At 35.9% G+C, this 72,089-nt stretch overlaps 3 protein-coding genes across 4 annotated transcripts; all 3 read left to right on the top strand.

Annotated features, from left to right (window-relative positions):
* Positions 1 to 19,679: 19,679 nt before the first annotated feature.
* LOC139843726 (uncharacterized) lies at positions 19,680 to 21,325 on the top strand. The gene is made up of 2 exons (XM_071833872.1): positions 19,680 to 19,735; positions 20,608 to 21,325. The coding sequence occupies exon 2, from the start codon at positions 20,611 to 20,613 to the stop codon at positions 20,842 to 20,844; it is 234 nt and encodes a 77-aa protein (XP_071689973.1). The 5' UTR covers positions 19,680 to 19,735; positions 20,608 to 20,610; the 3' UTR covers positions 20,845 to 21,325.
* A 1,130-nt stretch (positions 21,326 to 22,455) lies between these two features.
* On the top strand, positions 22,456 to 25,672 carry LOC139844275 (tRNA N(3)-methylcytidine methyltransferase trm141-like). 2 transcript variants are annotated; one of them, XM_071834493.1, is made up of 9 exons: positions 22,456 to 22,720; positions 23,402 to 23,497; positions 23,635 to 23,739; positions 23,819 to 23,926; positions 24,007 to 24,078; positions 24,163 to 24,213; positions 24,604 to 24,666; positions 24,751 to 24,875; positions 25,391 to 25,672. In XM_071834493.1, exons 1-9 carry the CDS (start codon positions 22,496 to 22,498, stop codon positions 25,395 to 25,397), a joined length of 852 nt encoding a protein of 283 aa, XP_071690594.1. In that variant the 5' UTR covers positions 22,456 to 22,495; the 3' UTR covers positions 25,398 to 25,672. The 2 variants fall into 2 exon arrangements, with proteins under 2 accessions (XP_071690594.1, XP_071690593.1); XM_071834492.1 differs by lacking the exon at positions 25,391 to 25,672 and having other exon boundaries at positions 24,751 to 25,176.
* Positions 25,673 to 39,064: 13,392 nt separating this feature from the next.
* On the top strand, positions 39,065 to 60,890 carry LOC139839831 (protein Brevis radix-like 3). The gene is made up of 5 exons (XM_071829997.1): positions 39,065 to 39,607; positions 39,699 to 40,045; positions 59,275 to 59,410; positions 59,929 to 60,272; positions 60,635 to 60,890. Exons 1-5 carry the CDS (start codon positions 39,488 to 39,490, stop codon positions 60,711 to 60,713), a joined length of 1,026 nt encoding a protein of 341 aa, XP_071686098.1. The 5' UTR covers positions 39,065 to 39,487; the 3' UTR covers positions 60,714 to 60,890.
* The last annotated feature ends 11,199 nt before the right edge of the window (positions 60,891 to 72,089 follow it).

The raw sequence follows: 72,089 nt of genomic DNA, 5'->3' as shown, positions 1-72,089 counted from the left end.
TTAATAAGTATTTTTTTATGAATCTAACTCTTGTCTATTTTACAGTTTAAAAACACAAAATGGATAGACAACCCAATATTTTAAGAGACCTACCCGGAGACATGATTGATGAAATCTTGTCTAGAGTCGGCCAGAATTCCTCGGCACAACTATTTAAGGCGAGATCAGTTTGTAAGACATTCGAAGAACGTTCCAAGAATGTCTTGGTTTATAAGAGACTTTCGTTTGAAAGATGGGGGATATCACATTGGGAAACCCATAAGTTACGATGTGTTTACTTTGACGCATATATTGCGGGGAACCCAAATGCTATTTTACGCAACGGGTTAAGAAATTATTTTGACTCAATATATCCGAATATTGGACTTCGTGATTTAGAAAAAGCGGCTAACATGCAACATAAAGAAGCATGTTATGCTTACGAATTAGTAATGTTCGCTTCTCACCAAAGTGAGAACAAGAACATCGGGCTACAACTATTAAACAAAACGTTTCCACAAGTGACGGAGTCGGTAATTGGGGTAAGAAATGAGGTTTTTAGATTATTACGGGACTGTTGGACTTTACGTAACCCTCGTCCCTTTGACGACGTTACAACACGATGTCTTATCAACGGCCATAACGGTTATGTTGCACAAGACCAAGGATGGGAAGTAGTCCTAGTAAAACCAGAATGCATGACTTGTTTCTGGACGTATGAATTACGTGTCTTTATTGCCTTTGCTGAACGACTTGTGTACTAGCTAGAATTATCTTCACAACTATCTTGTATCAAAGTTATTGTGTGCTATATTTCATGCTTTATGTAAAATAAGCGGTATTGTAAGTTTGTAAAATATTGTATAAAAGTTTGAACGCGAAATATTATTATAATCAGTTTTTCATATAGAATTGTAGTAGTTGAATTGTATATTAGCTACTAAGTATGAACTTAACGGGTAGGTACTACCCGAATTTAAACTTATAAAACGCTAATATGAAGAAAAAGCTTTTATAAATGAGTTCATATTATGCTACGAAATACTATTAACTACTCTTAATATTCTGTATGATTAACTTGTTCCATTTGACTATTTTGAAGGAAATGGCACCGACTACTCGACACACCGTGAATATGAATGAAGAGGAATTCCGTACTTTTCTAGCTTCAAACATAGCCGCAGTACAGGCTGCGCTACATACCAACAATAACCTTGGATCTAGCAGTACAGGAAATCGTGTAGGATGCACCTACAAAGAATTCACTGCCTGCAAACCTTTGGAATTTGATGGAACCGAAGGACCGATCGGATTGAAACGGTGGACCGAGAAGGTTGAATCGGTGTTTACCATAAGTAAGTGTACTGAAGAGGACAAAGTGAAGTACGCTACGCATACCTTCACAGGTTCTGCGTTAACATGGTGGAATACCTATCTAGAGCAAGTGGGACAAGATGATGCGTACGCACTACCGTGGTCAGCATTCAAGCACTTGATGAACGAGAAGTACCGTCCCAGAACCGAGGTCAATAAGCTCAAGACAGAACTTAGAGGGTTACGAACCCAAGGATTTGATATTACCACGTACGAAAGACGATTCACAGAATTGTGCCTATTGTGTCCGGGAGCATTCGAAGATGAGGAAGAGAAGATCGACGCGTTTGTGAAAGGATTACCGAAAAGAATCCAAGAAGATATAAGTTCACACGAGTCCGCCTCCATACAACAGGAATGTAGAATGGCTCACAAACTAGTGAACCAGATTGAAGAAAGAATTAAAGAACAGACTGCTGAAGAGGCCAATGTGAAGCAAGTCAAAAGAAAGTGGGAGGAAAACGGTGATAAGAATCACCAATACAACAACAACAGCAATTACAACAATAATCGCAACAATTATCCCAACAATCGCAACATCAATCGCAACTACAACAAACGGCCCAACAATAACAACAACAATAACAGCAACAGCAACTACAACAATCATCCCAACAACAATAATAACCGCAACAACAACAACAATCAGAAGCAGCTATGCCAAAGGTGTGAAAAGAATCACTCGGGGTTCTGCACCAAATTTTGCAACAAGTGTAAAAGAAATGGTCATAACGCGGCGAAGTGTGAGGTCTACGGACCAGGGGTTAATAGAACGAAAGGAACAAATGGTGTCGGAACGAGTAATGGCGGAGCAAGTAGTGTCGGAGCAAGTTATGCCAATGTAGTTTGTTATAAATGTGGAAAACCAGGCCACATTATTAGAAATTGCCCGAACCAGGAGAACACGAATGGACAAGGCCGTGGAAGAGTTTTCAATATTAATGCGGTAGAGGCACAGGAAGACCCGGAGCTTGTTACGGGTACGTTTCTTATTGACAATAAATCTGCTTACGTTTTATTTGATTCGGGTGCGGATAGAAGCTATATGAGTAGAGATTTTTGTGCTAAATTAAGTTGTCCATTGACGCCTTTGGATAGTAAATTTTTACTCGAATTAGCAAATGGTAAATTAATTTCAGCAGATAATATATGTCGGAATCGAGAAATTAAACTGGTTAGCGAAACATTTAAGATTGATTTGATACCAGTAGAGTTAGGGAGTTTTGATGTGATAATCGGTATGGACTGGTTGAAAGAAGTGAAAGCGGAGATCGTTTGTTACAAAAATGCAATTCGCATTATACGAGAAAAAGGAAAACCCTTAATGGTGTACGGAGAAAAGGGCAACACGAAGCTACATCTTATTAGTAATTTGAAGGCACAAAAACTAATAAGAAAAGGTTGCTATGCTGTTCTAGCACACGTCGAGAAAGTACAAACTGAAGAAAAGAGCATCAATGATGTTCCCATTGCAAAAGAATTTCCCGATGTATTTCCGAAAGAATTACCGGGATTACCCCCACATCGATCCGTTGAATTTCAAATAGTTCTTGTACCAGGAGCTGCACCAATAGCTCGTGCTCCTTACAGACTCGCACCCAGCGAGATGAAAGAACTGCAAAGCCAATTACAAGAACTTTTAGAGCGTGGTTTCATTCGACCAAGCACATCACCATGGGGAGCTCCTGTTTTGTTTGTCAAGAAGAAAGATGGTACATACAGGTTGTGTATCGACTACCGAGAGTTGAACAAACTTACCATCAAGAACCGCTACCCACTACCGAGAATCGATGACTTATTTAATCAACTACAAGGCTCGTCTGTTTATTCAAAGATTGACTTACGTTCCGGGTATCATCAAATGCGGGTGAAAGAAGATGATATTCCAAAGACTGCTTTCAGAACACGTTACGGTCATTACGAGTTTATGGTCATGCCGTTTGGTTTAACTAATGCACCAGCTGTGTTCATGGACCTTATGAACCGAGTGTGTGGACCATACCTTGACAAGTTTGTCATTGTTTTCATTGATGACATACTTATTTACTCAAAGAATGACCAAGAACACGGTGAACATTTGAGAAAGGTGTTAGAAGTATTGAGGAAGGAAGAATTGTACGCTAAGTTTTCAAAGTGTGCATTTTGGTTGGAAGAAGTTCAATTCCTCAGTCACATAGTGAACAAAGAAGGTATTAAGGTGGATCCGGCAAAGATAGAAACTGTTGAAAAGTGGGAAACCCCGAAAACTCCGAAACACATACGCCAGTTTTTAGGACTAGCTGGTTACTACAGAAGGTTCATCCAAGACTTTTCCAGAATAGCAAAACCCTTGACTGCATTAACGCATAAAGGGAAGAAATTTGAATGGAATGATGAACAAGAGAAAGCGTTTCAGTTATTGAAGAAAAAGCTAACTACGGCACCTATATTGTCATTGCCTGAAGGGAATGATGATTTTGTGATTTATTGTGATGCATCAAAGCAAGGTCTCGGTTGTGTATTAATGCAACGAACGAAGGTGATTGCTTATGCGTCTAGACAATTGAAGATTCACGAACAAAATTATACGACGCATGATTTGGAATTAGGCGCGGTTGTTTTTGCATTAAAGACTTGGAGGCACTACTTATATGGGGTCAAAAGTATTATATATACCGACCACAAAAGTCTTCAACACATATTTAACCAGAAACAACTGAATATGAGGCAGCGTAGGTGGATTGAATTATTGAATGATTACGACTTTGAGATTCGTTACCACCCGGGGAAGGCAAATGTGGTAGCCGATGCCTTGAGCAGGAAGGACAGAGAACCCATTCTAGTAAAATCTATGAATATAATGATTCATAATAACCTTACTACTCAAATAAAGGAGGCGCAACAAGGAGTTTTAAAAGAGGGAAATTTAAAGGATGAAATACCCAAAGGATCGGAGAAGCATCTTAATATTCGGGAAGACGGAACCCGGTATAGGGCTGAAAGGATTTGGGTACCAAAATTTGGAGATATGAGAGAAATGGTACTTAGAGAAGCTCATAAAACCAGATACTCAATACATCCTGGAACGGGGAAGATGTACAAGGATCTCAGGAAATATTTCTGGTGGCCGGGTATGAAAGCCGATGTTGCTAAATACGTAGGAGAATGTTTGACGTGTTCTAAGGTCAAAGCTGAGCATCAGAAACCATCAGGTCTACTTCAACAACCCGAAATCCCAGAATGGAAATGGGAAAACATTACCATGGATTTCATCACTAAATTGCCAAGGACTGCAAGTGGTTTTGATACTATTTGGGTAATAGTTGATCGTCTCACCAAATCAGCACACTTCCTGCCAATAAGAGAAGATGACAAGATGGAGAAGTTAGCACGACTGTATTTGAAGGAAGTCATATCCAGACATGGAATACCAATCTCTATTATCTCTGATAGGGATGGCAGATTTATTTCAAGATTCTGGCAGACATTACAGCAAGCATTAGGAACTCGTCTAGACATGAGTACTGCCTATCATCCACAAACTGATGGGCAGAGCGAAAGGACGATACAAATGCTTGAAGACATACTACGAGCATGTGTTATTGATTTCGGAAACAGTTGGGATCGACATCTACCGTTAGCAGAATTTTCCTACAACAACAGCTACCATTCAAGCATTGAGATGGCGCCATTTGAAGCACTTTATGGTAGAAAGTGCAGGTCTCCGATTTGTTGGAGTGAAGTGGGGGATAGACAGATTACGGGTCCGGAGATTATACAAGAAACTACCGAGAAGATCATCCAAATTCAACAACGGTTGAAAACCGCCCAAAGTCGACAAAAGAGCTACGCTGACATTAAAAGAAAAGATATAGAATTTGAAATTGGAGAGATGGTCATGCTTAAAGTTGCACCTTGGAAAGGCGTTGTTCGATTTGGTAAACGAGGGAAATTAAATCCAAGGTATATTGGACCATTCAAGATTATTGATCGTGTCGGACCAGTAGCTTACCGACTTGAGTTACCTCAACAACTCGCGGCTGTACATAACACTTTCCACGTATCGAATTTGAAGAAATGTTTTGCTAAATAAGATCTCACTATTCCGTTAGATGAAATCCAAATCAACGAAAAACTTCAATTCATCGAAGAACCCGTCGAAATAATGGATCGTGAGGTTAAAAGACTTAAGCAAAACAAGATACCAATTATTAAGGTTCGATGGAATGCTCATAGAGGACCCGAGTTCACCTGGGAGCGTGAAGATCAGATGAAGAAGAAATACCCGCATCTATTTCCAGAATATTCGCCAACACCTTCAACAGCTTAAAATTTCGGGACGAAATTTATTTAACGGGTAGGTACTGTAGTGACCCGAACTTTTCCATGTTTATATATATTAATTGAGATTGATATTTACATGATTAAATGTTTCTAACATGTTAAGCAATCAAACTTGTTAAGACTTGATTAATTGAAATATGTTTCATATAGACAATTGACCACCCAAGTTGACCGGTGATTCACGAACGTTAAAACTTGTAAAAACTATATGATGACATATATATGGATATATATATAGTTAAAATGATACTATGATAAGTAAACATATCATTAAGTATATTAACAATGAACTACATATGTAAAAACAAGACTACTAACTTAATGATTTTTAAACGAGACATATATGTAACGATTATCGTTGTAAAGACATTTAATGTATATATATCATATTAAGAGATATTCATACATGATAATATCATGATAATATAATAATTTAAAATCTCATTTGATATTATAAACATTGGGTTAACAACATTTAACAAGATCGTTAACCTAAAGGTTTCAAAACAACACTTACATGTAACGACTAACGATGACTTAACGACTCAGTTAAAATGTATATACATGTAGTGTTTTAATATGTATTTATACACTTTTGAAAGACTTCAATACACTTATCAAAATACTTCTACTTAACAAAAATGCTTACAATTACATCCTCGTTCAGTTTCATCAACAATTCTACTCGTATGCACCCGTATTCGTACTCGTACAATACACAGCTTTTAGATGTATGTACTATTGGTATATACACTCCAATTATCAGCTCTTAGCAGCCCATGTGAGTCACCTAACACATGTGGGGACCATAATTTGGCAACTAGCATGAAATATCTCATAAAATTACAAAAATATGAGTAATCATTGATGACTTATTTACATGAAAACAAAATTACATATCCTTTATATCTAATCCATACACCAACGACCAAAAACACCTACAAACACTTTCATTCTTCAATTTTCTTCATCTAATTGATCTTTCTCAAGTTCTATCTTCAAGTTCTAAGTGTTCTTCATAAATTCCAAAAGTTCTAGTTTCATAAAATCAAGAATACTTTCAAGTTTGCTAGCTCACTTCCAATCTTGTAAGGTGATCATCCAACCTCGAGAAATCTTTGTTTCTTACAGTATGTTATCATTCTAATACAAGGTAATAATCATATTCAAACTTTGGTTCAATTTCTATAACTATAACAATCTTATTTCAAGTGATGATCTTACTTGAACTTGTTTTCGTGTCATGATTCTGCTTCAAGAACTTCGAGCCATCCAAGGATCCATTGAAGCTAGATCCATTTTTATCTTTTCCAGTAGGTTTATCCAAGGAACTTAAGGTAGTAATGATGTTCATAACATCATTCGATTCATACATATAAAGCTATCTTATTCGAAGGTTTAAACTTGTAATCACTAGAACATAGTTTAGTTAATTCTAAACTTGTTCGCAAACAAAAGTTAATCCTTCTAACTTGACTTTTAAAATCAACTAAACACATGTTCTATATCTATATGATATGCTAACTTAATAATTTAAAACCTGGAAACACGAAAAACACCGTAAAACCGGATTTACGCCGTCGTAGTAACACCGCGGGCTGTTTTGGGTTAGTTAATTAAAAACTATGATAAACTTTGATTTAAAAGTTGTTATTCAGAGAAAATGATTTTTATTATGAACATGAAACTATATCCAAAAATTATGGTTAAACTCAAAGTGGAAGTATGTTTTCTAAAATGGTCATCTAGACGTCGTTCTTTCGACTGAAATGACTACCTTTACAAAAATGACTTGTAACTTATTTTTCCGACTATAAACCTATACTTTTCTGTTTAGATTCATAAAATAGAGTTCAATATGAAACCATATCAATTTGATTCACTCAAAACGGATTTAAAATGAAGAAGTTATGGGTAAAACAAGATTGGATAATTTTTCTCATTTTAGCTACGTGAAAATTGGTAACAAATCTATTCCAACCATAACTTAATCAACTTGTATTGTATATTATGTAATCTTGAGATACCATAGACACGTATACAATGTTTCGACCTATCATGTCGACACATCTATATATATTTCGGAACAACCATAGACACTCTATATGTGAATGTTGGAGTTAGCTATACAGGGTTGAGGTTGATTCCAAAATATATATAGTTTGAGTTGTGATCAATACTGAGATACGTATACACTGGGTCGTGGATTGATTCAAGATAATATTTATCGATTTATTTCTGTACATCTAACTGTGGACAACTAGTTGTAGGTTACTAACGAGGACAGCTGACTTAATAAACTTAAAACATCAAAATATATTAAAAGTGTTGTAAATATATTTTGAACATACTTTGATATATATGTATATATTGTTATAGGTTCGTGAATCAACCAGTGGCCAAGTCTTACTTCCCGACGAAGTAAAAATCTGTGAAAGTGAGTTATAGTCCCACTTTTAAAATCTAATATTTTTGGGATGAGAATACATGCAGGTTTTATAAATGATTTACAAAATAGACACAAGTACGTGAAACTACATTCTATGGTTGAATTATCGAAATTGAATATGCCCCTTTTTTATTAAGTCTGGTAATCTAAGAATTAGGGAACAGACACCCTAATTGACGCGAATCCTAAAGATAGATCTATCGGGCCCAACAAGCCCCATCCAAAGTACCGGATGCTTTAGTACTTCGAAATTTATATCATATCCGAAGGGTGTCCCGGAATGATGGGGATATTCTTATATATGCATCTTGTTAATGTCGGTTACCAGGTGTTCACCATATGAATGATTTTTATCTCTATGTATGGGATGTGTATTGAAATATGAAATCTTGTGGTCTATTATTATGATTTGATATATATAGGTTAAACCTATAACTCACCAACATTTTTGTTGACGTTTTAAGCATGTTTATTCTCAGGTGATTATTAAGAGCTTCCGCTGTCGCATAGTTAAATAAGGACGAGATTTGGAGTCCATGCTTGTATGATATTGTGTAAAAACTGCATTCAAGAAACTTATTTTGTTGTAACATATTTGTATTGTAAACCATTATGTAATGGTCGTGTGTAAACAGGATATTTTAGATTATCATTATTTGATAATCTACGTAAAGATTTTTAAAACCTTTATCTATGAAATAAAGGTTATGGTTTGTTTTAAAAATGAATGCAGTCTTTGAAAAACGTCTCATATAGAGGTCAAAACCTCGCAACGAAATCAATTAATATGGAACGTTTTTAATCAATAAGAACGGGACATTTCATATAACTCATTGTTAAAATACCTAATGAGATACATACTTATAATAAAATCATGTTAACTATATATATAACCATATATATGTCATCGTATAGTTTTTACAAGTTTTAACGTTCGTGAATCACCGGTCAACTTGGGTGGTCAATTGTCTATATGAAACCTATTTCAATTAATCAAGTCTTAACAAGTTTGATTGCTTAACATGTTGGAAACACTTAATCATGTAAATAACAATTTTATTTAATATATATATAAACATGAAAAAGTTCGGGTCACTACAAGTGCCATCTACAGAGACTCTGGCAGCTCGGCCAAACCATTAACCACCAGCTGATCGGACTGGGGCTTACTAGAAGTTCCTCCACCACCGTGTTTTATATATATAATCCACACACGATGGACGCGTCATTCAAATATATATACACCACGATTGTCTAGGCCACCACATGAGGAACCCAACTCGCATGTTGATCTCTCCTACCGAGGCCACCACACAATAGGGACGCACTGGGCTCCAGCAGACAAGCTTTAACCAACATGCAGTCATCACAATGTACTAACTAACTGTATCAGTAAGTATAGCTAACAAGCATGGCAATCATAATATAACATGCTACTCTATACTATGTTCTCCGGTTAGTCCCACTCACCAAATACCAGCAACCAGCTCAGATAATCTACTACTGAGCGGCTTCTTTATCCTTATCACCTGAACATACGGCAAATCAAGTTAGTTACTATCCATTACCCATCTTCTATTAGCAAGAGTAAGTTTTCTCCTCCTATTGGTCCACGTCGCCCTCTCCTCTCACAATGAAACCCTATTCACGTTTTGTTTCACTCTCAGCCACATACTTTTTCATCCTCTCACTGATTGTACATCCACCATGCCTTCCAACCATACCCTCCTCAACCCATACCTTCCTCCACGCCTGACTTATGCTCTCTTTGCTCTCTTCCTTTTAAATCTATTTAGCGAAACATAAACAATTGATTCAAGGATGCAGCGAGATGTTTTTGTAAGGTATGTTAGTTTCAATTTTTTCTTCAATTAAAGGATGCAGCGAGACGTATAAGGTAAGGTATTTTATTTTCAATTTTTTTTAATTAGATCGTTTGTATATCTTATACTCAGATTAAGCCTTTTTTTTTATGGTTTCAATTTCAAAAAATTCCAACCTAAATTTGTTAATTTCGACATCAAACACGTAATTTTGTTCGTCAGTTACGATTTGTTAATTTTTGAATCAAATCTGAACACAATTTGGTATAATAAAATACAAGACATGGTGAAATGGGATGCGGAGATGAAGGCCTATTGAAATACTAGATGCGGAAAGATAATCAATCCTGGAATATGTAAGTCACGATATATGATTAGGTTAACCTATTTTAATTAAATTATCTTTGATTCTGGAATGGTTTACATGGTTCTATTAATTTAATGGCATGATTATTTATGATGTTGCCTAATTGATTTTTTGTTATTAGTGTATGTGTTTTGTGTGTAATAACGAAATTATATTTTGGTTGGTCCTTTTTTAAATGATACATATCAAAGATTTAAGCCTCTTTATTGACCGATTAGACTTAAATTGGGTGGTATGTTTGTTTGGTGGTCGACATTCAGTTTTTCCAGCCTGAAGAGAGTCGAGTCTGATGTTGTTAGTGGTGGAAGTTTCGAGCCTCTGTGTTTGTTGCGAAGGCATACGGAGAGACAGTGTGTGTTCCCGAAATGAGAAACGATTGAGTGGGTTACTTCATGGGGATTAACCTGAGATTGTGTCCGATTCACACATCTTTCGTTGTTTTGTGACATTGCCGAGACCTTCTACCACAATGTTTACACTGATTGGTGTTGATATGGTGTCACCACGTTTTTTTATGTGTCTTAATTACTTCAGGTTGTGTTGTTTGGTACGATACGCCTCACAAACTAATGCCCGCTTTGTGATGATATTTATAGGAGTGCCTGATGGGGCTGACGCTTAAGGTGACTGATTTGCTGAGGCCTTCGGTCTCATTGCGGTGGATCAACTGCTGTTGTTGGTTGGCCTGTTTGTTCGCTTCCAGTGCGAAGGTATGCAACCACGAAGGTAATTGCTTCTATCACTGTGGGTCTGCGTCAGATTTATTTTGTTGCTGCAAATATTATGATTACCGCACGTATCTTAGAATCAGGAAAATGTTTTTATGTTGATTATTCTGACTATTATAATTTTTTTATTTTATTTCTTAAAATGGTGAACATGGTGAAAGAGTATCAAATGTCTTAATAAAAAGGAATAGTTAAAAATTCCTTATTGTGTCATATATAAAGAAGGATAGCTAAAACGGGTGAATTCGTTTGTAAAATTTTTAAAAATAATAATTAAAATGGGTAAAACAATCGGTAAAATCGCTAAACGTGTAATTGTAAAGGGGCCAGTTCTTTCATTAATATTACATGGTTTGTTGTAAAGTGAGCCTACTGGTGTATGTGTACATTTGTTGCACATGATTGCCTATGTCAGTAGGTGTGTTTGTTTGAAGTCGGTGTCCTTAGCCTCCTGAACGTAGGAGATATGGTATTAGGTATCTGTAAATGACCAAATGACCAATTTGCATACAAACAGTTTGTGCATATTTGGGCCATGGGAGAGAATGATTGTTATAAGCATATGGTATTAGGTATCTGTACACCTTTATGGTACAATATTAGAACTAGCATTTCTAGGTCGTTTAATAGGTTCATTTGAGTGATCTTTTACACCTTTATGGTACAATGTTACTGTATTCAGGTAGTAATAGATTACTCAGGACGTTTGAATTTCTTAATATTTTTTACTAACATTTATTAGGTTTTATTTTGAGACAGAAGTTGTAATTTTCTATGACATTCACCAACGAACATCGAAGGCGGAATCGACAGTGGCTACTTTCATTCTCTTAAGGTATATATTTAAGTAACCTTTAAATATATGTATTTGTTATCACATTACGTTGATTATACATCATTTGGAATTCTTAATCTTTTGTGATAAATAGCCAAGTTAATGAATATTATGATAGAAAGTTTTACCAATTCAGTTTAGCACCACCACACTGTTTGATCACATAAAATTAGGGTTGGTATACAGTCATTGTGGCTATCAAAATAGGGTTTTGCTGATTTTTTCATGTTAACGAATCTTCCAGCAGCAGCGATGGTATGTATCAAATAAGTTTTGAATTATTTTGTTTTCGATTTCCGATCTATATCATATAATATTAATTTAGTGTTTCGGATCTATTATAGTTTTGAAATTCGACTATGGTTTCGCATTTAACAATAAATTCCCATATCAGGATGGTTTTTTTATTGTTCTTTGAATTGACTTTAATTTAGGTTTTAGGTTTATCTTATTGATGTCGATATATGGATAAATGTATTATACTGGATGAGTTTTTGATTGTTTTTGAATTCATTTTAATTTAGTAGGTTTTTTACATATGTTTATTGAAAGAGGTGAACTTAGACGTGCTAAGTGTATTGATTGAGATTTTAATTTACAGTTGTTATTTATCATTTTATTGCATTATTGACTAATGAATTAACTAATTCGTTTGTTACCTTTGGTTAAATGATCTTGTGCTTCTAATGAAGAAACATTTGTTTAGTCTGATAATATGTGTTAATGTGATAGAATTTTCCTGTTTTTGGTGTGCTTTTTTAGTTATGTGTCTATTTTGAAAAAACTTTCTAGCGCTAGTGCTATTAAAGATTTTGTATACTACTATATGTAGAGATTCTGTTTATAAATATTCTGCTTTTTTAACATGCTACATGTAACATTAGCTATGAATTACTCTTATTAATTAGCAGGGACCACTTAGGAGTCGTGGTACGATTGTTATGCAGTTCTTGAATCTGACTGCATTGAAGAATATGATTTTATTACCTAGGAAGGCTCAACATCAGCAGAGCCTGTTCCAATCATTGAGGGAAGACGAATTGCGAGGTCCACCTTCATGCACCTGGACTAGCCTCAGGAGAAGGAAGCATTAACTCTCATTATCCAAGCAAAAGGTACAATCTTATTTTTTTTTTCTTTACTTAGTATTTTCGGGATATTTTATTTTTAAGGATTTAATATAAAATTGGATAATAAATTTGTACTTAACTAACATGATTATCAGTAAAACTAATTGTTAAAGTCATGAAAATGTTCCAAGATACACATAAAAAATCCACAATAAATTTGTAGTAACTAACATGATTATCAGCTTTGAAACTTGGATAATAAATTTGTACTGCAGTTTGGATTGATCGAGAGAGAGATAAATCATGTTGATATTTGCAGGCTATTCATGTTGCATTGGAGCAATAGCAATGGGTGTTGTTGATGTTAAATTTAATCCATGGTAGCTGCTATATTTTTAAGTTCTATACTTAAATCTGATGCATGATCTTCTGCTGAATGTTGTTTTTTTATTATGCATTAGAGCATGTACTTTGATCAGCTTAGTTATTATGAATACCATATATGCAAGTATCGAAACATAACTGGTGTTGTTACAGGCAGAATTTTCAGATTGAAGCATCTAATGGTACTTATTTGTTTGATCCATGTATAAGTTGTCTAAACTAACTTTAAAAATTGAGGCTTTTCGTTTTAAATGTTGCATTATAAAGTTTGTTTTTATACAGCCTCTTTTGGTTCTCAAGCACATTATTGCATTAAAGTTGTTTGATCAGCTTCTGTTGTCATGAAGTAGAAGCAACATGTCTTATTCTACAGGTACGTCTAGCAATATGACTTTTATCTTTATAATTAATGAACTATGATCAAATTTTAACTGTTCTTTATAAACAACAGTTACTGAACTATGATCAAGTTCTAGGCGTCACACAAAACAGTAACGTTTCCACCGTATATGTCCTTTTGGATGAAACTTGCTTTTGCCTGTCGCTAACGTTCGTTGTTCGTTTTTTCCTCCTTTATCATGTTTCGTTATTTTGGATTGATAGGTAGGTTTTATACTTCTAATTCAATTTCTACTTTATAGGACACCCCACATGTATCAATGATGTTAGACCTCATTCAAAAGGTTAGGTGTTTATTATATATGAGAGTTTTTTTCAACAACTATTATGCTTGGCAATTACTATGAACCCAAACAGATGGCAGAAGGCTTTGTTGGGGCTGACAACAATGCAGTTCATTTGTAACACCGTTGGCGGGCTTCCCAAATCACTACTTCCAGTTCGTTGCATATAACCAACTATGTACCCACATCTCCAACAACACTCTACTCGCAGTTGATATTTCGTCACCTATAGATAACTCAACACCTCTTAGTTGAATTCTCAACTTCATATGTAATATGTATGTAATCTTAACTTCCATCCATTTTTGTTTGTAAAAAATGGACTTTCTAGGTGATGTATGAAAAAATAGATGCGGCCACAATGGATCTGTTTTATGCACTTTACTTTCATAGTTTGCATATGTACCTAGAAGTACAAGTTAATGCTTTTATTTATTTATTTAGCTTTTGTAATTAACCTTAGCAATAGCAATTGAATGAAATCAACTGTATGATGGTAAATTTTGAACCGTATAATACTTTGACAAGCGTTATGTTTAAAAAATAGCCATCAATAATTTTATCAATAATATTTAGCCGCGTAGCGCGTACCTTCAATCTTGTTAACATCAAATAACACAGTACAAAATTTTTGAATCAAAAAGCGTCCGCTAAAAATTTTTGCTTAACACTTGTGCACTTTTAAAATTTCCATCCTGAACATCAAAATACAAACGGGCAGCATAACGGCTAAAAATCAACACTTAGTAAAATATTTCACTGCCAAAGACACTTGGTCGACTATCATAGACAGTCGGCCGGCTGTCTACACTCACTCGGCTAAGTGTCTATTCACTCGGTCGATGGTCTCTCACAGACACACTCGACCGTGGGTCATACATACTAGGTCGATGGTCGAGTCGGTCGGTCGAGTGTCAAGAGACACTCGGCCGACTGTGTTTATCTACAGAAGCTGAATACAAAGTGATGGGTTTCACCCAAATTCATCCAATTCTTGCTCTAGAGCTCGATTACGACCTCAAAACTGACCAAATCAAAGACACTAAACATGTAGAAACATAAACCTACAAGATTTGGACTCAAACAACATCAAATCAACCACTTTGACCCAAATTACTCACTTTGTAAAACTTTACACAAAAATCCAATTTTCTCAAAGATTAAAGCATGGAAACTTGTGATTCTTACCTTGTTAGAATCAGTAAATCACAAAGAACACAAAGATGTAAAAGATTTGAGCTCAAGAACAAGGATTCAAGATTAGGGTTTTGATGTAGGTGAGAGTGAAGGTACGGTGTGTGTTGGGAATAATCTGGAAAGTGCAAGAAATGAGCTGCACTAGTGATCATAATTGGGTTTAATTCCTACACTGTGCAACACACGGGTATATATCAGTTATCTAATATCTTTCGTACATCATTTGGCAACCCAAATAAAGTCCAAATAAAATATACAAACCTGTTCTGTGACCCTTGTCACAAAATGGTCCTAACCATATCATTAAATAATAATAAACATTTAATAAAAATAAAAGCATATAATAACACAACAAAAACTTAAGGGCAATTTAGTAATCTTACAGCTACGCCCGATCGAGCATGTTACAGGAGTGCATTTGGGTCGAAATTGCACTAAGTGTTAGTTGGGTTGGTTTGAAAGTCCACCCTAATTGTGGTTTGTAATTGTGATAATGGAATAGGTACATTCCATCGGCGAGTTGCGGATTATTCGGTAGCATTCTTCAAGGCGACAAGGTGAGTGTTAATATCCTGTGTGCATATGTATGTGTAGGATAGGTGCGGGTCGGGTGAAGAATTCCTCGGTTATAGAGCTCACTTCACATATAGGCGGATTTGATGAACTTGTGTTTAGGTCCAATTGGCACGGTTGTGCGTTTTGGTTGATCACCTTGGGCGAGGTGCACATTTTGTGCGTACGATATCGCATGGTCTTGTGATGTGGATAATCCCGATGGCGTGGGATTTGGTATTTTGAGACGCGGATGTATAACCCCGATGACGTGGGTTCGATGTGGTAGGTGAGTCACGTGTGGATGCGGATTCACGATGACGCGTGTAGTTTGGTCATCATTTTGAGGTAGTAGTCTCGCGTAGATGCGGATTTATTAAGGCTCATGTAGTTCGGCCAACCTCGATGTTGTTGTGTTATTGAATATAGTAGTCTCGTGTGGATGCGGATTTACTAAGGCTCGTGTAGTTCGGCCAATCTTCATTTTGGTAGTTGGTTTCGGTATTGGGTTAAGGGGTTAACCTTGAGCGGTTCACGCATATATTGTATACGTATATTGTTGTATTGTTGTGATGTAGCTAACCCTTCGGGTGTAGCTTATTGGCGTTGTTCACATCGTCGTTGGTGAACTTACTTTATTGTTGATGTTGTTAGCTTGTTGCTTAGTGATCGTACGGTATGCTTAGATTAGCTTGCCTTTATGCTTAGATGCTCTGGTATGTGTTAATTGATTGTTTGTGTGGCGTGTCCATTTTATGCATATATATGTATGTAGTATATTCTCACTCACTAAGCATTAGCTTACCCTCTCGTTGTTTACATTTTTATAGATTTGCATGGAGGCGGTGGCACGGGTAAGCGTGGGAACTAGTGGACTCGCGTAGATTGCTTTAGAAGACGTGCTTTTGTATTGAATAGGATTGGGTAGCGTATCCCCAATCACCATGCTCAGTTTTGTTGGAAATTAAAATAGTCGGGTCGTGTTTGCCCGTTCGAATATTTAAACTAAGTATTAAATGTTTTAAAAGCTTATTGAACTTATTATTGTGTTAAAGATGTTTTTGAAAACATAAATGGGACCTAAATATTAATGTATTTAAGAAAAAAATTTACGGGCCGGTTTAAATACGGGTTGGGTTGTTTTATATATATATATATATATATATATATATATATATATATATATATATATATATATATATATATATATATATATATATATATATATATATATATATATATATATAAGGGAACGTACCATAGGCAGCTGTGCAGGGCTCCAGCCATAACGAGAAATGCTGCACTAAAAATACAATAAACATAGATGTCAACATACCAACAACCAGAAACACTCCTAAACATACATATCTACATACACAAACCTACATACATACAAACCCCCATACATACATACATACAAACCCCCATACATACATACAAACATTCGTATCTAAACGATACATAAACGATATACACAAGAAACATACATGCGTACATATAAACATACCCACAAAAACAGAAACATACATACACACTAACAAACCTACATCCATAAACATACAAAACATAGAAACAAACATACGCATACATACATACATGCAAAACATACAAACCTCCCTAAACATGCCCCAATCAACCATAAAAGCACACATATAAAATACATACCCAAAACACATCCGTACCTAAACATGCATGCAACCATACCCCCTAAACACGTGTACATACATACACGTACCTCCATACAACACAAACGTACCTGCACACACAATCATACCCCAAAACCAAGACGGGGTCCTGGTTAAATGCAAAGCACGGAATACACGATACATGAAGATACAAACGTACACAAACAACCATACGAACGTCACTTCACAAGAAGACATCAACACACCTTCCAGCATACATACAAATAAACCAAAGCCTACTCGTCTATTCTAATTCTAGCTCTCCACGCATTCCTATCAGAAGTCATGTCCTCGGTCAATAAAAGCTCCTTCAAGTCGAGATTTTTTCTATCCTCCCACCTACGTGTGGGTCTACCCCTTCTCCTTACACCATCAACTGTAAGAGCCTCGACTCTTCTAACAGGTGCATTAAGCGGTCGCCTCCTCACATGCCCAAACCATCGAAGCCGTTCTTCTCTTAGCTTGTCGATGATGCTTCTAACTTTCAGGTTCTCCCTAAAAACACTATTTGGGATCATATCCAACATCGTCTTGCCACATGTCCACCTAAGCATCCTCATCTCTGCCACCTCCATCCTCCTCTCTTGCGCCTTCGTCATTGGCCAACATTTTGATCCGTATAACATGGCAGGTCTAATTGCCACCTTGAAGAATTTCCCTTTCAGCTTTAGGGGGATCTTCCTGTCGCATAAGACTCCAGTCGCTGCTCTCCACTTCACCCACCCTACTTTAATACGGTGAGACACGTCTTCATCTATCCTCTTCGATTTGTGGAGCACCGAGCCTAAGTACCTAAACGAGGTTTGTGGATGCAAGATCTGGTCTCCAATGCAGATGTTCACCCCATCATCTTGTTCATCAGTATTTCTATCAAAATCACATCTAAGATATTCCATCTTTTGTCTACTAATTTGTAGACCATTACCTTCTAAGGCTACCCTCCATTGCTCCGGTATTCTATTAAGTTCCTCCTTAGATTCGGAAACAAGCACAATATCATCGGCAAAAATTAGGCACCAATGGATACACTCTTGTATCCCTCGAGAAAGCTCATCAAGGATCAAAGCGAAAAGAAAAGGGCTAAGGGCCGATCCCTGATGCAGGCCTACTTCTATTGGGAAAACTTCTATATTTCCCACCGGCGTTCGAACGCAAGACTTCGCCCCTTCGTACATATCCCTAATAACACTAATATATCTACTCGGGATACTTCTACCTCTAAGGGTCTTCCAAATCAAATTTCGTGGGACGCAATCGTAGGCCTTTTCCAAGTCTAAGAATACTTCTCCATAAGGTTCTTTTGGTTTCAAAATACATGGTTCATAAAACAAATAAAATTCTAACTCAAGCATAAGTTCATAACTCTAAATGGATTGCCAAGATGTGATTTCGGTCAAACATGTTCTAATGAAGATGCATATGCTTATAAGCCCCCATGAAGCGGGGTGCATGTGGTGTCCAGAACCAATTGAGTCGGTTGATCATTAATTATTACGTTGTCAAAGTGCTTCTCAAATTTAGATGTCATTGTTTAGCTGGTGTAAAACCTCCTCGTGTGATCAAATGATGCTAGCTTAATTTTCAGATGAATGGGGAGTTTCGAGGATGGGTATGGAGTCTCAAAATGTTGGTCTTTAATCGAGCCCGCAACGATTTGGTCTATTTGGATATCACAGAATAAAGCCTTGTTTGGCGGAGAGTTCACATGTTGAAAGTTTCTTGTTAAATCTCTAAACCTTAAGGTTTTCTTATGGGCCTCATCGCGAAACTTTTCCATCCGCAATAACCAAAAATTTAGATGTTTCAACCGGAAATTATATTCAAATATACTTATTATTCGATGAAGTGGAACCGCAATTTATATGAAGTATAATTTTATAGTTTTTTATGATAAAAAAGGAAAATTCTAACGACATTCATAAAGTTTGTCGTTAAGGTGCATAAAAACTTGTAAAATTCAATAATCGTTACATTAAAGTCGAATGTAATTACCGTGTACAAGTTATTTATACGCTTCTCGTCAGCAAATTCAAAAATAAAAACTCAAAAACGGATCATTCTTTTTCCATGACACGCACCCCGCACGTGATATCTTCTATGTTCCATCCATTCATTCATGGGAATTGATATATCCACCATCCAAATTACTCTTTGTAATACAAATTGTGCATTAATTGGTTGTACAACAAGTAATTTGAATGGTGATATATCATTTCTCTTCATTCATTCTTTAGAAATCCCTAGATCTTCAACCGTAAATTTCATCGATCTTCAGTCTTGTCCAAGGTAAAGTTTTTCCTTCAAATTAATTCCAATTCAACCTCAATTTTAATTATGTTGCTGTAGTTTCCGCTTTATTGATTAGTAATGGCCAGTTATCTGCTATTTATATTTGTTTGCGTTGTTGTCGTTAGTTTATGTATCGATACTCTTTTATTCCCAATTGTTATAAATCCCAATTGTTATAAATCCGTTACACAGAAAATTGTTAGCTTTAGCTTATCAAATTAATTATGTTGTTAGAATATTTAAAGTCATACACAGAGAGTCAGAGAAGTATTATTAGGTTCAACCGATTGAATGATCTCATTTCGACTAATTTCAGTTTGAGCATTCAAAACATGTTGATATCTCATTGCTTATGTTTAGAATTATAAAGTAGTCGCAAAAAACGTAATCCAGTTATGATAATAGAGACTTTCTAGTTAAGTAGTTTTTACTGACAATGTGAATGATTGAACTGCCGATACCCTCTGTTTTTTTAATTTATATAAGTAATATGTAATTTTCTTTTACTTGCCACGTTTGATTCTATATGCGTACATACAGGCTTTGCTGTTTGTGCGTATCAATACGGCTTTAGTTGTATCTTCCTTTTGAAAAAATTTCATATCAAAGTTATCTTTCTAGAAACGTACGATCGTAAAAGAAACCAAGAGTTTCTCTTTCAGTTATATAACATCATATGTTCATATCATCCATCCAATTTGTCACTGAATTACATATATACAACACAATTTTCTCATTGTTTCATTGATGTTTCTTATACATTTCTGACTTGTGACAATTTTTATGGTTATCTGATCCGTGTGATTCATTTATGTTGGAGTTTTATTACAGTTTTAATGCAAGTTATTGATTATTGAATTGGAATTCAGGAGATGGGTTTGTGGACTTTATTAGAAGGCTGCTTGCTTATTGCTAATGCATTAGCAATATTAAACGAGGATCGTTTTCTTGCACCCAGAGGTTGGAGCTTTCAGGAGTACTCTGGGGTTAAAAGAAACTCCCTTAAAGGACAAATCATCGGTCTCATTTATGCAACACAGTACCTAAGAGTTCTTCTTATGATCCTTAATTCTCTTTGCATTGTTGTAAAGCTTGTATCTGGTTGATTCAAGTCCTTCTCTATATATGCACCTACAGAGACCATATAGATAACTTAAATACATGTTTTATGCATAAAGTTTGCTTCTTTATGTATTAGTTATGGGTTAGGGTTTTTTTGCTTTTAAGCGTGCGTGATCAATGTCATTTACCTTTTTAATGGTGCGTCCAACGTTGGATGATAATTTACATCGCCAAGAAAAGAATAACGTTATCATGAGAAGAAAAGAAAGTTTGTGTGTCTTATGGAGTGCCTTATATTTTTAATTGTTGTAATGTTTAAGTTTGATCCCAAGATCTACCTGGATTGGTCTAATGCCATTTGGTCTTTGTTCATCCTATGCAGCCTAACTAATGCTAATAATCCTTTGTAAGCTATCTGAGTGTATGTGATGAAACATATCTCACATTTTTGGTGTCTTGCATCCTATATAAAAGTAACTAAGTCTGTTTATGTTGTTATATGTCCTCATAATTGAACTAAGTGATTTATTGTCGCGAGACTTTTTCAAGATGAACCATCATTCTTCATGTTGTTGTAGTGGATTTGAATTTAGAACGAGAGATAATCATTGTTGTTTGGTGATGAAATTGTGTCAACCTAACTCTAACGGTGGACATTTTTGGTTCCAGTTATTTAGTTACTTTCATATATTGAGATGAATGAGAGTATATAATAAGTGCAATAGATTAAGCAAAGGTGACAATTCAAGTTATTATACTTTCTTATAACAAGTGACCTACTGGCATTAGACCAATGTGGTGTTGCTGCTGTTTTGGGTGAAGATCCTGTTGTCCCTTCACAGACTCGAGGATTTCGCAGCTGAGGTCTAAGGCTGTGATGCTTCGGCTTTGAATCTTGGTCAAATGGCTCTTCTGAGCACGGTTTAAAGTTTAACTCTTGCCTTTGCTCCGGTAATTCTTGAGATCATGCATGTGAAAAGGCCTGGCTGAATCTGCTCTCGTCTCAATCCATGCCTGACTCGGTTACAAATTCGGTTGCTTTTGGTCGTAAGAATAGTGGCAAGAAGAAGGGTAAAGGTATCGAGGCTGGTTCAAATTTTGTTGTGCAAGTTGATGTCGGGGATTTTGATGATTCTGATCCATCAAATGTGCAAGTTGATGTTGGGGATGTGGCATATTTGGTTGATGTTGAGTGCGTGGTGTTTAATTTGTTGATCCTTCTGGGTCTCGGCCCTTGGTGTGACAAGGCGATCCCTCGGCCGGTTCGTCATCTTGCAAGTTTTCCAGGTTTATCGATTTCGTCACAAAAGATTTTAAGGGGACTACGTTGAAGCCAAACTCATTAAAACCAAACTGGGCCCTTAGCCCAGGAAGGGTAAGGGAAGAAAGGTTCGTGACTGCTCGGAGGGTATGTGATTGGCTTTGATGGTCCTTTTCTTTCCTTCATTTTGGATGAGTTTTGTGGTTATTTGTCATTAGCGGTCTGTTTTGTTTTAGTCCTTGTTGAGCATAGGTTGCGTTGTTAGTTTATGTTCATTGTTGTTTGTTTTTTCGAAAAGTAAAAAAAAAAAAAAAAAAAAAAACATTACAATGGCTATTAAAAATAAAAAGTACCTCTTACCCACTGCTCCAATTTCCAATCGAAACTACCAGTGCAAAAGTATAATAAAACCGTTGAAGGGAAAATTAACGACCATGGCGGTTTATCTTTCCGCCATTTCAGTCTCACCGTCTTACCCCCATATAACCAATTACCCCATTTCAGCGAACCTACCTTCCAACGTTGCCGTACTTAAACGACGATATTTCACCACCGTTCAATTACAATGTTTAGGGTTTCAATTTGGCTGTGACGTCGAACAACATACCCAAGAATCCAAGATACATTGGGATAACTTTTACCACCGCCATCAAAACAAGGTAAAGACACTTACATTTGAAAGCAATTATGCATATTTTTTCTGTATAGATATGTGTAACATACTTATGTTGTATACAGTGATACCCATCTAATCGCTTGACATTTTGGTGTACTGGGAAGGATTACTCTAGTAATATTTATACGTTTGAATTTGTTGAGGTTTATAAGCCACTCATAATTAAAGTTGGAAGCAAAAGTACGTAGAATCTTGTAAGCATAAAAAGATTTTTTCTCTCATTTGGATTAAATCTCAGAGGTCAAAAAATGTGAAGGCATAGGTTACATAATATTCGGTTTTTGAATACAGATGGTATGTAGCTATTGCATCATAAGTTAACGTTCCCCTAAATGTGATAAGTCGACTTTATGTTACAAATTTGGAGCTAAATATATTTGTGTACCCCCACATTGTAAAAGATTGATATTTTATTTACATTCCTTGGCCATTTTCTGTAAAATCAATGTAAAATACCAAGCTGGAATGGAAACCTGACCGTTTGGCTCACGAAATCCAATGAGATTTCGGCGGAATTGGAATTGAATCTAGACACAACGCGTGTCTAAATTCGATTTTAATTCCGCCGGAATCCCATTTTATTGTGATCTTAATCTTGTGCGTTAATGGAACTTTAATGCTAAAGTTTATAAAAATATATGGTGATTTCATGAAGTAATTGCAGTTCTTCAAGGATAGACATTACTTGGAGAAGGATTGGGGGCCCTACTTTTGTGACGATAACCCGGCCATTCGTTCAAATAGAAAAATCATCTTAGAGGTTAGATTTACTCTCGTATCAACAATATCCACTGCAAAGTTCACAAATTAGTACTCTGTAATATTTATTTTAAAAAATTAGCATTTTATTAATTCACAGTCAATATTGAAGTTCAACCTTTTTACTATCGACTGCAGGCTGGTTGTGGAACTGGCAACACGATATTTCCTCTCGCCAAGACCTATCCTAAACTCTATGTTCATGCTTGTGATTTTTCACACCATGCAGTTACACTTGTTAAGGTTCATTACTCTTAGCAAAATTTCATAAGCAGAAGAATATATTAAAATTTTACTGACTTTGGATCTTGTATGAGTGTAGGCAAATCCAAAGTTTCGGGAAGATCAAATGAATATATTTGTTTGTAATATAGTTGAAGACAATCTTTGTAACCATATTCAGCCTGCATCAGTTGACGTTGTGACATTGGTAAGCATATTGTGACCATTTTACGGATTTGAGAAAATTTCGAAATAAGAGATATATTAATACTTGATAATCTGAAGCAGATTTTTACATTATCGGCTGTTTCTCCCGAAAAGATGCCTATCGTGGTAGAAAACATTGGACGTGTATTAAAGGTCACTCTTAAATTTGTTTCTTTTTAATTTTCTAGATTTTGTACTTTTTGACTTTTCAGATTTTTGGATCATGAACTTTTGCAGCCTAATGGTCATGTTCTTATAAGGGATTATGCTATTGGGGATTACAGTCAAGTGAGTTTCCAAGCTTCCTGTAGTACCATATTCGATATCAAAATTTCTAAACTTTTACTTATCTCAGGATTTAAATCATGTTTGATTTGATCTCTAAAGGGGTAATAAAACAGTGACTTAAAAGAAACATATCAAATGGGTCCAAAGTCGGCCAACATCTGTTTTTAGTGTCTAAAACCTTTTAAATCGTTTTATATAAAAAACGATTATTGTTAAAAGTACAATGATAATCTTAATCGTATCTGAGACTCTAGGTTTTTTAGAACAGTACAAAACGTGGTCTGCATCATTCGTACGACCTGTATGAAAAATTATAACTCAACATGTTACACGGCCTGCCTATTTTGCCACCTTTAGTTATCTAAGCGTAATTTCGTGGCCCACTTGTAGTTGATGCTAATGAACAAGAATCAAGTTATCAGTGAGAACTTTTATTTTCGTGGTGATGGCACGGTAAGAATACTCTAAACTTGTGATCTTCATGATATTCATTTCCTTTGAATTCTCATTTTGTTATGACTAATTATATTTGTGCAGACATCGTTTTACTTCTCAGAAGATCATTTGTCCAATTTATTCATAAGATCTGAATTTGGCGTAGTGGATATCGATACATACAACAAAGAATTAAAAAATCGAGCAAGAAATATTACCATGAATCGGTATTGTTCTTTTTCAGTTTATATGTTTCGCTTTTAGGACTGCTATGAGTGGTTCATTTTTTTCTATTATTATGTTTTTTTTTTATCTCGAACGAGTCCAGCGGGTCAAATTAATAAAAAAAATGGTTTGAGAAGGAAACATGTCAATTGGATCGAATGGTTAAAATGAGTCAAAAGTCTCCCAAAATATATTGTTAAGTCATTAAACTCTTGAATCATTTATTCTTAAAATATTATTATTTCTGCAAGAGAAGGTTCTTAGGGGCAACTGCAAATTGAGGGGGAATGAGGGACAAGTTATCTCAGCCGTTGATTTCAGATCAACGGCTGAGATAGCCTGCCCTTCTTTCCCTCAAAATGCAGTTGCCCCTTTGATCCCACACATTTTGGTTAAAAAAACAGTTTGAACTGCTAGTGTTTTGGGTCAACATGACCTGACCCATACTTAACTTGCATATTTTGATATGTTACCCGTCTAAGTTCATTCTTCTATCTTAGGCGTTGGATAAGAGCAGTAATTAGACGAGCCTGATGGTTTCATGCTCTCTAGAAGCACAGAGCGCTTGATATTTATATTCACTCATGGGTAAAGGTTGGGTGTACTGCACATATACTGCAACATTCACATTATATCTGCCAATCTTTAACCTGCATATTTAATTGCTTCAAGCTTTACGCATATTTCTTCCTAATATGGCAAAAAGGGAGTATTTTTGGTTGCAAGTGGCTTGTAGAAGACAAGATGCTAAGAGTAAATATAGTAATTTATGTTCAACTCCAACTCTTATTTCTTTGTTTCTCGGATTAAATTACGGATCACCAACTCCTAACTTGAAATATAACTCCAGCTTTCAATTTTCAGGTTCTAGCTTTAAACCTATCTAGTTTAGCTAAACACATCTAAAGTATATTTTTATCTTAAAATCAAGTATCATAAACATTGATAATTCATATTATTTAACTGTTTTTTATTATAATTTATTATGATTATAATTGTAAACCAATTCAGGTGAAAACAACAATAAGTAGTTGTCTGTTACTACCTCCGTTCTAGTTGTTCACTTGTTGTGACTTTGGTATTTTCTTTTCAATTTTGACTTTAAATATATTTATTTGTATTAAATATTATTTGATGAAATTTATATCAGTGGATTGATGTTTGAAAATTTTACCGGTACAATGATCATTAAGTATTATATAACACACAAAAAGTAATTTAAAGTCAAAGTTGGAAAGAAAAGACATTTAAAGTCAAAACAACACAATTGAACTGAGACGGAGGGAGTATATGTTAGTGTGTCGCAGTATAAGAATGTTCTAAATTTATGGATATGAGTTATGTATGTTAATAATATGGATGAAAGGACCTGTAGCCTAGCGGTTTGTGAGAAGTACTTTAATTAAAACGTTAAGGTTTTAAGCCTTGTATTATGCATGCATATATTCGTGGAATTAATTCGTATTGAGTGTGTGGGTTTACCTTTCAAAAAAATATGGATAAAATTTTTACATTATCAACTTTTTTCTATATTACTATGATATACAGAGTATAGGGCTAAGACACATTTAATTACATGCAGTTGACTATGGGACTTGAGCTTACAATTTTAAGGTCGATGAGTTACTTCGATACCGTTAGGTCAAAAATTCTTTGAATACTTTGTTACTCCATATAATTATAATTATAATATCCTACTCCGTATTATACAACACTATAGAAATCACATAAACATTCAATGTTATATTTATAAATAAAAATTGATAGCATACATATTAATTCTTATTAATTACTGGCACCACACAAGAACTGATAATTTCTTTAACTAAAGAAACATGACGCTAACCCCACAACCATGTTTATAATTAAGAAACATGATGAAGCGTAAGTTGGGTGAACCAATGCAACCAGTTTACATGGAGGAAATAGATATAGTCATATAGACCTTGATGACTATGGGCCCATGTAAATACCATATTCTTCAACCCTACTCACATGTGCACTAATCAATCCTATTTTCGAAATTTACTATTCCATTTAATCATATTCAATACCATAAATGTATTTGTTTAATGCTACAAAAAGCTGTGCATAAATGATGGGTTGCAAGTAACTTAAAACACGTGTGACAAATAGTGTGGGGGATTTTTATGAACAGTGTGGATGGCTCTTCAGATTGATTTTGGATTTTGGATTTGGGCTGTAGTTGCTTGGTTTGTCTATTGTTAGCTTGCATGTTATTGTTCTATTGTAGTTTTTCTAAGTTGTGATTTGTTGTTGCGTTGTGTTGGCTTATGTTTCTTTTCTTTCTTATGTGAGTTCCTTAGTATGAGGTTTTGTTTGTCTTGAGTTCATTTCGTATTTCTAGGTTTTGGAGGTTTGGTTTAGGCCCTTTGTTTCTTGTTGTTTAGTTGGTTATGGTCGGGCGTTTAGTTTCGGTGGTTGTTGAGCGCTTTTATCCTTAGTTGAAGGTCCTCCTTTTATTTTTTATATATAAGTTTCTTAAGTTGCGTATTATTGTCCAGTGACAACAAAACTGAGATGGAGAGAAAATAAAGTTTCATTTGACATTTGTTCTGACACTTGTAAGCACCCATCTAATAATTCGGTGATGTGTTGGGCGTTAATAAGCGTAGTGAGGATATTATTTGAAATATTAGTAAAACCTATGACACCAAATGCATCGTTTCGTTGTTAAAATTATGTAAACTATTCAAGTCTAGGTTCGGTTCGATAAGTTGTTATACCTTCAAAATTTTGAGGAATAGTTGTTCCCTCGTGCGTAACTAGCGTTCGAAATACTTGACGGGTATTTCACATTTAACCTAAAATATTCGTCATTAGCCTTTCTTGTGCACCAACCAGATAATATACATGTAACGATGCGAGATTGATCGGCTGGAACTCTACTTCTTCGGCCTCCTCATCGAGAATTAATTCATCATAACGACATTGTTAGCCACAATATGTAATTTCATTATCGTTTCGCCATAATAAAAACTTAAAGAAGACATTTTGACAATGAGAGTGTAATTTGGTTTAATTAAGAATTGTTGTATTTATGATGATAGAAAAACAAAAATAAAATAAAATGGATAGTAGCCGTTGTGTAACACCCCAAATATTTAAGGTATTATTTAATATATATATATATATATATATATATATATATATATATATATATATATATATATATATATATATATATATATATATAAGGTATTATTTAATATATATATATATATATATATATATATATATATATATATACTATGTTGGCATTATTATTTTTTTTGTATAATAAAATGGATAATATTTAAGATTCGTTAGTTAAGTTAAGAGGGACTAAGTGTGCAAAGTTAATTTAAGGACCTTCCATATTATGGTCTTTGTGGGGAGGGTAGAAAGTGCAAATAAGGCAAAGATAATTTAATTAAATTGGTTAAATGCTGAAAATTTCTTATCAGTTGCAAAAATCAAAATTGAGTGTGTGCTTGTGTGTGTGTGGCGACCAAAACAAAGGAAGAAGGAGAAATCCCCAATTGGAAGATTTGAACACATGCAAGTAGAAATTCATGTAATCTAGTTTGTTTTAATCATCATAGCAAGTTGTAATTCTTCAATTTCTTCTCAATTTGTGCACAATTAGGGTTCTTAAATCCCAAAAGACAGGGTATGAACTTCTAAGTCTTATGTATCACTAAATTGGGTGTTTTATGTGAATCTCAAGCTTATAAGTTGTTATATGTTGTGAGTGTGCACATTTGCATGATTGAAAACAAAATTTAAATGATGTTTAAATGTAAGTTCATGTATGAACTTGCTATTTGAAAGTGTGGAAAATGGTGAATTTGATGTTGCTAGTAGTCAAGAACTAAGTTATGCACACTAGGTGTTTGATGAAATGCCTCAATGAAGGTGAATATGAGATATAGCTAAATTGTGAAAAAGAGAGTTTATGTTTTAAATTTTTGAAATTGTTATAAGTATTTGTTGTTGAGAATGATAAGTTCTTAATTGTATGGATTAAATTAGAGAACGTGAGTATTGAGGAAAAATGATGCTTTATGAATGTTCATGTACTATGATAAGGTAAAAAGGGATTTAAGAAAGATTAAGTTCAAATGTGTAAGTACATGAAAGTGATGTAAGCATTTGAAAGATGTAAATTCATTTGAATTATGTTAATGGCCAGATTAGCTCATGTTTAGGTGCTAATCAAGACAAAGGGACTTCAAGCGACCAAGGAATTTCATTTGACCAAGGTGAGTTTATAGGGGGTAAATTGGGCGGGTCAATGGTGACTTAGTATTCCCGGATTGCATCCGTGCAAGAGGGTAATGACTAAGGTCAATAGATAGTTAGCTTAGACTTCATTAGTAGGCTTGCCTAGTAACGGTGTATATGGTTAATGAATTAGCTTAGGCATGATCGTTAGGCTCGCTTAGCGATCATGTTTATGGTATGACTTAGCTTAGTGTAAGACCCTAATATTTATTGTACGTAGTGTATTAATGATGTACGTTTAGTGGGCAAAGCATTGTGTAATTAAACAAAGTTCAGAATCTGCCCAGACCAGGGTGCGCGCCGCGCACCATAAGGTGAGCGCGTCGCGCACAGTCCTGCGACAGAATTATGCTTTTTGCCTTTTTGAGTTAAGTGAAGGGTATTTTGGTCTTTTCACTTGAGGCCGGATGTGTAGCCATATTACCAGTTTTGGATCTAGTTTTGGATCTAGTTTCAAGTCCACAAACACTCTCATTTCATTCTTAGAGAGAGAGAGAGAGAGAGAGAGAGAGAGAGAGATTTCTTGATAGAGATTTGGTGATTTGGGAAAGAAGGAGCTTGGATTGATCAAAAGCTCAAGTGTTAAAGTTGTTCATCTCCTCCTTGGCTACGTTTTGATAGTGTTGGTAAGTTCTAACTCCGAATTTCAATTGTTAGATTTGAATTCCAAGTTAGGGTTTTGACTTGTGTGTTCTTGAGTAAACCCACTAGTTGATAATTGGGTGTTTGAGCTAGTAAATGATGTTGATAGCTTTTGTTGGTGGGTTTTGGGTTGGATGATGAAATTGATTAGTTGATAATCATTTTTGGGTATTAATATCACTAGTTAACTTAGGTTAAAAGTGATTAATTGTGGATACTTGCAAATGGGTGTTTTGACTTGAGATTGGGTCAAAATGGGTTTTGTGCAAATTGATGCAAGTAAGATATTTAGATGAGGAAAACCTTGAGTAAAATAGGTTGTTGGAACATAATCACTAGTCGATTGTGATTATGGGTGTTTCGGGTGATATTTGACTTAGTCAAATTGGAAGTAAGTACTATTGGGTAAATATTGCACTTATTGGTGTTTTGTGTATAAGCTAGTGTATTTAGCTTATTTGGTTGTAAATTACTTAGGTGATTTGCATCGGACGATTTGAAGCTCAAGTAGGATTGCTTTTCAAGTAATCGAGGTGAGTGGAATATTTATACGCTTATGTATATAATTTGGTTGCTTGTGTGCGATGTGGTAAGTGACATCCGTTAGGAATCACTTTCGTGGACCACAATTGAGTTGGGAAATATAGTGAGTGATATCCGTGTGGATAACTCTTCGTTGGCTATATTCTTTTGATGTATGTGACGAGTGATAAATGTTTGACCTATCACTCTTCGTCGGTCACATGAGTGTGTTTGGTTATGTGACGAGTGGTTAATGTTTGACCTATCACTCTTCGTCGGTCACATGAGTGTGTTTGGTTATGTGACGAGTGGTTAATGTTTGACCTATCACTCTTCGTCGGTCACATGAGTGTGTTTGGTTATGTGGCGAGTGATTAACGTTGACCTATCGCTCTTCGTCGGCTATATATATATGTGTTGGGTAAGTGGTGAGTGTTATCCGTTTGGGGATCCGCTCTTCGTTGGCCACTTATCGTAGGATGGTAAGCGGTTTCACTTTTCGTCGGTCATCCTTGTGATTGAGGTAAGTGTTAACGTTTCATTTGCACTTTTCGTCGGCCTCATGGTGCGTAGTGGTGAGTAGTTAACGATTTTGACCTACTACTCTTCGTCGGCCACATACGCGTGCGATGGGTGGTGAGTAGTCAACGTATTTGACCTACTACTCTTCGTCGGCCACCATCGAGTCGAATGTCGACATTGGGTTTATTGGGATGTGTAAGTTTTTAGCATTGTACGTATTTGTTTTTGGCATATAGTATTGTTGAGATCTCTATGCTAATGATGTTACATTGTTGTACGTACGATTAATCATTTATTAGTTTGCGGTTTGCTAATGTTATTGTGTTGTTGTGTAGGTGTATGCATGTAATTGGATTATGTATGTATGCGTATAAGTATTGCATTCACTAAGCATTAGCTTACCCTCTCGTTGTTTACATTTTTAGGTTCGAAGGCGGACGTGGCAAGGGTATGCTCGGGAATTAGATGATTTTCCCTTTTGATGCTTGCTTGGATTACTTTTGGATTCGACTTAGGATTGGGTAGTTTATCCCCAAACATCATGCTCGTAGTCTTGTTTGGAAACTAAACTCATTGGTCGAATTTGTATTTTGTACTTAAAGGGGTAATTTGGGCATATGTGGGCCCGGCGTCGTAAAACTCTTTTTATTATGGAAATGTGATATTTTTAACTATTATAAGATGTTGTGAAAACCGTTTGATCTAAATGTGTCGGGAAGTTGAAGATCTTTTCGCGTGAAATGGAAAAAGTGGACAGCGGGCTGCCAGGCCCTGTGCGCGCCGCGCACAGGTGGGTGTGCGCGCCGCGCACCCCTCCTGGTCAGCCCTGCTTTAATTTTTTTTTTATGCTGCAATATTGGAAGGATAACGGGTTGGGTTGTTACAAGTGGTATCAGAGCATGGTCTAAGGGATTCAGGTGATTTGAGATAGGCGCCTAGACTTAGACTTTTTGTGTGTGCTATTATGCGGGACTTGTAGGATTACGGGTCGGTTCGGGTTTTAGCTAGTGCCTTAGATTGTAGGTGAACTAGCTATGTATTGATTATGTGTTACTAATCATGTTGTTTTGTGTTGAACATCTAGCGAAATGGTTGTTGTATTCATGAGCTCGGCATGGCGTGTGAGCGTAATAATGCTTCGCGACCATTATTACTGTTGCAAGCCAAGTCAAGTAAGTGATGTACAACAAGTATTGAACTAGATGGGATGTGCGAACAGTGGCGTATTTACTTGATTGTGATTATTGTTCGCGACGGTGTATATAATTTATTCGTGTTGCGTTCCTAACCGAGTTCATTTCTTAGAATGAAGACGAGGAACAGACATGATAATGGTGATCAAGGCGAGGACTCCGAGTTCACGGCTAAGGTAGAGGCCATCTTCGAACGTCACAAGGCGGAGTTTCTAGAGGACGTTAAAAAGATGTTCTTAGATACGATTGACGAGCAAGTAGTCAATCTAGTCAAGGAACAAGTTAAGGTTGTTCTCCGAGTAGATAATATTGGAAGGTGAGACTTCTACTACAAAAACTTCAAGGATGCTCAACCTCATACTTTTGATGGTGAACGAGATCCGCTAAAGAGCAATCGTTGGATCTCCGATATGGAGGGGGCTTTTCGTATTAGTGAGTGCCCTCTCTATAAGAAGACGAGGTATGGTAGTAGTATGCTAAGGGGTGACGCCAAGTTGTGGTGGGATGCGAAAATCCAACTTTATGGTGAGGAACAATGTATGAAGTTCACATGGGACGAGTTTAAGACGGAATTTTTCAAGGAGTATCGAACTTCTGCCGATCTTTCTAGGCTTAAGGACGAGTTGCGTGCTTTGAGGCAAGGGTCGATGGATTTAAACACCCTCAAATCCGTTTTCTTATCCAAGACCCAATTTTTCCCGGAGTATGTCGGTAATGACAAAATGTTGAAGGAAGACTTCTACCGAATCTTGAACGATAGTTATCAAGAGAAGATTAGCGTAAACGTGGTGAGAACTTTTGACGAGTTGTTCGACATGGCGAAGGGTTTTGAGACGCTTGTCCTAAAGAAGAGTGGTTCCGAGGTAAGTAAGCAAAAGTTCGAGACTACGATGCATTCGAACAAGAAAAGTCAGAGTACTTCCGAGGGTGGTGGAAGCGTGAAGAAGAGTGGTGCGGGCGGTTTTGTGCCCACGTGTTATAATTACGGAGAACGGGGTCATTTGTCGCGCGAATGTACGAATGCGAAGTCTAACAAGGTTATGTGTCTTAATTGTCGAAAGGAGGGACACCGAAAGTCGGCGTGTCCGGATTTAGTTGGTAATGCATGAAAACCTGACGACGATGTTCAGGTACTTTTTGACTATCTTATTGAAACGTACTTATGATTGTGTTTAATGCATTTTGTGTTAGTGCATAGTGTGATGAGGGGTAGCGTTCCTTATGGAATTACCCTATGTTGATGGTCCGGTTGACGGGCGAAGGTGTAAGACTCGGTGCTTCCAAGCATTCCTTAGTGTTGGGCGAAAGATTTTGACCAAGCCATGAGAATGGGCTTTGGTGTTTTTTTGATAGCGCGAAGTCGCTTTAGTGTTGTGATGGGTGACATCGGATATATGGAACCCTCGAAGTCGAGCTTTTCGGTCTCGATGAATGTTGATAGTGGAGCCGGTGTAACGCGATGTCAGGTGCCTCTTTCATACCTGTAAGCGTAACGTTTCGACTCCGACGGTATTGTGGCTACATTGTATTTAGGGTACCGGAGAGAAACTCTTAGGTACATGAGTGACTAGGTGGAACTTTAACAAGTTCTGGCAATTGAAGGGTTGCAAGAATAAAGTTTGTGTAAATTGTGGTACACTTTTCGTTCGAAGTATTTAAGGATAGGTTAAGGTCCTTAGTATGCTCAAGGTTGGAGCAAGATATGGTGATGGGTCGTGTGAACCCAATTGTTGGTGAAGTCTATCTTTGGTAGCATTGTACGGTTGTACAAAATGCGGTTATGGAGCGTAGTTCCAAGTGGGGGAGTTACACTCCCATGCGAGGAGGTTTTAGCGTGAGATTTCGGATGATGCTCATAGTGGAATCCGAAATTTGTGTCGGAACCTAGGTTTGGTCGATTTGTAGTAGAGTACAATTTTGGTTAAAATTGTACTTATGATTTTGGATTTAAAATTATCACCGAGGTGGTAGTGTGGTAAATCTCGTTGGGAGATAATGAATGTGTTAGACGAGCAAGGTGAAATCCCTCGATTAAGGGATGTGCGTGCCGGATTCTCTTTTAGAGGACTATTGTTTTGTACCTATGTGCGATATAGGTGGTTCTTGCTCGATTGTGTTGGCGTTGTGTACGCGTGCGTATGATGCGTGTATGTGTATAATGGATTTTCACTTGGGTGGATTAGTCGCGGTGTTTAAGACATCATCCGGGGGATTAGTGTTTACGCGGTGATTAAGTACACTAATGGATTTTTGTGATGAAATGCAATTTCGGTTAAATTATATGTATGTGGCAAGTGCTATCCAATTGCGAGGATTCACTTTTCGTTGGCCACGGTTGGAGTGTGATAAGTGGTAAGTGTTATCCGTTAGGATTCACTTTTCGTCGGCTACTTATTGGTGTGTGGAATGCGTTTTCTGTTAGGAATCGCTTTTGTTTGGCCATGTGTGCGGAGAGGTAAGTGTGATCCATAAGGATGCGCTTTTTGTCGGCCTCTTGTTGCGTAGTGATAAGTGGTTGACATTTGATCTACCACTTTTCGACGGCCACGTATGCATAAGGATGTGGGACAAGTGGTATCCAATAGTGAGGATTCACTTTTCGTCGGCTCCATTGTATTATTTGTTGGCCATGTTATCGGTATGTTGTTACTTTAGCGATGTACATGATAAGGGTACGCTAAAGGGATTGCTAACTTGGTACGAGATTTGGAATGTTAGCTTGATTATGTCATGCGGTCGAGGCATGAGTTCGTTCCGGTTCGGGGACGAAGCGAGATTTAGTACTCGGTATGGTAGAATTGGTGAATCACGGATGATGATTTTAATCGGAAAGGTAACTTTGTGTAAAGTCGCCTAAAAGGAATTGTGTAAAATCTTCGGATTCGATGAAATTGTTGTGGACATCGAGTTTGGGCGTATGTCGGGGGACCATGGATCGTGGTTCTTGTTAGTTAAGCGGCGAGGATCACGAGGACGTGATCGATTCTAAGTGGGGGAGAGTTGTAAGACCCTAATATTTATTGTACGTAGTGTATTAATGATGTACGTTTAGTGGGCAAAGCATTGTGTAATTAAACAAAGTTCAGAATCTGTCCAGACCAGGGTGCGCGCCGCGCACCATAAGGTGAGCGCGCCGCGCACAGTCCTACGACAGAATTCTGCTTTTTGCCTTTTTGAGTTAAGTGAAGGGTATTTTGGTCTTTTCACTTGAGGCCGGATGTGTAGCCATATTACCAGTTTTGGATCTACTTTTGGATCATATTTCAAGTCCACAAACACTCTCATTTCATTCTTAGAGAGAGAGAGAGATTTCTTGATAGAGATTTGGTGATTTGGGGAAGAAGGAGCTTGGATTGATCAAAAGCTCAAGTGTTAAAGTTGTTCATCTCCTCCTTGGCTACGTTTTGATAGTGTTGATAAGTTCTAAATCCGAATTTCAATTGTTAGATTTGAATTCCAAGTTAAGGTTTTGACTTGTGTGTTCTTGAGTAAACCCACTAGTTGATAATTGGGTGTTTGAGCTAGTAAATGATGTTGATAGCTTTTGTTGGTGGGTTTTGGGTTGGATGATAAAATTGATTAGTTGATAATCATTTTTGGGTATTAATATCACTAGTTAACTTAGGTTAAAAGTGATTAATTGTGGATACTTGCAAATGGGTGTTTTGACTTGAGATTGGGTCAAAATGGGTTTTGTGCAAATTGATGCAAGTAAGATGTTTAGATGAGGAAAACCTTGAGTAAAATAGGTTGTTGGAACATAATCACTAGTCGATTGTGATTATGGGTGTTTCGGGTGATATTTGACTTAGTCAAATTGGAAGTAAGTACTATTGGGTAAATATTGCACTTATTGGTGTTTTGTGTATAAGCTAGTGTATTTAGCTTATTTGGTTGTAAATTACTTAGGTGATTTGCATCGGACGATTTGAAGCTCAAGTAGGATTGCTTTTCAAGTAATCGAGGTGAGTAGAATATTTATACGCTTATGTATATAATTTGGTTGCTTGTGTGCGATGTGGTAAGTGACATCCGTTAGGAATCACTTTCGTGGACCACAATTGAGTTGGGAAATATAGTGAGTGATATCCGTGTGGATAGCTCTTCGTTGGCTATATTCTTTTGGTGTATGTGACGAGTGATAAATGTTTGACCTATCACTCTTCGTCGGTCACATGAGTGTGTTTGGTTATGTGACGAGTGGTTAATGTTTGACCTATCACTCTTCGTCGGTCACATGAGTGTGTTTGGTTATGTGGCGAGTGATTAACGTCGACCTATCGCTCTTCGTCGGCTATATATATATGTGTTGGGTAAGTGGTGAGTGTTATCCGTTTGGGGATCCGCTCTTCGTTGGCCACTTATCGTAGGATGGTAAGCGGTTTCACTTTTCGTCGGCCATCCTTGTGATTGAGGTAAGTGTTAACGTTTCAGTTGCACTTTTCGTCAGCCTCATGGTGCGTAGTGGTGAGTAGTTAACGATTTTGACCTACTACTCTTCGTCGGCCACGTACGCGTGCGATGGGTGGTGAGTAGTTAACGTATTTGACCTACTACTCTTCGTCGGCCACCATCGAGTCGAATGTCGACATTGGGTTTATTGGGATGTGTAAGTTTTTAGCATTGTACGTATTTGTTTTTGGCATATATTATTGTTGAGATCTCTATGCTAATGATGTTACATTGTTGTACGTACGATTAATCATTTATTCGTTTGCGGTTTGCTAATGTTATTGTGTTGTTGTGTAGGTGTATGCATGTAATTGGATTATGTATGTATGCGTATAAGTATTGCATTCACTAAGCATTTGCTTACCCTCTTGTTGTTTACATTTTTAGGTTCGAAGGCGGACGTGGCAAGGGTATGCTCGAGAATTAGATGATTTTTCCTTTTGATGCTTGCTTGAATTACTTTTGGATTCGACTTAGGATTGGGTAGTTTATCCCCAAACATAATGCTCGTAGTCTTGTTTGAAAACTAAACTCATTGGTCGAATTTGTATTTTGTACTTAAAGGGGTAATTTGGGCATATGTGAGCCCGACGTCGTAAAACTCTTTTTATTATGGAAATGTGATATTTTTAACTATTATAAGACGTTGTGAAAACCGTTTGATCTAAATGTGTCGGGAAGTCGAAGATCTTTTCGCGTGAAATGGAAAAAGTGGATAGCGGGCTGCCAGGCCCTGTGCGCGCCGCGCACCCCTCCTGGTCAGCCCTGCTTTAATTTTTTTTTTTTTTTATGCTGCAATATTGGAAGGATAACGGGTTGGGTTGTTACACTTAGACACTTGGGGTGTCTATGTTTGTATGCATAATGAATTAAGGTTAGCTTAGACATATGCGTATGCTTATGGTTATGTTTAGCTTAGGCACAATTACTAGGTTGGAAAAGTTAAGCAATGTATTGTTTATGTTTAATATTATGCGTTTCCGTTTATTCACCTATAACTCACTAAGCATGAAAGCTTACCCCTATGTTATTTTCATGTTTTGGTAGGATCGAAAGGACACCGAGAAGGTAAGGAGTGCAAGTCCCTATTTTGAATCTAGCTCTATTGATACTGCTTATCGACCAAAGGCTTTTGTACTCATAAACTATGTTCATTTTGAACTTTGGGTCAAAGCGTTATGTTGAAGTTATATAAATGGGTCGTGCGTGACCAAATAATTTTTGTAACTCTTAATGATGCTTGAAATTATTTAGTTAAGTTTGTTAATGGGTTATGTTGTTAAAATGGTGTCGTGTGATGTTATAAATTGTGAAAGGTTATTTTAAGGCAAGTTAAGTCCAGCATCAGCAGCAGCACAGGGCCGCGTCGCGGGTCCATTAGCCGCGCCGCGCCTTTCATTGTATTTCGGTGACAGAAGGTTTGAGAAAACCGACGTGTAGTTCCATGGTCTGGCCGCGTCGCGCCCAGCCTAGCCGCGCTGCGGCTGATGTCTGGGCTGGGTGGTCAACTATATATATAAAAAAAAAAATTCGTTTAAGGGCGTTAAACGTTGGACGGTATTTTGTAACAAGAGTAGTTAATATAGTTGGCTTAGAAAAATAAATTGTTAAACTTGTTTGAAAAAAGTACAAGAGTAGTTAATAGTAGTGGTATATAAGAAAATCACTTGCACTTAAATCACCCGTTATGATAATTGTGACGTAGATACATATTGAAAGGTTTTGGGTGAGATAATTGTTAGTAGGACATAACAATATGGATTTTTGAAGGAGTGTTATGAGTGAGATTGTGAAGAGTGTTGTGTGAAGATTTTGGCTGACTTGATAAAAGAAAACAATAATTGAGTAAATAAAGGACAAAACTAATTATATAATGACGTTTGACGTCCTACTTTTTCTCGCTTATGTTTTGCTCGACGCCCTCAAAAACGATGCCGCAAGGGGTCATATATATATATATATATTTTCACTACACAAGCAACACATGAGGCAAATGAGGCTTTGACGCCCTGTAAGAGGCCGTCTTGGAAAAGAGGCACGTTAAAAGTGGCTTGACTAAAAAACGAGGCCTAAAACGTCTATTATGGGGTGTCGTTTTTGTGTTTTAAGTTACATTGGACATTTGTATGACGAGCAAGAAGGATAAACAATAACCAATATCAACTTTTAGAAAAAAAATAACACTTTTTTTCACTCAACTCTTAATCATATTCTACTACACCACTCAAATCCATCAACAATACTTTTCACAACATCGCAGATAATACCTTTAAAAAATGATATTGACACATCACAATTATCTCAGTTAAAAAAAAATTCAAAATGCTTTCATGTCACACTCACCATAACTATATGGCACACTTTGTTTTGAGAGTCATATTAGGGAGGGAAAAGAGATGAAATCGAAAGAAACTAAAAATTTTTGATGTATAATTTTTTCTTCTTCTTTAATATCCTTCTAAACCAAGGATTAGCTTCCTTCCCCCTCATTTCTTTTCTTTATTTCTTTCCTTATAAAATTGGAGAATAGAAGAACCTAATAACAAAACAAGCGGCACAAGAGAAGGGGGGTGTGTTGGTATTTTTGTAGTTCCAATGCAACAATAAATAGGTACGGTGGTGTGTAGTCACTCTACTAGACTAGATATCCTACTTTTCTTTTTTTACATCGTTATCGTATAGATCAATCACCCACTCACCCACCGGCACTTCTTGCCGCCGGCATCTTATCGTACAATACAAACAGGCGGCCACACTCTTGCTATATCCTATACTCTCTCTCTCTCTCTCTCTCTCTCTCTCTCTCTCTCTCTCTCTTCGCATACGATTACACTTGTTCCCTCAAACGTGGTTGCAAATTCACCTTTTACAACTCTTTCTGTCGACTCTTCTACACCTATTTTTACCTATCTTTTGCCATTTCATACATATCATCACGCCCATTATAAACTTTGATTGTTTGGTAACGGTGATATTTATCAAGAATTTATCCAACGATGCTGACGTGTATTGTTTGCACTAAGGATCTTAAAGGTGGATCATCTTTACATGATGATCAATGTGATATTGGTAGTACACCTTCAACTAAACAAGCTGTTAAATCCCTCACATCGCAGGTATAACTTATATTAAAAGTAATTCCTCTGTTTTTTTTAATACTAAAATGTATATGTATATGATTTATAGATCAAGGATATTGCATTGAAGGCTTCAGGGACATATAAGAACTGCAAGCCATGTGTCGGATCAACCAGCAGTAACCCGACCCGTAATGTTTATTATCCGGACTCTGAAAGTGGTTCAGTGTCTGGTAGGTTTTTTGGTGGGTACCAAAGAGCCGGGGCTAAGGTGTGGGGTAAGGAAATGGAGGCAAGACTAAAGGGGCTTTCAAGTGGTGCTACCACTCCCACATCAGTTAGCGGCCGAACCGAATCAATTGTGTTTATGGAAGAGGATGAAATCAAAGAATGGGTTGCTCAAGTCGAACCTGGTGTTCTCATTACATTTCTTTCCTTACCTCAAGGCGGCAATGATTTAAAACGTATTCGTTTCAGGTTTGCCTATTTTTTTTTTTCATTCAAAACTCGGATATTTTAAAATATAAATTTCTATTCTTATTTATAATCATCTTTACATCCTATCCTATAGTGGTCATTATATCTAAAATTCAATGACCAGATGTAGTCACAGGATAACTCAGTTTAGCCACGTAAACATGAGTAAAATTATCCAGTTACTCTCGGCTTATTTATTTTATTAATCCGTATGAAATAAACAGAAAAACAGTTTTTCTCTAGTGTATCATCATCACTGTTAAAATAATGCATCATTTTAAAATTCAAACATGGAAATGAGGCAACAATAATAGACACCACAAAGGATTGAAATTTATCAAAAGGGAAGTGGATCCCAAAACATGTAGTGATAGCAATGTTAATGGGACACAGTGAGTTAAGAAACAGAGTGCATAAAAAACTAAAAATAGTCAAAGTAAGAGACAATGACATCTCTGATCACTCCTCGTGTCATCATATGGGGTCCAATCTTCACAATATGTGACCACAATATTTTTTTGGGACTCACATTAAATCTTTACTACATCTCAACTAATGTACTCCGTATTAAATTAGCTTTTTGACAAACGAATCTCTCAAACGTTAAGGTTAAAGATTAGTTGGCTGTTTCAATGTTCTTGATTGATGATCTGTATTTGTTGGTGTCAAACGAATGAGGACAGTTGTTAGGAAGTGATCTGTCGCCTGCCTTATATGACCATGGATATTTCAATTTTTATAGTACAAAATTTATTATAAGAGACGAACTTATCTTCAGCTGCATTAATACAATCCCTAGAAGGCTAGAATGACAAGTTATTAGGAGACAAATTAGCCTAAAAGAAATATATTACTCCATACAAGATAACCGTGATCAAGCATATTTCCGCCTAGGATAGAAACATGCTTGAGTGCAATAGAGGAGGGTTTTATTAGTTCAGCGGCGTTAACCTCCGGTCCGGTTACCGTGATAACCCTAGCCGAGATGATGATCTCGGGAGGGTGGCTAAGGGCTGACCGCCGGCCGATGGACGGCGCTCCGATTGGCGGCGAAGGGAAAAACCCTACCAAGGGTGCTAGGTAAAAACCCTAGTGAGAATGTGTCCCGATTGGGTACCCTAATTGATTGGTGACCCCTCTATTTATAAGAGAGAATTAGGGTTTAGGAGGGAGACTTAATAGCGACCCATGGACCAAGCCCAATTACTAGGCCTGATGGGTACCGCCCATCATCAAGTCCCCCAAGTTCGGTGTGACATATTAATGTCATATCGAAGTTACAAATATGCCACCGCAAATAACTCATCACATAACCCGCACCGACTGCGAAGTCAAATGCATAGCGAATCCACATAGTAATGTGATGACGCGATGTAATAATTCCGCACGCCATGCGGTCATGTGGTGAGTGGGAATCCGTAGGGTGGAACCCTGCACAGTACGGACCACACATCATAACTATGCGCGACACAGCCCCACGCATTGCAATTATGCGTGATACGACCAAATGTGACGCATGCATGTTAACCGCAGCTACTCGCGATGCATCCTTGCGCTTAACGCAATGCAGCGATGTGAGCATGCTAACTTTTACCACCATCCGCAATGCACAAAGCAGCGATGTTGCAAAAACAAAACTGAAGGGATTTACTCCCTCCCAGTTCGGTATGAAATGTGAAAACATGTCATGGCGAACTATAAATAAGACCACGTCAAAATGACATCCTGAAACAACTAGCTAATCGGAACTTGTAGTTGTATACAAGGCATCTCAGACTCACGGAGTCCGATCCCAGAGTCATATTGAGGCACCCCCAACACATATTTGTGAGGGGTGTCAAGTAACCATGCGCTTACGTAACGTAATCATGGACATTTATGCATTTGATTGTAATTGCCTATCATCACGAATTAAGACAATTCACACAATGTGCGCATAAGTTAACCAAAACTTATGCACAATTTCGGGCGCTGCGTAAAATAAACCAATATTTTAACAAAAAGCCCGTGTGCGAGTCCGCACGAAAAAAGTTTATACTCATAAGTTACAGCATCACTTGCTCTGTCACGTACTAGGGGTGCACTTAGTTGTGTGGTAAGGCAATGCTAACTAAAAACCAATGTTTTTATACTTAAGAGTTTCCCCAAGTAAACCAATACTTAGGATAATTTAATATGCACAAGCAAACCAATGCTCGTATTTTAAGTCGACTTGGCAGCCTTCTAGTCTGCGTGGCGGTTGGCTAGGGGAAAACCAATTCCCTTCACCTGCCGTTAGTAGCTAGCCTTGTAATCAAACAAGCTTCTGCCGCGCGGGGGCTAGAGGACACCCCTTAAGTAGGCAGGAACCGCACAATAAACTATTGATAAAATATGTGCGAGAGATTTATTGGCCTTTGAAAGTTATTATATCCGCGACGCGTTTAATCTTGCCATGAACAATAGAATTTTGAGGACAACATAATTCCACTCATTGGTTCGTAAACCGTAGACAATCTGTCATAACCCGTCCTTAACCATAAGAACGAGTTAGATAACGTATGATTTCATTGCGAGGTATTGACCTCTATATGCGACATTTTTAAAAGAACAACTGCATTTATTTTACATTACAAACCATAACTCTTATTTTAATACAAGCTTTAGACAATAAAAAGATGATTATCGTTTAGCGATAATCTTAGACTTACAAACTTTACATGTGATGATAACAATACGATTTCTAGCATATTTTACATTACAAATCCTCCGATATGCAGTTTTATTTTTGACACAAATATGCATACTCAAGATCTTGTTCAAATTCAACATGTTGCAGCGGAAGCTTTTAGTTATCACCTGAGAATAGACATGTTTAAAACGTCAACATAAAGTTGGTGAGATATAGGTTTAATGCCGGCAGAAATATATATATATATAGACCACAAGATTTTCATATGTAAACATTTTAATAAAAATATTCTAAGTGGTTGAGCACTTGGTAACCATACTTAACATTTAATCACGTCGCATATTCCCTTTATTATGAAATCTTACTACACCGTACCAAGTGTAGTTACGAAACGAAGTACTGTGCAACCGTTGAATACTGGTCGTCCAGTCCGGTTGGGGTTGTCAGGCCCGATAGATCTATCAACAGGATTCGCGTTTACAATACCGCTGTAAATAACAGTTACCAAGCTACAGGGAAGTATGCCAGTGGTACAACTCAACGTAGAATATATTTTTCAGTTACTTGTGTCCATAACGTAAAACATAAAATACATGTATTCTCATCCCGAAATACTTAGAGTTTAAAAGTGGGACTATATACTCACTTTCGTCTTGAAGATATGTAATTTTGACTTGGTCTCCGATTGATATCACAAACCTAACCATATATAATATATCAATACCTTTTCTTTTTAAACAATCGTCACATATATATACTTATAATACTTTTAATAATTCCTTAGTCCGTAGTTAGCAGTTCGATGTTAGTAATTCAATTTTAAATGGTTCATTTTTAGGTGTTTAATAAACCCCCAACGAAATAAATAAAACCCCCCATCGTATATGTATTGGTCGAGATTAATCTTGACCCACGGTACCGGTGTTGTCAAATGACGTGTTGCGTACATAAAGTACCGGTGTTGTCAAATGACGTGTTGCGTACAATCATGGGATCTTATGATTAATCTTCTCGTATTGTTTACGGGTGATCCTGAACCATATAAAATTAAATTATGAGTACATATATATAAAATATCATGTTATTTTAGAAAGATGTGATTTATTTAATTTTTTTCCAATTAATCACGTAGCTAAATTAGTCTTGGATATCCGATTTCGTTTTGGTCATAGTTTCTTCGTTACAACTCCGTTTTCGTTGGTTCAACTTGCCACTTCCTTGGATCGAGTCCCTCTTTAAGAATATGAACTGTAAATACCTTAGTTTGTATTCGAAATCACAGGTCATAGGTCAAACTTTGGTGAAACTTATGAAGTTAATCATTTTCCATCATGTAAACAACCTTAAATGATTATTTTTCTAAAAATACTTATACTTTGAGTTAAATCATAAAATTTTTATGTGTTAACATATTCATAGTAAAAATCATTTTTCCAGAAAATAAACCTCCAATTCAAAGTTTAAGATGATTTTTAATTATCCAACCCAAAACAGCCCCCGGTTACACTCCGACGTCGTAAAAACAGTTTTTAAGGTGTTCTTTGAAAAACCAAGTTAAACCTTGTTAAATTAGCATATATTTAAGATATATTACAGGTCTTGAAGTATTTTAAAAGTTAAGTTAGAAGGATCTATTTAGTTTGCAAACAAGTTTGAAAACATTCAAACTATGTTCTTGTTGTTAAAATTTTATACCACAAAATAAGATAGCTATATATATATGAATCGAATAAGGTTATGAACATAGTTACTACCTCAAGTTCCTTGGACAAGGTTGCTGTAAAAGAGGAGTAAGAATCTAGAACCAAAAGGGTGATGGAATTGGATGAAAGATTGGAAGTAAGTTTGTGTTCTTGGAAGAATTCTTGAAGTGTTTTTGTAAGGGTTTTCTTATGGTGTTTAAAGCTTGTTTCTATGGCTAGATCTTCAAGGTTTCTTGCTGAATGATTATGGAGTTTAAAGGTTAAGAAAGAGTGTGTGTTTTAGCTAAGATAATTGAAGTTAAAATGAATCAAAATGAGGATCCATGAAGACCCTTTAAAAACGTGACAAAGGGGGGTATGAAGACAAAATTTTTAGCTTGTAATCTTGTGTATTTGTCAAACAATCATACAAAAGCAATTACCTTATACATAAGGCATTGAACAAGGGCTGGTTGGTGGTGATTTGATGTGTATATACCAATAGTAAATACGTATAGAAGCTAGGTATGATACGAGTACATGTACTCTAGATATACGTATAGAAATTTTGTGAAAAATGGAATGAGGATTCAAATATAGCTATCTTTTGTGAATACACTTATATGATTTTATGTATTTAAGTCCTTAAAAGTGATTAAATACATTACATATACGATATATGTATAAACATTATAGGTCATAAGTATTTATGTCAAATAACGTTACGTATGGTTATCGTTTTGAAAACTTAAGTTAGTAGTTTCAAAATATACTTGTAACTTATTGTTATTAATACAAAATGAGGTATTAAAACATTCTTAGATCATGTTAAATATGTATATATACATATATATACACAAACGTATAATTATCATATATTGTATAGTTCGTGATATCATCGGTCAAACTAGACGGTCAATCGTTGTGTAAAACTCTCTTTGAAAACATAAGTCTCAACAATTTGGATTGCTTATCATGTTGGTAAGGTTTAATTTATGTAAATATTAATCTTATAAGTATAGAACGATCGAAAAAGTGCGGGTCATTACAGTACCTACCCGTTAAATAAATTTCGTCCCGAAATTTTAAAATTGTACCTATTTTGCGTCATCGAGAAACAAGTGTGGATACTTTTGTTTCATCTGATCCTCTCGTTCCCAAGTAAACTCAGGACCTCTTCGAGCATTCCAACGAACCTTAACGATCGGTATGTTGCTCTGCTTGAGCTGTTTAACTTCACGGTCCATGATTTCGATTGGTTCTTCGATGAATTGTAGTTTCTCGTCGACATGGATTTCTTCAAGAGGAATGGTGAGGTCTTCCTTTGCAAGACACTTCTTAAGGTTTGAGACGTGAAAAGTATTATGTACTCCGGCGAGTTGTTGCGGTAACTCGAGTCGATAAGCTACCGGTCCAATGCGTTCGATGATCTTGAACGGGCCTACGTACCTTGGGTTCAATTTACCCCTTTTGCCGAAACGTATTACACCTTTCCATGGTGACACTTTTAACATAACCATGTCCCCAATCTGAAACTCTAATGGTTTCCTTCGGACATCGGCGTAGCTCTTTTGGCGACTACGGGCTGTTTTCAATCTCTCCTTAATTTGTACTATCTTCTCAGTCGTTTCGTGTATGATCTCGGGACCAGTTAATTGTCGATCTCCTACTTCATTCCAACAGATAGGAGATCTACACTTCCTTCCATACAATGCTTCGAATGGTGCAGCTTTAATGCTCGCATGATAACTATTATTATACGAGAATTCTGCTAATGGTAGATATTTATCCCATCCGTTTCCAAAATCGATCACACATGCCCTGAGCATGTCTTCAAGAGTCTGAATTGTTCTTTCACTCTGCCCGTCCGTTTGCGGATGATATGCGGTACTCATATCCAAACGAGTTCCTAGTGCCTCCTGTAGTGATTGCCAGAACTTTGAGGTAAATCTACTATCACGATCAGATATAATGGAAATAGGTATTCCATGCCTTGAAACAACTTCCTTTATATACAATCGTAATAGTTTCTCCATTCTATCTGTTTCCTTTATAGGCAAGAAATGTGCAGACTTGGTGAGACGATCAACAATCACCCAAATGGTGTCGTATCCCCAGGCAGTCTTTGGTAACTTCGTGATGAAATCCATGGTAATACCATCCCATTTCCATTCTGGGATTTCTGGTTGTTGAAGTAACCCTGACGGCTTTTGGTGTTCAGCTTTGACTTTGGAACAAGTTAAACATTCCCCAACATATGTTGCAACGTCTGTCTTTAAATTAGGCCACCAATAATGTGTCTTAAGATCTTGGTACATCTTTCCAACTCCAGGATGTATCGAGTATCTTGTCTTATGTGCCTCATTCAATATCAACTTCCTTAATCCACCCAACTTCGGTACCCAAATACGATTTGCAAAATATCGAATTCCATCTTCCCGCATAACGAGTTGCTTCTCATACTTCTTCATTATTTCATTTCCTATATTTTCTTTAGTAAGTGCTTCTCGTTGAACTTCTTTGATTTGTGAGTTGAGATTCATGCGAATTTTTATGTTCATCGCTCGTACTCGAATTGGTTCTCGTTCCTTTCTGCTTAGTGCGTCAGCCACCACATTCGCTTTCCCGGGATGATAACGAATTTCACAATCATAGTCATTTATTAACTCGACCCACCTACGTTGCCTCATGTTCAGCTGTTTCTGATCAAAAATATGTTGAAGGCTTTTATGATCAGTAAACACAGTGCATTTAACCCCATACAAGTAGTGTCTCCATATCTTCAATGCAAACACGACTGCTCCCAATTCTAGATCATGCGTCGTATAATTCCGCTCGTGAATCTTTAATTGTCGGGATGCGTATGCAATAACTTTCTTCCGTTGCATAAGAACGCAACCAAAACCTTGTCGCGAAGCGTCACAATATATTTCAAAGTCATCGTTCCCTTCAGGTAACGATAAAATAGGCGCCGTAGTCAACTTCTTTTTCAGTAATTGAAATGCACTCTCCTGCTCAGAAGTCCATTCATATTTCTTCCCTTTTTGCGTTAACGCTGTCAACGGCTTAGCTATTCGGGAAAAATCTTGAATAAACCTTCTATAATAACCGGCTAAACCCAAAAATTGGCGTATCTGCATTGGTGTCTTAGGAGTCTCCCATTTTTCAATGGCTTCAATTTTTGCTGGATCAACCTGAATTCCTTTGCTACTAACAACGTGGCCAAGAAATTGCACTTCTTTCAACCAAAAAGCACACTTAGAAAATTTAGCATATAGCTGTTCTTTTCTCAACAACTCTAATATCAACCTTAAATGCTGCTCATGCTCTTGCTCACTCTTGGAATAGATAAGAATGTCATCAATGAAAACAATAACAAACTTATCTAAATATGGACTACAAACTCGATTCATGAGGTCCATGAATACAGCTGGCGTATTCGTCAATCCAAACGGCATGACCAAAAATTCGTAATGACCGTAACGTGTCCGAAAAGCAGTTTTCGGTATATCTTCTTCTTTGACACGTAATTGATGATAGCCCGATCTTAGGTCAATTTTCGAGTACACACATGATCCTTGGAGTTGATCAAATAAGTCGTCAATTCTCGGTAGTGGATACCGATTCTTGATAGTTAACTTATTTAATTCACGATAATCTATACACATTCGGAAAGATCCGTCTTTCTTCTTGACGAATAAAATTGGAGCTCCCCACGGTGAAGTACTTGGTCGTATGAATCCACGATCCAGTAATTCTTTTAACTGACTCTGAAGTTCTTTTAACTCGGACGGTGCAAGTCTATATGGAGCACGGGCAACTGGTGCAGCTCCTGGTACTAAATCTATTTGAAATTCTACAGATCTAAATGGAGGTAATCCCGGCAACTCTTCCGGAAAAACTTCAGGAAAATCTCTTGCCACAGGCACGTCGTTGATGCACTTCTCTTTTTCTTTCTTTTCGACTTTATTAACATGTGCTAGAATAGCATAACATCCCTTTTCTAAACACTTCTTGGCTTTCAAACAGCTAATGAGTTTTAACTTTGAGTTACCCTTCTCTCCATAAATCATCACCGGCATTTTATCCTTACAAGGAATGCGAATTGCCTTCTTGGCACACACAACTTCAGCTCCTACTTTGAACATCCAGTCCATGCCGACTATTACATCAAAACTTCCTAATTCTACGGGTATCAAGTCAATTTTAAACGTTTCTCCGGCTAAATTTATTTTACAATCACGACAAATTTTATCGGCTTTAATTAGTTTACCATTAGCTAACTCAATCATGTACTTAGCATCTAGAGGTAATGATGAACAATTCAATTTAGCGTGAAAGTCTCTACACACGTAACTTCTATCAGCACCAGTATCAAATATAATAGATGCGGATAAGTTATTAATGGTAAACGTACCCGTAACAAGCTCCGGGTCTTCACACGCCTCTCTAGCATTAATAACAAATGCTCTCCCTCGTGCAGGTCCGATATTCTTCTCTGGATTCGGGCACTGGCTCTTATAATGACCCTGTTTCCCACATCCATAACAAGTAACAGTAGCCAAAGCAGTTCTATTTGCATTAGTGGCAGGAGTCTTGGTACCATTTGTATTTGTAACGAGAGCCCTACAATCTTCAGCAAGATGACCCTTTCGATTACATTTGTTGCATACCACATTACAGTAACCAGAGTGATGTTTGTGGCATCGGTTGCATAAAGGATTTTGTCCTTTATAACCAAAGCTTAAACCACTACCCGCACCTTGCGTGTTTTCTTGTTTCTTAAAAGATTGTTGTTGGTTACCTCGATCATAATTTCCATTCCACTTTCTTTTGTTACCTGATACCTTCACATCAGTATTGGATACTTTCTTATCCATGATGACCTGATCCATTAGCTCGTTTGCCATGGTTATAGCTTCATGAATTGTCTTAGGTTTCGATGCTGTAACATTTGCCTTGACCTTTTTGGGCAAACCATCTTTGTACATTTCAATCTTCCGTTCTTCGGTTGGAACCAATTCAGGACATAGCAAAACTAATTCCATGAATCGCTGATTGTAGTTGGTGATTTCAGTACCAACAACCTTCAGGCTTCGTAATTCATCTTCCAACTTCCTAACCTCGTTCCTTGGACAATACTCGTTGATTAACATTGTTTTGAATTCTTCCCAAGGAGTATCATAAGCTACATCTCCTCCTACAGCCTTCACATAATTTTTCCACCACGTGAGTGCACTATCTTGTAAAGTGCACGATGCATACTTGGTCATGTCCTTTTCAACACAACCACTTATTTTAAACACAGTCTCCATCTTTTCTATCCACCGGGTTAAACCGATCGGTCCTTCTGTTCCACTGAATGATGAGGGCTTGCAAGCTTGAAAAGTTTTGTAAGTGCACCCCACACGAGGATTTGGGTTAACTGCAGCACCTCTTGCAGCCTCGACCCATAACATTCTGTCGTTCACTCGCTGATTGATGAGTTCCTGGATTTCTTGTTCCGTCATTCGGTTCAATCGCGCCATATTCTTCTATAAGAATGAAAAGAAAATAATTATTCACATGGAATATTATAGATGTAGTGTATATTTACAGTACATTATAGCTTATTAATAATATGAACCAGGTATTATTATAAAAGCCTTTTCTTCTTATTAGCGTTTTATAATTATATCTAGGGTAGTACCTACCCGTTAATGTCCATACTTAATAGCTTAGTACAGAATCAATTACTACCATCTAAATAATACTTAACCATGGAAAATTATTGCATTTCACACTTCACTATTTTATATATGCTTATCTTACATCGAACATTAAGCAAACCACACTAATAATATTATACAAAACATTATATGATCCCATGGTTTAATACGGCAGCGCATCGTTTGGTCTATTTTCTAGGACGTTTAGGTTCAAAGAATCGCTTAACGCTTATCCTGGCTGTCTGCCTATATTTTGGCTGTGGGACTGAAGAACTGGATGCCGGGATAGAACGAATAGGAATAGCGGGAATAGGGGTGGTAGTGTCTAGTGGAGTTGGTGCCACATCATCCTTACTAAACTCGGGATTTGAATTTTCTAATTCATTAGCCTTTCGTTTCTTTCCTAGTTCGAACTTGTCTTTTGTAATTTCCTGTATTTCTTCCTCGGGTTCACTTTCCTCCTCGGGTTCACTTTCCTCCTCGGGTTCACTTTCCGGGTTCTCTATAGTCGGTTCATCCGGAATTTGTGAGTCTTCCCCAAAGATATTATTTTCGTCATCGGATAGGTTAATGACTGGAACACCATCTGAAGATTCTGGTTCGGAGTCGCTGAATGTGATAACAAGTTTTGAGCCCGACATCTATCACACAACAACTAACCCATTAGTACTACATAATATTTACATATAAATTTTAACCAACAATGATAAGCAATGGTTTTTAAATCAGACCCGGTCAAAGTCCAGACTTACTAATGTATCCTAACGACTTATCAGTTAGACACACTAATGCAAACCTGGTTCGCTAAGACCACCGCTCTGATACCACATGTCATAACCCGTCCTTAACCATAAGAACGAGTTAGATAACGTATGATTTCATTGCGAGGTATTGACCTCTATATGCGACATTTTTAAAAGAACAACTGCATTTATTTTACATTACAAACCATAACTCTTATTTTAATACAAGCTTTAGACAATAAAAAGATGATTATCGTTTAGCGATAATCTTAGACTTACAAACTTTACATGTGATGATAACAATACGATTTCTAGCATATTTTACATTACAAATCCTCCGATATGCAGTTTTATTTTTGACACAAATATGCATACTCAAGATCTTGTTCAAATTCAACATGTTGCAGCGGAAGCTTTTAGTTATCACCTGAGAATAGACATGTTTAAAACGTCAACATAAAGTTGGTGAGATATAGGTTTAATGCCGGCAGAAATATATATATATATATAGACCACAAGATTTTCATATGTAAACATTTTAATAAAAATATTCTAAGTGGTTGAGCACTTGGTAACCATACTTAACATTTAATCACGTCGCATATTCCCTTTATTATGAAATCTTACTACACCGTACCAAGTGTAGTTACGAAACGAAGTACTGTGCAACCGTTGAATACTGGTCGTCCAGTCCGGTTGGGGTTGTCAGGCCCGATAGATCTATCAACAGGATTCGCGTTTACAATACCGCTGTAAATAACAGTTACCAAGCTACAGGGAAGTATGCCAGTGGTACAACTCAACGTAGAATATATTTTTCAGTTACTTGTGTCCATAACGTAAAACATAAAATACATGTATTCTCATCCCGAAATACTTAGAGTTTAAAAGTGGGACTATATACTCACTTTCGTCTTGAAGATATGTAATTTTGACTTGGTCTCCGATTGATATCACAAACCTAACCATATATAATATATCAATACCTTTTCTTTTTAAACAATCGTCACATATATATACTTATAATACTTTTAATAATTCCTTAGTCCGTAGTTAGCAGTTCGATGTTAGTAATTCAATTTTAAATGGTTCATTTTTAGGTGTTTAATAAACCCCCAACGAAATAAATAAAACCCCCATCGTATATGTATTGGTCGAGATTAATCTTGACCCACGGTACCGGTGTTGTCAAATGACGTGTTGCGTACATAAAGTACGGGTGTTGTCAAATGACGTGTTGCGTACAATCATGGGATCTTATGATTAATCTTCTCGTATTGTTTACGGGTGATCCTGAACCATATAAAATTAAATTATGAGTACATATATATAAAATATCATGTTATTTTAGAAAGATGTGATTTATTTAATTTTTTTCCAATTAATCACGTAGCTAAATTAGTCTTGGATATCCGATTTCGTTTTGGTCATAGTTTCTTCGTTACAACTCCGTTTTCGTTGGTTCAACTTGCCACTTCCTTGGATCGAGTCCCTCTTTAAGAATATGAACTGTAAATACCTTAGTTTGTATTCGAAATCATAGGTCATAGGTCAAACTTTGGTGAAACTTATGAAGTTAATCATTTTCCATCATGTAAACAACCTTAAATGATTATTTTTCTAAAAATACTTATACTTTGAGTTAAATCATAAAATTTTTATGTGTTAACATATTCATAGTAAAAATCATTTTTCCAGAAAATAAACCTCCAATTCAAAGTTTAAGATGGTTTTTAATTATCCAACCCAAAACAGCCCCCGGTTACACTCCGACGTCGTAAAAACAGTTTTTAAGGTGTTCTTTGAAAAACCAAGTTAAACCTTGTTAAATTAGCATATATTTAAGATATATTACAGGTCTTGAAGTATTTTAAAAGTTAAGTTAGAAGGATCTATTTAGTTTGCAAACAAGTTTGAAAACATTCAAACTATGTTCTTGTTGTTAAAATTTTATACCACAAAATAAGATAGCTATATATATATGAATCGAATAAGGTTATGAACATAGTTACTACCTCAAGTTCCTTGGACAAGGTTGCTGTAAAAGAGGAGTAAGAACCTAGAACCAAAAGGGTGATGGAATTGGATGAAAGATTGGAAGTAAGTTTGTGTTCTTGGAAGAATTCTTGAAGTGTTTTTGTAAGGGTTTTCTTATGGTGTTTAAAGCTTGTTTCTATGGCTAGATCTTCAAGGTTTCTTGCTGAATGATTATGGAGTTTAAAGGTTAAGAAAGAGTGTGTGTTTTAGCTAAGATAATTGAAGTTAAAATGAATCAAAATGAGGATCCATGAAGACCCTTTAAAAACGTGACAAAGGGGGGTATGAAGACAAAATTTTTAGCTTGTAATCTTGTGTATTTGTCAAACAATCATACAAAAGCAATTACCTTATACATAAGGCATTGAACAAGGGCTGGTTGGTGGTGATTTGATGTGTATATACTAATAGTAAATACGTATAGAAGCTAGGTATGATACGAGTACATGTACTCTAGATATACGTATAGAAATTTTGTGAAAAATGGAATGAGGATTCAAATATAGCTATCTTTTGTGAATACACTTATATGATTTTATGTATTTAAGTCCTTAAAAGTGATTAAATACATTACATATACGATATATGTATAAACATTATAGGTCATAAGTATTTATGTCAAATAACGTTGCGTATGGTTATCGTTTTGAAAACTTAAGTTAGTAGTTTCAAAATATACTTGTAACTTATTGTTATTAATACAAAATGAGGTATTAAAACATTCTTAGATCATGTTAAATATGTATATATACATATATATACACAAACGTATAATTATCATATATTGTATAGTTCGTGATATCATCGGTCAAACTAGACGGTCAATCGTTGTGTAAAACTCTCTTTGAAAACATAAGTCTCAACAATTTGGATTGCTTATCATGTTGGTAAGGTTTAATTTATGTAAATATTAATCTTATAAGTATAGAACGATCGAAAAAGTGCGGGTCATTACACAATCCTAGTGGGATTGCGAGTAATGTGGGGTTTAAGGATCTTAGAATTTAACTCTCCGGTCCGGCTACCGTGAATAACCCAGATCGATATGATGATATCGATGGGGTGGTTAAATGTTAAGTCCACCATCGATAACGTTCGTTGATCGATGGCCCCGTGAAGGTTGTAGGTTACCGTCGTAAAAGACTGACCTGTTAACCCTAACCACGAATGAATGAATGATGATTTACGTAATTTGATTATCGATTCGATAAGGTACGATTTACGTAATGTTGCGTCTTCCGTCGAATGATCGTAATCATGTGACAAACCGGGAATAACCCGTATAGCTAATCATACGGTTAAAACCCAAAAACCAATCGTGAAGACGATTCTAGGCAAGGAAGTAGGCAAGAAGTCAAATGAAGAAGAGGTGTATCGTGGTCGTAAAGAACATAAGCTGATAATTTGGGTGATCAAGTCCAACTGGCTATATATTACCTCTTTAATGTCGCTGCATGCCAAATGAGGTGCGACCATGGGTTTACGCAGAGCCACCATGGTCTTAAGCAACGTGCGAAATGCACAATTTAAATCACGCAACACGTGCAAAGGAAAAGTGCGCGCAACACATGCAAAGTGTTGCGCAACGCACATAAAATCTTGCGACCATGGACTTATGCGAAGCCGCCATGGCGAAAAGCAAAGTGCGCGCAGTACACACAAAGTGTTGCGCAACGACGAATAATCTTACAACCATGGTCTTACGTGGAGCCTCCATGGCGCAATACAATAGCCGTAAAAGTTTTTTAGGCTTAAGGTCGTCGCCACAGGAAACAGATCTTCCCTATCAGTTAAAGCCATATATCCATATATCATGGTAGCCCCCATTTCAAGACTGCTAAGTATTTAGTGGTGTTGAAATCCAACATTAAGTTGACACCACCTTTAAAGGTGATACATAAACGCGCATAGAAAATAACTACGCAAAGCATTACATAAAGAACTGCGTTCAAATGGGCGAGCAAAAGGGGCATAGAAAAGACCGCGCATTGCGTTGTGCAAAAGACCCTGCACAAATAATCGCTAAAAGAACTACGCAAGGTGCGCGAAGTAAAAATGCGGCCATGGGCTTATGCGAGGCCACCATGGCGCAATGTGCGCGGATCAGAGAAACTGCGGTCATGGACTTACGAGGAGCCACCATGACGCTAAGAAAAGTGTGCAATGTGTTGCGTGTTGCAACTCGCACGAACAATTTGCAGCCATAGGCTTATGCGGAGCCGCTGAGGCGCAATGTAAGGTTGATCCAAGCATGTACAACGTACAATAGAGTCGCGAGAAGCGCGAATGGTGCTATGCGGGATTAATGCCATAAGTGACACTCAACGCGTAAAAGTAGTGTGGAAAGATACCGTGTATTGTTGAAGCGTGTTGCGGAATATTTGCGTCATAACTCTATGCCTTTACCATAAAGAAGGTAACGAAGTGCGTCAGTTCCGACAAACTAGTATAGTCAACGACGACACAACGAAACATGAAACGGGAGCGACCCGGTGTTATATAGAGGCATAATGATGCTCCACCCAAAGGGGAGATATTCCTAAGAACACATGTTGTGCAACTGGCCACCAAAAATAAGTTGTACGGCCGCACATGAAAGTGGAACACATTTTTCCCACTACTAACCTAGCACAATGCTAGCCCCCATTTCAATACTACTAAGTATTTAGTGGTGTTGAAATCCAACGTTAAATTGACACCACCTTTGGGAGCGATGAACGTGTATGGAACAAGAATTAAAATGCTACGATTTACCATTGTAATGGAAATGTACAAGGTATAGTACCCAAAAGAAATATAAACTGCAACCGTGGCCTTACGCGGAGCCACCATGGTGCAAAGTGCGAACAACACATTCAAAGTGTTGCGCAATGCACAAAAAATCATGCAACCATGGCCTTACGCGGAGCCGCCATGATGCAAAGGAAAAGTGCGCGCAACACATGCAAAGTGTTGCGCAACGCACATAAAATCTTGCGACCATGGATTTATGCGAAGCCGCCATGGCGAAAAGCAAAGTGCGCGCAGTACACACAAAGTGTTGCGTAACACACAAATAACCCTGCGACCATGGACTTATGCGGAGCCACCATGGTGCAAATGCAAAGTGCGCACGACACATGCAGAGTGTTGCGCAACGCACAAATAATCCTGCGACTAGTGTTGTAAATCTCCCGAGATCTCCCCCGAGATCTCGTTTTTAGAAGACAACCGAGACGAGATGATCATCTCCCGAGATTTCTCGGTCAACGGGGTCAAACTTAGTCAAAGCCACGATTTATCGGATTTTCTTGCTAATTTGTAAGATTTTCTTGTAAAATTCGTAATTTCTAAGATTTTCTGGCTCATTTCTCGGATATTTTGGTAAAATCTCGTAAAAACGTATATAAATATACATATATTTATGTTTTTATGTATATTTTTTATTAAAAAAACTATAAAGTCAACGTAAGTCAACGTCCGAGATCTCCCCGAAATTATTCCGAGATGCCGAGATCTCCCTAAAAAAGTCCAAACGAGATCTCCCCGAGATCCGAATTCTCCAACCTTGCCTGCGACCATGGACTTATGCGGAGCCGCCATGGTGCAAATGCAAAGTGTGCGCAACGAACAAAAGTTAGTAACAACCAAAAAGTTAGTAATTAACTCTTTCGTTTCCACGCAAAGGCCAAGAAAGGTATGCAACCGGGTTGCGAACTAAGGACCGTACAAGGATATGCAAAGAACCGCATAAATGACATGCTCAAACATACTTAAAGAGCTGTGCAAACGTCTGCATTAAGTGCCACGCAAAAGTCGTTCGAATGTGCTGTACAAATGGTTAAACTTGGGAACTACGTTTAGAAAAACTGGCGATATACTTCAAAAAGAGATAGACATATCCTCTTAAAGTTAAAGATATACTCAAAAATATAATACTAAATTATAGATATATGTTATCCGGTAATTTTGAGTTATATTAATTTTGGTATATTATGCCAACTCATTCCCAAATTTAAATCAATTAGCTAATAAGCATGAATATCACAACTGATATCGATAAACATGTAACTTAATTAAGTAATTAAATAATACTATCAAAAAAGATAATATTGATTGTTTGAGAAAATCACTTGACATCCTGGTATTTTTGACAGTTGTACCTTCATGAATAAAACTTGTGTATTTAACCAAAAATAGGGGAACTGAATTACAAGTTCCTCCGAAGATTACTCCATGACCCGGGACACACCCCTATGACAATTCTCAAACGAACACAACCATTCGATAAATTAATCGATTATTCTGGTTAGCCACAATAATACGCTAGAGAATTAAACCATCAAGCCAGTGTCAAATACGTGCCATTCGTCACGGGAGTTAGGATGCGCTACAATCAGCCCGACGACATAACGACATACCCGGAGACATAATGAAGGGCAACTGATGATGTGCCTGGAGGCGTTAGGATATGCCCGGAGGCGTTACGATCTGCCCGGAGGCAATGCGATCTGCCCGTAAGCGTTAAGATCTACGACGGAGCGTATCCGCACAGCATTGTTCAATATCGATCTGTGACATTAATGGTACTATCGAATGCAAGGGTTTCTTGATCGTTATTGCCAACATATGCGGCTATACAAACCAGTACCGATTCCGCAAAATTTTTAGCTAGTAGGTCGTTCAAATATGTAACCAATCGTTGTTTTACCATGCTCATAAATATCAAGCAACAATTTTGATTGTAAGTATTATAATATAATCATAATAGTTGTATCAAACAAAAGCACATAGCGACTAACGAATCCCGTGTTATTGTGCTATTTAATTGGTTACAGCTCCAACACATTTAAAAGCTAATATATATATCAATAAACAATAAATACGAGCAGAACACTTACAAGAAGATCTATGAAGATGAAGATGAGACTCTTGCCTCGACTCTCAATGAAAGCACCAATTGATCAAGCATATTTCCGCCTAGGATAGAAACACGCTTGAGTGCAATAGAGGAGGGTTTTATTAGTTCAGCGGCGTTAACCTCCGGTCCGGTTACCGTGATAACCCTAGCCGAGATGATGATCTCGGGAGAGTGGCTAAGGGCTGACCGCCGGCCGATGGACGGCGCTCCGATTGGTGGCGAAGGGAAAAACCCTACCAAGGGTGGTAGGTAAAAACCCTAGTGAGAATGTGTCCCGATTGGGTACCCTAATTGATTGGTGACCCCTCTATTTATAAGAGAGAATTAGGGTTTAGGAGGGAGACTTAATAGCGACCCATGGACCAAGCCCAATTACTAGGCCTGATGGGTACCGCCCATCATCATTTTGCATCGACAGATGAAGGCTTTTGTGACGTTAAGTCGTAGTTTAGGGGTTTAAGACGTGTACATATGTTCAGTATTAATATTCTAGGCCATTTGAGGTTAATGATTCTAACACGTGGTACTTGTAGTTTTGAGTGTTGGCTCCCACCATGCATTAGAGTTTATGCCTGAATCTATGAAGATGTTCATGTGTCGGTGTTGGTTTGACATCATACATTGTTTCTTGAGATTTGTCATATTTTCCATAAAAACCAAGGGTTTTACCGAATTTTTTAAGTTTAGTTAATGTAATACCGTAACCATTCCAAAATATCCTAGTGGTTGGAGTTCTGATTTCCTTTATCCGTTGATGCGTTTAGTTAATGTAATACTGTACACTAAAATAACATTACACGTTAATAACTAGATCTCATTAAATAAAAAATATTCATGGAATAAAATTGTTGCAAACCATTTCACGCTTCTGATCATTTAGCGTGTCTAAAATCTGGTTAAAAGTGTACTTTTCCTAATATTCGGACTCAAATATCCACTTCTATCTGTAGTATTAATAAGTTATATTTAATATTTATATAGTTGTGTAGTCTTTGACAAGTGCTGCGAAATAATAATTTATATGTCCATAATAAATTTGAGGTGAATGAGATAACGATGTTTTGCATAGGATCTATAGAATAAGAGGTGCCGACCCAGTTCTGACCTGATAATTCTAACCCACTTTATTTTGGGTCTATACCTGAAACTTTCAGCTACGATTTTTTATTTATTTTAAAGACGACGTGTAACTGATCCGAGGTAATGATCATTAAGGGGATTAATGATAAGCATTAGCAACCCTTGGTCATGAAACTCTTGATTGACAAAAAGGAGTTTTCATTTTCGCCAGAAAATGCAACTGAAGTTTCAGGAAAGTAGTCTTATCATATCGGTACAGTAGGAATATGTGCATACAATTTATAGGTCAATCGTGCTGATATAATGGCACATTATGGTCTGAGTTGTACTAAAAACAACTTGATATTATACGTTAAGCAATTTTTATGGTGAGAACTACTAATGTTTCTTCATTGTGTATTATATCAGTCGTGAAATGTTCAACAAATGGCAAGCTCAAAGATGGTGGTCTGAGAATTTTGAGAAGATTGTGGAGTTGTACAATGTTCAACACTTTAATCAGCAAGGAGTACCACTTCCATCTCCACCAACATCTGAAGACGAGGTTAGTTTAGTCTCCCGAGGTGGCAAAATGGGTAGTTTGGGTAACTGGTCAATAGTTCCTCAGGAGTATTTACCTTTTCTTTTCGGCCAGGTTGACCCAAATCACTTTAATAGTTTGATCCAATAAAATCGTTTTTCTATAAAAATCTAGTATTTCAACTAGGAACGTAATTATAATTATAGAATTTCAATAATACTCTTTCTTTTCAAACGTTATTTAGCATATTTTGTGCACTGAAGCTACACTTAGGTGACTTTTATGATTAGTGTTTTTATAATTGTCTGACCCATTGTTAGACGAAGTCACAAAACTAGCCCGAACTTACCCCTCTAGCAGTAGTTTCCGTTTGTTAGTGTCATTTTTAGTACAACTCAGGTAGAAGTATGACTACCTACATCTCACCTCACTCATACTCTACTATCAGCGGGATTGTTTTTGTTGTTAATTTGATTATTTACGCTATGACCCGTTATAGATAAAACACTGTATTTGATGTGGCACTGTCTTATCTTTTACAGAGCTCAAAAACCGAGTCTGCAGAGAACAACCCTGTAACTCCTCCACGCACACCTTGGAACTTGTACCACCCAACCGGAACGGAATACTCGTCATCAGATTCACTTGACCAACAAGCTAACCATGTTTCAGTACCTAAACTCTCTAACATGAGCTTAGCTAAAACTGAAACATCATCAGTAAGAAGTAGTTCTTCGTATGTAGAGACTGATCAGTCTGGAGAGCTTTCGTTGAGCAATGCAGGTGATTTGGAAAATGAATGGATTGAGCAAGACGAGCCAGGAGTATACATTACAATCAGAACGTTGCCTGATGGCACACGGGAGCTTAGGCGAGTCAGATTCAGGTATAATCTAAACAATTAAAGATCATGCGATTTAATAGCGGTGATAATTTCGACCCATCTACTTATAAATGGGCTGACAATCCAACATTACTTGTGTTTGATTTCGTTGATCATGTGTTGGAAGTCGCTTTGGACCCATTTTCCTATGAATTAGCCTACATAAGTTATGTTTTATTTTAAGTGGGTGGCACAGGTTCAACATGTGAAAGTTGCTCAAAATTATTTTTCCTTTGACTCTAAACTCATTTTGACAAAATTTTGGTATAGCCAATATGCCCATTTTGTCCCATTACCCAACTTTTGACGGGTCCTAGTGTGATGAATATACTAATTATTTTTCTTTAATCATATTTGGTCTACAGTCGAGAAAAGTTCGAAGAAAAAGATGCTAAAATGTGGTGGGAACAGAATAAAGCCAGAATACAACAACAGTATTTGTGAGTTTAAATATCGATCTATCCATCTATCCAAAAGCAAGATGTTATAATATCTATCCATATATTGTTATGCAAAACTAGTGTAGCATTTTGCAGTTCTATGTTAATCAAGGCATTTGTAGTTTTTTACATCCTAGCTGTAAATCATAAAATCATTAGATCGTGTATTTGATCTTCTAATTAGTGCACTAACAGAATGTGATATGAGATATAGATGATGATGATGAATATAATCAGGTTATGAGATCTGTTTAAGATGATGATGATGATCATGTACAGATATATATGAATCAGTATGAAAGATCAACATTGTGCCACAAATCATAAGGTGAAGGAATTGGTTACAAGTGTTGGTAGAGTTTGTTATTACTATGTGAAGGTTATGGTGTTGTACTATGTGTGTGTGGGTAAAAAGCCTTGGTGACTAAGTAAGGAGGAGATGCGAGTATTTATACTAAGATGTTAACACTCCATACAATGTTTATTAGTACAATTTACATCACTAAAACTAGTCCTAACAGAAGCACTTTAATGCATAATACATATTACATATACTATAAAAAAAAGTAAGCAAAAATTAAAGGTAAAAGTGTCATCTTAGGAAATTTATTCGTCTCGAGTTAGTTATCTCACCTCCGAAGAAATACACAACTTCAAGACCGATTTAAAATAAAATGATGCTCGTATAGTTTAAATGGAGCTACAAAAACCTTCGTAAAAGATTAACTGAGATGAAGAATGGAAAGTTTTGTATCCACACCCATAAACGAAACTACACGTACCCAAGTCCCTGTAATACATTGTGCCAGTCAGGATCGTTGCTTACAATACCAACATTTAGTATAAAATTGATCAAAACTGCATTAAAACATTACAGTAGATATTTAGATGTCTAATAGGCCTAGACCCTACACATTATATAAAAATGGGTTGAACAGCCATTTTTAAGCAAGGAAAAAAAATTAAAGTTCATACCTTTAAAGCCATTATCTCGTGCTTGTTCATGGGATACAGCTAGGTTCATCAGGTCAATACCAGGAGTTTTGTATGGTGGTGATGCATGAATGTCAGCGAAAGAAAAAGAAACTCAATATGAGCATTGGTTTTTTCAAAGAAACAGTGAAAGATACTGTATTATATAAAATCATGAAAACACGTTTTAAAATGATGATTGATTTAAATCGACAAGACTACTTAGGAGATAAATCATGAGAGCAGAAGTGAGTGCACAATCAAAACATCTTCAAAAACATAACAAATCAGATTTAACAACGAAGAATACGAACAGTAAAGATGACTTGCTAAGAGAAAAATAAAATACTCCGTAAAAAATAAAGATCCTACCTTGACCCTTGTTTTTTTCCCGAATTTGAGGATGGGCAGCAATTGTTTCAAGCCAACCATTTACATCAATCTGTCATCATCACTACGCCCATCAGAATCAAAACCTTATTATAGATGAAGTACTAAGTTGTCAAGTACGCTTGGATTTTAAATTTTGATACTCAAACATAAAACTAGATAATGCTAAGTGGACCTTCTATTAAATTACAAATGAAGAAAAACCAAAACACTTTATACATCAATCTTGGAAACTCAATTACAAACCCAGGTTCAATCTTCTTCGACAATTGAACATGAAAGGAGGTGAAACCGGTTCCTTTAGCCCAAACGATGTTTGTGTTCCGTGATGATTTTTTGTCAAAAAGACTTCCTGCATTGTAGCCCCTTTAGTATTGAGTTTCAATCTGATATGTGTTTGTGATCGACCCTTTAATTTCAAGAAATAATGATTCCTTGTGTTTGAGATGATTGTTCAATCCTTATGGTTCAGATTTTAGAAAACATATATTTAGTAACTAAAAATTTGAGAGATGATCGACCCCTTGATGTAATACCTTAAACACTTTTTTGTTTTCCAGTAAAATAAAAAATAAAAAAATAGAGCCCTACATATAACTGGTCCCCGTGGAAAAAATGTGACGTGGAATGCCACGTTGACGTTTCTGGAGAAAGTTAACGAGACCACTATTTTTATTGAATTTTGAAAAAATAATCATTTTTATCTAATAGAATGAAATAGATTACCAAAAATAGATAAATGAGTTAAATATGTTAGCTTTTTATATAATTTAGCTAATTAACATTTTCATCTAGTATATGATCCGTAAGATAGTTGACTTTAAACAATGACTTGAATGGAATCAATATTGAATCACTTATTTCTTTATATAGTTTTTCTTAACCATGAACACAAAATCACTTCAGTTGTCAATGTCTATGAGTATTATCCGAAAGGATTAGAATCTTCTTAATTGTGCGTCCACTTACCATTTCGAATTTTTGATTCAAAATTAGTATTGTACTAACATTCCCAATTAAACTGGAACACACATGAATGCAATTTGATGATTTTATTCTGTTTTAGAAAGATACTTTATTTATTAGGAAAAAATTGGACAAAATAATGTGTGATGGCATGTAGTTTTTTTCTTCTTAATTTTGCGAAAAACTAATTACTATTAAAACAATTGAGAGTTTTCTCAAAAGAATGAAATTCCAAAAAACATATAACACGAGAACTACCGAGCTCAATAAAACAAAAACCTAATAAGAGGTCATAAAAAAAACAAACAACAAGGACAAATAAAAACCATCGCCCGCTACAAGCTACACTAAGAGGGATACCAATATATCAAACAACGAGATTTTAGAAACCATCTACGGCTCGACAACCTACAAAATCGACAAAAATAAAGAACCAAGCTAGTATAAAATCAAATGCCTTTGGCGAGCTCCGTGAATTGCTTCATCTCGGCTCCTTGAACCGGACATCTTTTATTTACTTTTTGAGTTTAGTCAGGACCTAAGGCGCGTAGCTTAAATTCATGATGAGAATGACCTTGACCTTCTCTCCCTTCATTTTGATAATGACACGTAGTTGATAAATTCAAGCTATAAATTAATGACCAAATCATTCTATTAAGGTAAGCCGAAAATATGAATATAACCATTTCTTACTTCCAAACAAAGTTTTAACGTTATCTAATCAAATCCCGAATCTACCCTAGTTTTGGTGGAGTTTTTCATTGTCACCCTGAAACTCATGTTGTACAGCCAAGGTTGTAAGCACCAATAAAAAAGATCAAGAGTGATTCCTCACCTATCCTGTTAGTTGAACGCTCGAGTATAGATTGTCAATCGAGGGCACCCTCATTTCCAGTGAGAGAATCTCATCTCATCGATGTTCTACCGAACTGAACTAATAATAGTTTATCATTTGGAAAGTGAGTTTGCTTTAACGAGTGCACGAGCAGAAGCGGAGACATAGTTGTCCCCCGCTTTCGACTTAATCTAATAGCCTACCTATCGGGCGCCAATACAATAATAAAAGAGAAAGTTAGGGTGAAATTGATGGAACAAATGAGAACCTTTGATTTTCAGAACTTCCTTAACTCTGTTACAATGCAATGGATGATAATGCTAAAAACGAACATATATTTCATAGCATTATCCCTCAAGAAAGACAAGCTTTTAGTTGCAATTGTTCTATTTACAAGTGATATTCGTTTAAATAATAAAAGGTGAAGACAAAAGACAGATTCGACGAATTGAAGACGCAAATGACCAAAACGCTAAAAAGTACAAAGTACAATCCAAGAGATTCAATTTATTGATGAGAAACGTCTAGAAATTACAAGAGTACGAGCCGTGAAACGCAAAGTACAAGATATTAAATTGTACGCAAGGACGTTCGAAAATCCGGAACTGGGACAAGATCCAACTATCAACGCGCGACGCAACGGAGCAAAAATTACAAGTCAACTATGCACATAAATATAATATAATATATAAATAATTCTTAAAATTATATATATATATATATATATATATATATATATATATATATATATATATATATATATATATATATATATATATATATATATATATATATATATATATATATATATATATATATATATATATATTAAAAATCGTCGGCAAACTAGAAAACAAAGTTATGTGAGCTGGATCAGAGGGTCATGCGATCGCATGGCCTGGAAGCACAAAAACCATGCGATCGCATGGCAGTAAAATGCTGGCCAAGTGCTATAAATTGGAACGTTTTCTGCCGAATTCAACACATCTTTTTCTATCTACTCTCTATCTCAATATATATATATATATATATATATATATATATATATATATATATATATATATATATTTATAATTTTAATTTTAATTTTAATTTAAGATTAATAATAATAAGGTTATGTTAATGAATGTTGTAAGTGTGAAAGTCGAAATTCTGTCCGTGTAACGCTACGCTATTATTAATCATTGTAAGTTATGTTCAACCTTTTTAAATTAATGTCTCGTAGTTAAGTTATTATTATGCTTATTTAAATCGAAGTAATCATGATGTTAGACTAAATATTAAAGACGGGGTTATTGGGCTTTGTACCATAATTGAGATTTGGACAAAAGACCGACACTTGTAGAAATTGGACTATGGACTATTAATGAGCTTTATATTTGTTTAACTGAATGATAGTTCGTTAATTTAATATAGAGATTTACAATTTGACGTATCTATAAATAACCACATACACTCGATCGTACACGATGGGCGGGATATTTATAAATACTAATAATCGTTCATTTAACCGGACACGGGAATGGATTAATAGTCAATGGACTCATTAAAACAGGGGTGGATTACATACAAGGACACTTGGTGTAATTGTTAATAAAGTATTAAAACCTTGGGTTACACGCAGTCGATATCCTGGTGTAATTATTAAACAAAGTATTAAGACCTTATTACAGTTTAAGTCCCCAATTAGTTGGAATATTTGACTTCGGGTATAAGGATAATTTGACGAGGACACTCGCACTTTATATTTATGACTGATGGACTGTTATGGACAAAAACCGTATGGACATATTGAATAATCCAGGACAAAGGACAATTAATGTAGTGACCCGAACTTTTCCATGTTTATATATATATTAAATGAAATTGTTATTTACATGATTAAGTGTTTCCAACATGTTAAGCAATCAAACTTGTTAAGACTTGATTAATTGAAATAGGTTTCATATAGACAATTGACCACCCAAGTTGACCGGTGATTCACGAATGTTAAAACTTGTAAAAACTATATGATGACATATATATGGATATATATATATAGTTAACATGATATTATGATAAGTAAACATATCATTAAGTATATTATTATTTTTTTTTTTTACGAGGAACCCCTACTACGAACGGGCACATTGGCCCCCCCGCAGCGGGTAAACCCCGGGTAAACGGCAAGCCAACCCTCTACCGCTACCAGGTAAAGCATCCTCAGGCTATTGGTCTCTTAAGTTCGCCCCAAGCGTTTGAAGTGCCTTGAAGGGAATCGAACCCGTGACCTCACCTTCATTGAAAGTGTTGGTGGCCATCTAAGCTATGCCTGGATGGTTATCATTAAGTATATTAACAATGAACTACATATGTAAAAACATGACTACTAACTTAATGATTTTGAAACGAGACATATATGTAACGATTATCGTTGTAACGACATTTAATGTATATATATCATATTAAGAGATATTCATACATCATAATATCATGATAATATAATAATTTAAAATCTCATTTGATATTATAAACATTGGGTTAACAACATTTAACAAGATCGTTAATCTAAAGGTTTCAAAACAACACTTACATGTAACGACTAACGATGACTTAACGACTCAGTTAAAATGTATATACATGTAGTGTTTTAATATGTATTTATACACTTTTGAAAGACTTCAAGACACTTATCAAAATACTTCTACTTAACAAAAATGCTTACAATTACATCCTCGTTCAGTTTCATCAACAATTCTACTCGTATGCACCCGTATTTGTACTCGTACAATACACAGCTTTTAGATGTATGTACTATTGGTATATACACTCCAATGATCAGCTCTTAGCAGCCCATGTGAGTCACCTAACACATGTGGGAACCATCATTTGACAACTAGCATGAAATATCTCATAAAATTACAAAAATATGAGTAATCATTCATGACTTATTTACATGAAAACAAAATTACATATCCTTTATATCTAATCCATACACCAACGACCAAAAACACTTACAAACATTTTCATTCTTCAATTTTCTTCATCTAATTGATCTCTCTCAAGTTCTATCTTCAAGTTCTAAGTGTTCTTCATAAATTCTACAAGTTCTAGTTTCATAAAATCAAGAATACTTCCAAGTTTGCTAGCTTACTTCCAATCTTGTAGAGTGATCATGTGATGACCCGGAAATTTCGACTAAATTTAAACTTAATCTTAAATGATTAATGATTTCGACACGATAAGTAAAGTCTGTAAAACTGAATCTCAAAAATTTTAAACTATTCAAATACCCTTCAGTTGTTCTCAACGATTCGCGAACCATTATATGTAAATAGATACATATATATACTATAACTTGAAAACGTAAAAAAATTTTAATTGCATGTTACCGTACATTAAACTTATTGGTTTAAATATCTATTTGAATATATATGATAAGTTGAAATATTTATTATTAAAATTTATTTATAAATAACTTCCAATGTGTATTTAAAAAAAACTAATTTATATATATTAAAAAGATATATACATATATATAATTTCAAGTTATTTAGTAAACGATAGTAACATTTCAAATTGCTACAGTACCCAAAATGCTACAGTGTTTTTGAAAATCACTATTTGCTACAGTGAAATTGACTTTGCTACAGTGGTATATTTTATGGATGATTTAAGACTATATTTTGACAAAGGTACGATTCACGAAACGTAAAGTACAAGTTTTCTCAGCGTACGAAATGGCGTTCGAAAAACCGGAACCGGGACATAAGTCGAGTGACAACGTACGACTTATCGGAACAAAAATTACAAGTCAACTATGCACGTGAATTTAATATAATATATAATTAATTAATTTAAATTATATATATTATATTTATATTTATTTTATATTATGTCGACAAGCTAGGAGCCAAAACAATGTGAGCTGTCCCTGGTCCTCATGCGAGTCGCATGGCCAGAAGGCCATTTCCATGCGAGACGCATGACTCCAGATTTCAGGCCACATCTATAAATTTCAGTGTTTTCGCTCGATTTAAATCACACACATACACAAATATATATATACTCCGTAATATTATTTATTATTTATTATTATTATTATTATTATTATTATTATTATTATTATTATTATTATTATTATTATTATTAATAAGATTATTATTAATCTTATTATTTTTTTTTATTATTATTAGTGTTATTATTTTTGCGATACAAAAATAATAATGTACAAAAAAAAATATTACGACGGAGTGATGTCCAAGTAATTTTCAAAACGAGTTTCCGAGCGAGATAGAGCTAAGGAAAATATGGGTTATTGCCAAGGAAATTATGGGTAATGTTCGGGGGTATTTTTGTGAATCAAACCTCGTGTTTATCATCTCCGATGCGTCTACGTGCTTTCCTGCAATATTGTATATCAATATTAAACTGTGAGTTTCATATGATCCCTTTTACTCCCTACATTTTTGGGCTGAGAAAACATGCAAATGCTTTATTAACCGATATACAATATTTATATGCGTGAGTTCATTTGATCCCTTTTTACATATATTTTTGGGCTGAGAATACATGCACTTTATTTTAAACGCAATGGATACAAGTACATACTAAATTCTACACTGAGTTTGAACCGAAAATCCCTTAGCTTTGGTAACTAGTAACTGCTAGTTATAAGAACTGGTGGGCGCGAGTAGTTGTATATGGATCCATAGGGCTTGATATCCCCGTCCGAGCTAGAGCACTAGCCTTTTAACGGACGTATGCTATTTGAGAAGCGTACACGTTGGTTTGCGTGTATTATTAAGATGATTATACAAAGGGTACAAATTATATAAATGTTAAAGTTTAGTTACCAGGGTGCTCAATTTTGTAGAACCGATTGATAAACGTTTCGGATGAAACAACTGAAATCTTGTGATCCACCTTTTATGTAAAACCTATTGAAAAACGTTTTGAATAAAACAACTGAACTTTTGTAATCCACATTGATATACGGATTATGTGTAATATTAAAACTATGAACTCACCAACCTTTGTGTTGACACTTGAAGCATGTTTATTCTCAGGTTTCTAGAAGTCTTCCGCTGTTTGCTTATACGTGATACAAGATATGTGCTTGGAGTCATACATGCTATATACAAGAAACTTGCATTCACCAAACCATTACCATGTATCTTATTTTGACTGTATTGTCAACAGATGTATTATTGTAAACCATTTAAATGGTGATTGTCTATACGTAGGAATCATCAGATGTTAAAAACCTGGAATTTATATATTCATTTATGAAATACCTTTTCAAACGAATACAATGTTACAAAATGTATCACATAGAGGTCAAATACCTCGCAATGAAATCAATGAATGACGTGTTCGTCCATATGGATTTGGAGCGATCGTCACAGATCATCCAACCTCAAGAAATCTTTCTTATTTACAGTAAGATATCTTTCTAATACAAGGTAAGACTCATATTCAAACTTTGATTCAATTTCTATAACTATAACAATCTTATTTCGAGTAGAAATCTTACTTGAACTTGTTTTCGTGTCATGATTCTACTTCAAGAACTTTCAAGCCATCCAAGATCCTTTGAAGCTAGATCCATTTGTCTCTTTTCCAGTAGGTTTATACACAAAACTTGAGGTAGTAATGATGTTCATAACATCATTCGATTCATACATATAAAGCTATCTTATTCGAATGTTTAAACTTGAAATCACTAGAACATAGTTTAGTTAATTCTAAACTTGTTCGCAAACAAAAGTTAATCCTTCTAACTTGACTTTTAAAATCAACTAAACACATGTTCTATATCTATATGATATGCTAACTTAATGATTTAAAATCTGGAAACACGAAAAACACCGTAAAACTGGACATACGCCGTCGTAGTAACACCGTGGGCTGTTTTGGGTTTGATAATTAAAAACTATGATAAACTTTGATTTAAAAGTTGTTCTTCTGGGAAAATGATTATTCTTATGAACATGAAACTATATCCAAAAATCATGGTTAAACTCAAAGTGGAAGTATGTTTTTCAAAATGGTCATCAAGACGTCGTTCTTTCGACTGAAATGACTACCTCTTACAAAAATAACTTGTAACTTATATTTCCGACTATAAACCTATACTTTTTCTGTTTAGATTCATAAAATAGAGTTCAATATGAAACCATAGCAATTTGATTCACTCAAAACGGATTTAAAATGAAGAAGTTATGGGTAAAACAAGATTGGATATTTTTTGATTTTTGTAGCTACGAGAAATATTAACAATTCTATACAAATCATATCCTAGCTAACTTATATTGTATTATACATGTATTCTAATATATTATGTAATCTTGGGATACCATAGACACGTATGCAAATGTTTTGACATATCATATCGACCCATGTATATATATAATTTGGAACAACCATAGACACTCTATATGCAGTAATGTTGGAGTTAGCTATACAGGGTTGAGGTTGATTCCAAAAATATATATACTTTGAGTTGTGATCTAGCCTGAGACGTGTATACACTGGGTTGTGGATTGATTTAAGATAATATATATCGATTTATTTCTGTACATCTAACTGTGGACAACTAGTTGTAGGTTACTAACGAGGACAGCTGACTTAATAAACTTAAAACATCAAAATGTATTAAAAGTGTTGTAAATATATTTTGAACATACTTTGATATATATGTACATATTTGTTATAGGTTCGTGAATCGACCAGTGGCCAAGTCTTACTTCCCGACGAAGTAAAAATCTGTGAAAGTGAGTTATAGTCCCACTTTTAAAATCTAATATTTTGGGATGAGAATACATGCAGTTTTATAAATGTTTTACGAAATAGACACAAGTAAATGAAACTACATTATATGGGTGAATGATCGAAGCCGAATATGCCCCTTTTGCTTGGTAGCCTAAGAATTAGTAAACCGATCTACTAATTGACGCGAATCCTAAAGATAGATCTATTGGGCCTAAGAACCCCATCCAAAGTACCGGATGCTTTAGTACTTCGAATTCATTTTTATCATGTTCGAAGGATTTCCCGGAATGATAGGGGATATTCTTATATGCATCTTCTTAATGTCGGTTACCAGGTGTTCACCATATGAATGAATTTTCACTCTATGTATGGGATGTATATTGAAATATGAAATCTTGTGGTCTATTATTATGATTTGATAATATATAAGTTAAACCTATAACTCACCAACATTTTTGTTGACGTTTTAAACATGTTTATTCTCAGGTGATTATTAAGAGCTTCCGCTGTCGCATACTTAAATAAGGACGAGATTTGGAGTCCATGTTTGTATGATATTGTGTAAAAACTGCATTCAAGAAACTTATTTCGTTGTAACATATTTGTATTGTAAACCATTATGTAATGGTCGTGTGTAAACAGGATATTTTAGATTATCATTATTTGATAATCTACGTAAAGCTTTTTAAACCTTTATTGATGAAATAAAGGTTATGGTTTGTTTTAAAATGAATGCAGTCTTTGAAAAACGTCTCATATAGAGGTCAAAACCTCGCAACGAAATCAATTAATATGGAACGTTTTTAATCAATAAGAACGGGACATTTCAATTATCCCATGGTAATAAACTAAAATCAACACGTTGAACATCATGATTACGGAAGTTTAAATAAGCATAATTCCTTTATTTTATATCTTATCGCACTTTTATTTATCGTCATTTTATTTATCACACTTTTAATTATCGCAATTTTATTTATCGTCATTTTATTTATCGCACTTTTAATTATCGCAATTTTATTTATCGTCATTTTATTTATCGCACTTTTAATTATCGCAATTTTATTTATCGTCATTTACTTTACGCTTTAAATTAAGTTATATTTATTTTTAATATTTTACATTAGGTTTTAATTACGACTTAAGACATAAAATCGACAAACCGGTCATTAAACGGTAAAAACCCACTTTTTATAATAATAATACTACTACTTATTTATATATATATTTATACAAATATAGTTTAAAAATATAGCGTTAAACTTGGCTAGTTCCCTGTGGACGAACCGGATTTACTAAAAATTACACTATTGTACGATTAGGTACACTGCCTATAAGTGTTGTAGCAAGGTTTAGGTATATCCACTCTATAAATAAATAAATAACTTGTGTAAAATTGTATCGTATTTAATAGTATTTCGTAGTAAAAATATAATTATTTCGTATACACCTCACATAACATCA

The sequence above is a fragment of the Rutidosis leptorrhynchoides genome, chromosome 4 (assembly GCF_046630445.1).
Source record: "Rutidosis leptorrhynchoides isolate AG116_Rl617_1_P2 chromosome 4, CSIRO_AGI_Rlap_v1, whole genome shotgun sequence".
Lineage (NCBI taxonomy): Eukaryota > Viridiplantae > Streptophyta > Magnoliopsida > Asterales > Asteraceae > Rutidosis > Rutidosis leptorrhynchoides.
The sequence above is the reverse complement of the archived record's forward strand: the minus strand, read 5'-3'. Positions and strand labels throughout refer to the sequence as shown.

Bases quoted from the DNA above. Each gene is read 5' to 3' on its own strand.
- LOC139843726 (XM_071833872.1), top strand. From the start codon at position 20,611: ATGGGTTTGTGGACTTTATTAGAAGGCTGCTTGCTTATTGCTAATGCA.
- LOC139844275 (XM_071834492.1), top strand. From the start codon at position 22,496: ATGGCGGTTTATCTTTCCGCCATTTCAGTCTCACCGTCTTACCCCCAT. The intron at 22,721-23,401 runs GTAAAGACACTT...AAGTAATTGCAG, and splicing joins ACCACCGCCATCAAAACAAG to TTCTTCAAGGATAGACATTA. The intron at 23,498-23,634 runs GTTAGATTTACT...TATCGACTGCAG, and splicing joins ATAGAAAAATCATCTTAGAG to GCTGGTTGTGGAACTGGCAA.
- LOC139839831 (XM_071829997.1), top strand. From the start codon at position 39,488: ATGCTGACGTGTATTGTTTGCACTAAGGATCTTAAAGGTGGATCATCT. The intron at 39,608-39,698 runs GTATAACTTATA...ATTGCATTGAAG, and splicing joins TTAAATCCCTCACATCGCAG to GCTTCAGGGACATATAAGAA. The intron at 59,411-59,928 runs GTTAGTTTAGTC...TATCTTTTACAG, and splicing joins CACCAACATCTGAAGACGAG to AGCTCAAAAACCGAGTCTGC.